Raw genomic sequence first — 72,089 nt, 5'->3', positions numbered from 1 at the left:
TGAATAAATCACAGCTACAGACGTCATGATGGATCTCGTCGCGTGTAAACCAAGTCACGCTTGCACAAATCAATCTTAGCGCTAAGACTGACTTAAGTCTATTAAAGTGTATGGGAGTTACGATTATCTTAGCGCTAAATTTGCTTTGCGCAAGTGGGCCAATATCTGCTCAGAGCTTAACCGCAATGCATCTACTTTAACAATAGTGAAAATAATGCGTGTATAGTTGTAAGGTTCTGATAGAATTTATATCAGATGTATTAAACGCAATGAAAGCGCATTACAACCAGTAGCGATGCATGACAGCAGAAGTCGAGGAGGCTTACTGCGTAGTCTCCCAGTGGCGATGGAGTCAGTCTTACTCCTCATGCAGTGCCTTGTCATGTTCAGCCGACGGCGGCCAATGACGTACACTTGCCCCTATTCCGCCCCAGAATGTTTCATTACGGAAAGGTCTGGGCTCCTCGCTGACCGTTGCATTATGTGGATGTTGAATATGCTTCCTTGCTGCTTGAGGGGAGCATTGATGATTCGTGCTTGGTGAGCACTGGCGCTGTCGTATTGGTCACTGTTTGCTGACTTTGTAAACGCTCCTAGATGCTCCGCCTCAACAGACTACACACATATATAATGAAATAACACAATTATCTATGATAAGCAGAGATTAATCAAACTCTCCTGAAACAGTCAATTCTGGAACGACACCGGTTTTGTTGCTTCTGCAGTTGGTGTTCTTGTATGGACAGTTCATCGTCAACACTTATCTTTGTTGTAATTCTTCATATTGGCCTTTGTTAGATGAGTATATAATTGTTACTTTAAGTTATGTCTTTGAGATGTTTCATTCTATGAGGCTACTTAGTTGATATATTGCGACAACAACGTTTTACTCAGACATACCGCAGAAACATAATGTCAGCTGTAAACAATTGAATCTGACCATTCAACAAGATGACATTGATACTATAAAGTATGAACCTCGCCATCGGTTACCGATGACAGGCATTTCACAAGATCTTACGAGGTTGCTGATACATTCAGACTAGAAATCCTGGAGTGAGTGAGTTAGTGAGTGTGGATTTACGTCGCTTTTAGCAATATTCCAGCCATATCACCGGCGGGGGACACCAGAAATGGGCTTCACACATTGTAACCATGTGGGGAATCGAACCCGGGTCTTCGGCGTGACGAACGGACACTTTAATATTAGGATACCCCACCGCCCTAGAAATCCTGAAAATAGACATGTAGTGAGTATATGTGTTCAATGACGTCACATTGGACATTCACCTGAATGAGTGAGTGATTTGGGTTTAACGGCTCTATAAATAATGTTCCATCGTATCATAGCATACCAACACCTTGTAAGAGGAAACCTCAAAGAAATACAGGCCCTTGACTTCAGTGACAACCACGAGATGCGAACCGTGGACAGGCAGCTCGTTAAAGGCAACAAACAATTCTAAATAGCCGTTTAGCATGTGTTAGACTCCGAGATGTCCGTGCCATTCATTGTCAGTTGATATTTGTTGAAAGTAATGTTACAGCTATGCATTGATTGCTAGCTTAACTGCCTCAACAAATGTGTTATAGTTTTTAGTTTACACAGCCGTAAGGTAAATATACACCAGAGTTGCTACATGTAATTGGCTAGAGATCCCATGACACAGACCGAGATGGTATTCTACCTGGTTGTATGGATTGTGGATGCGGATGCCGTCACCGTGGACGTATTTGTTTGGGTGATTCTGCAGCCCCTCGCAACAAACAACACTTCTTGACAATTTTACACATGCCTATCGATAAGACCTAATTTCATTTAATAATGAAATGTGGATCTGGCAGAAAGTGCTTTCAAAATACAAACCTCAAACACTTTAATAAAACACTCATATATTTTGCTAACTATTTGATGCTCAAACTGAATATGTACAAAATCAGGAATTGATCCTGTATATTCTCCGTGAGGCCGATGGAACTTTGAATCTTACTTAAATGGTTCCTTGTCATTATAACCGGAGTCTACATATTTTCTGGAGACCTGTTGTAACTCTGACTCTGTAACTGTTGTCAGAGTTGTATATGCTTTATTGGAGTTCAAACTGTTATGTTAAAATATACTTCTCACACTGTGCTAAGGATCACACAAATTCACAACTTTACTTAAACGTAGATTCATAATTTGAAATTGTATCCATTTAAAACTGGATAAATAATAATATGGTAACCCCTCTTTAGGCAAACAGTCACTTTAACATAACCTTATGCACTTGATACATGAGTAATCATGAACATGGTTTTCATGTCACCAATCAACCATTTTGCAAATCATGGAACGAGTCATTGACAAGTACTCAACAGCTGTCAATATACTCCGTTTTACTTCATTTTCGACCGATGAATTGCTCACTAACACAAAATCTAATAATTGCAACAAAACCAAATTTTGCACAGTCACATGAAATCGACAGACCAACTCTGATGATTTGTCTCATAATTTTGGACACCCGAATAAAAAAGTTGTTTAACAAACGATCATTATTTTGTTGTCACTTTTCGCTATTTCATACGAGGGAGAACCACTTGCTAGTAGAACACATTACCTCAGTCTTGAAGGTTTCAACCTTACCTTTGTCGTATGATGTTCTATATAAGTATCGTAGAAAGAGCATACATGTCGTGCCTCTGAAGTTGTGAAATGTAGACACCAAATTAGCTTGGTGTTAATAGAGTATTGCCAGACATGAAGTCAAGATCCCTGTTGGAAGTGGACATCATCCCTCTTGTGTCCAGCTAATCTCTCTCGTCAGCTTGGTGGTTATAGCCTAGAGTTAGTAAACCATCAGTTATTTATCTTTGTCATTGTGCCTTAATGTCTGTCTAATTGCGATTGTGATTGTTCAGCAATCCATTCTTGTCGTAAGAGGCGACTAACGGGATCGGGTGGTCATCGTATCCAAAATGCGTAGATTGATGCTCATGCTATTGATCACTGGATTGTCCAGGCGCGAGTATTTACAGATCGCCACCATATTGCTGCATGCGGCGTTAAGCAACCAATCTTTGTGGATGAGCCGTTACTCTAGCGTGAGCATCGTGGTATATGCCTCAGTGCACTTTCTGAAAGTTTTATACTTTCTCAATAGATTCCCATTTCGATTGGAACGCCCAAGACCTATTAAAATCTGACACTGAGTATTTGATTTGATAACCACCGATATTGAGTGGTATATATAAGAACTGACCTATCCGTAGTTTCAGTCGCGGAGAGGATTGCTACTGTGGAGAGTCCGTTCTATTTGTTATTGTTGGTGATTTCTGATAGACAGAGACCGGACAATGAGACTGAACATCGCTTTACTGACACTGGTCATCGTGGCTGTGGCCTTTGCCCAGGACCCAACGGTATGTTACATTCAGATTTCATTCTGTTATCCATGCTTTCAAAGTGTATCAAATTTTGCTTATTTATTCTCACTGTATTTCAAACAAGACAATCATTCATTGCATCACATCTGAAAAACCTGTTTGTTTCTATCATTTCCATGTCATAATTTCTATCAACCTAACAAAGTCATCCATTTAAATCAAATTAAATGTAAATTTAAACCTATAACCATGTACACCTGTATTGGACATTAAATAACAGGAAAGAATGATCTAAATATGGAAAAACATAGTGGGTTTTAAGTGCCTCTAGCTTCTGACGTTTTAGAAGTGATTTCATCTGGGTCTCCCTGCAGAAAATGGCAACTGCGTCTCAACAATTATAAATGCTGTCAAAGGCAGAACCTATCACATCGGAACGTTTGGTGTAACGAGTTCCATTGAACGTTATCAAATACACTTATTGCAGATACATGTATTTCACTTGTGATAATGTATAGGGTTAGTTATCTGTGGACGATCATTAAGTGGTGGAACATACCAGTGCAACGTTCGTTGGTGCGTTGTTTAACGCCCCACTCAGCACTATTCAGGTATATGTTGTCGGTATGGTCAGGACCAGATAATCCAGTGATCAACATCATGAGCATCGATCTACGCAATTGGGATACGATGCCGGTGCCGGTGTAAAGGAAAAAGGGACACTTGAATCAGTTTGCTTTTGGAGAAGATCCAAAGAAGGATCCCCCATACTTTCATGTGATCACAAATTGGATACAACTGATTACAGTCTAGATGTCAAGTTTCTCGTCTTGGGGCAGCAAAGTGAGATTTGTCGCTGTTTATGGAACACCTCTATGACATTTGCCATGGAACAAACAAGAAGCCTTGGAATGGGAACATGCCAAGCCCCTAGGAACGACTAAGTTCAATGCCTCTAGATATACCAAGATGTTTATACTTCTTTGAGAGGCATTTTAGAAGTTGTAAAGATGAAGGAAAACGAAGTTCTAAGGACAGTCAACTTCTTTATTGCAATGATTGCGACGTTTCGGTGTAGGTACTAACACCGTTATCAAGTGCAATAAAGAAGATGACTAGTCATGGTCCTGGTTTACCTTCAAGAAGGTTATAGCAACCATAGTTGAGGATCGCAGTTTAATATATATCGATCACCAGCCACATGAAAGACTGCCTGACTGACTGAGTTTAGTTTTTTACGCCGCTTTTAGCAATATTCCAGCATTATCACGACGGGGGACACCAGAAATGGGCTTCACACATTGTGCCCATGTGGGGAATCGAACCCGGGTCTTCGGCGTGACGAGCCAACGCTTTAACCACTAGGCTACCCCACCGCCCCCACATGAAAGAACAATGAACGGATTATATTAAGGCAACTTATTGCGGAAGGTCCGCTTGTCTATATTTGAGGAGCATCGAATGGCAATGATGTTTAAGCTGTTCCAGGTCTTTTGGTTCAATCCAATCGTATGAATAAGTGTCCTTTGTTTGTCAACACCTGCTGCTGTGTTCTTCAAAGTAAGTGTGCCGTCGTTCAACGTTAGTCTGACCTGTCATGCTGAAATACAATTCAAGTAGTTCAAACTCAATGCAGATATACATCGTATAGAACAGCGGTCACACCTGTGTCTACTATAGATATTGATATACCTGTCAACAATGATGGCTGTGACAGGCTACATGAACAACACAAAATCCTGAATGCTTCAATGAAGTTTCCGCTTCATACACACTAAGCAATGGTCGTTATTTTACATCACACATGTGGAAAGGGGCGGATACTGCTAGGGATATCCCGTAAAGTGGACAAGGGATATTATGAAATGTAGTGCTTTCATTATGCATTGTACATTGTGACAACAACCTTGATATCCATTGTAGTGTAGTACTTTGAATTGTCTGAACTTTTGAAATATATATACACATTGAAAAGAAGTATCGCAACAGCTATGATTTTAACCCCATATAGCCCCATTATATTCATATCATAATTATGACGTCCGCTGTGATGCAAAGAGCACAAAGCAGCACGACTATGCTGGTGTCGAATTTGACGTCATGGGTAGGGTCCACTGGTCGGATAAAAGTCGATCCTATTTATTTACCACCATATTGGATGTTAATTCGGTATCCATTTTGGTGTATATTTTACTTTAAGCCAGAAAATGTTGAAAGATTGCATGACGTTTATATGTTTTCATTGTTTGTTTGTCGCGGGCTTGCCAAAAGTAACACGATCTTGCGCCAGTATTGGAGTCCATTTCAGTTTCTGACGAGGAAACGACCCACTGAAATGAAACCTCAGTTTCAGATGTGTAGAACACCTGGGAACACATGTTTGATACCTGAATACGTCATCAACCCACCAGAATTGGAACTGAAGAACCAACTGTGGAATTAGGACAATGGATATGCTTGAAGTTTTAAAACCCCAAACAAGCACCCAGTTTCAAGCTGTCAAAATCTTGTTCTCAGTTTCTACAATCCCACATGACATATATTGTGTTTTGAACAGTGGTTTTAAACGTGGAGACTACATAGATGTAGTTATAAATCTGTCTTCAGAGGTGATGAAGAATTAGTCAAAATTGAATGTGAAAGCCGTGGTTGAAACTGGTTCAGTTTTAATTTCAGTGCGGACTGAACATGGACGAGATGAAATGCGCCGCAGAGGAAGTTTTCCCAAATTGCCAGGTCACCTCTTTGGAGTGGACTGTAAGTGTTAAAACAAGGAATAAATACAAGGAAGTGTTTGAGTGAGGGACGTTGCGGTGTGTGCGTGCGTGTGCGTGTGTGTGAGAGAGAGAGTAAGTAAGAGCGGCAGTGGGAGATGGGAAGAGTCGGTTAAGTAAATACGGGGCTGGTAGAACCAGAAGGCAGGACATATAGACGGGGCGGAGGGGCTAAGAGATAAGATAGGAGAAGGAGGAAAGATCAGTTTGATAACCCGGTCCCCGTTCCACGAAGCGCTAAGGTTATCGTAACTGCCAAACTTTAACATAGATTTACGACTGTCGTAGCGGCTACGGTAGCGCTACGATCGCTTTGTGAAACGGGTTCCAGGAACTAAAGACATGTTTTATTGGAAAAACAGAATACGTGGGAGGAACAGTGCCGAGAAGTGGGCAATGGGTTGGGGAGAACTGAGAGATAGAAATGGGGATACAATGTAGAAGATGATCAAGAGATGCGATACGATGTACAAGGGTGAGAACTGAAAATAAGCGTGTTGGAGTGGGAGTGAGAGTCAGAGTGATATATTATGACAGGAGTTGTATACTAACGGAAAAGAATTAAGGGAGAAAAGTGTACAAAGGGGAAAGAAAATAGAAGTAGATTGTAGGATACAATTTCATTGTTAAAGGACAACTTGGACGTTGTTTCAAAGCATAGTCCTTTTGAAGAGAATGATAAAACGTCATCTGTTTCAGACCTGTGTGTGTCCCCCAACGACCAAGTGTAAGCTGGAAGATAATGATGGGTCCTGCAACTACTTTTGTGAACCAGTCGGGTTTGAAGTCGAAGACAACAATGCGGGAATGGGCCCTGGGGATGGAATGCGATGAATGCCTACGGCCATGATGGAAGAGATTGCACACACCCGTACTTGTCGTGAACGTGCTTGTCTGACATCAGGTCTTTCTGAACACTGACTCTGCCAACCTGTCATCAACTCTTTATCCCACATTTGCTTATTCCGAGCAAAGAGAATAGTTACATATTCCATTTCGACCAAAAACATAGATTCACTGAATTGCTCTAAGGCCAAATTGACCCAATGTGGAGGTCAATCCTGAAAGGTGTAAATGGCACCAAATTCTGAACAGCTATGACCTCTTTGTCAACACTTTATGTGGTCACTCTCAATATTGATCATTAAAGTACTTTATAATTGTATTTCTCCTGTTTGTTTCCACCTAACATCCGATATGGACCGTTGTGCCTCACGACAAGTTCCGCATGTCCTTTGTCAAATGGGCACATAAACTTAAGGTATTTTGGTTTGCACCCCCAGGCAAGCATGAGGATTTGTGAAAGCACGTAACTGCCCCGAACAGTCTCCTAAAGGGTTTCGGAAGTTGGAATTGACATCCTCTCTCCCAACACACATGCTATAAATATGTAAAGATTGATATTTTCTGCAGGAAAGACCAGCATAATGGCGCCAAATGCTATAAAATCGTAGCAGTTTGTGGAGCAACATCAAAACTTTAACGATTTTTATGCGATCTTGATTTACCTGCATTCACAATAGTCACGCAGTTCCTTTATATGAAATGCACAGAGCGATTAGTGATGTATTCATAAACCTGTAAATCCCATAAACACCTGATATTATCTGTAAAAACACTGGCACTTGCACATATTGATGTTTTTTGTTTCATATTCGATATCATTAGACATCGATTATATACAAGGTCAAAACCGCTGATTACATCGACTTCAGGGTGGAGGAACCTCGGATACTGACCTCAACAAGAACAGGTCAATTTTGAATAGGACTCACGTTATTTGAACCTTGTCCAACGATACGTTTTCATCAAGGACAGATTAGCCTTAACTCCGCCTTGGAATTCGACTTCAACTTGTACACTGTAGTCTTGGACTCCGAATTCAACTTGTACACTGTGGTCTTGGACTCCGACTTCAACAGTACACTGTCTTGGACTCCGACTTCAACAGGTACAGAGTAGCCTTGGACTTCAACAGGTACAGAGTCTTGGACTCCGAACACTGTACTTGGACTCCGACTTCAACAGTCTTGGACTTCAACATGTACACTGTAGTCTTGGACTCCGACTTCAACAGGTACACAGTAGTCTTGGACTTCGACTTCAACAGGTACAGAGTAGTCTTGGACTTCGACTTCAACAGGTACAGAGTAGCCTTGGACTCCGACTTCAACAGGTACACTGTAGTCTTGGACTCCGACTTCAACATGTACACTGTAGTCTTGGACTCCGACTTCAACAGGTACACTGTAGTCTTGGACTCCAACTTCAACATGTACACTGTAGTCTTGGACTCCAACTTCAACATGTACACTGTAGTCTTGGACTCCGACTTCAACAGTAAGATGGTAATCGTGGACTTGACGTTAACCAAGTTGAACCATTGGGCTGGGATTGAAAGAAATCGTTGACGGAATATACAGACACCCCCATCTACGTCAATACAAGGCAACAAATACACACTAGGGCAACATTCAGCCAAAACATACGTGATTCGTTAAACGATCCCAGGTGGAATCAGTATGTCTACCCTGTCGCCAGACTATTATCTGGAGCACGAGGAGGTAAGTGGTCTGACACCTGGCTGTCTGGAAGCAACATGATTTGGGATCACAGCTCAATTCACTGAGATCAAAAACTGTTCTCATCATACCCGATCGAACATTTATAGCCACGATCTAAGTATGAAACGGAAAAGCCCCAAAATATAGAATAAATTAATAATAAATAAATGAATGAATGAATGAATAAATAAATAAATAAATAAATAAATGAATGAATAAATAAATAAATAAATAAATAAATAAATAAATAAATAAATAAATAAATAAATAAATAAATAAATAAATAAATATAAATAAATAAATAAATAAATAAATAAATAATAATCTCTATCATCTCTCGAATGAAACCTCAAAGTACACTTAAATATTTCATGAACGGATCACTGAAAATCAGTGATGACACAATGGCCAGGCTTTGTCTTCAAAGGTAACCTTGTCATGTCAGGCGTTTTTACTTTGAATTGCTCTCCCAAACGTTTAACCAAGTTTCCCTTGTGGAACCGCATAACAATGGGTACCAAGCAATCTGCTCTTGTCGTAAGAGGCTAATATGAAATTGAATCGCACAGTCGAATTCTATGACTCGGTTCATCGCGCGACATTGTATTCCGACGGCATGAGGCGTTAGTGTCAATAACCGGTCCGCCTGATCCAGAACGATTAGTTACAAGTCAGATTGGTGTATTCACTCGTTCCAAAAACCAAATATAATGACATCTCATAACACACCAGGTACCAGTAATCGTATGAGTAATATTCACAGGTACACCAGCCCCATAGGAAACATCCTTGATTAATTTAGACCAAGATACATGCCTTCTAACATCACAGAATACGCTTCAATAACTCATATACAATCAATACGACAGGTACAGACCCTTGTTTGATAGTATTTGTGGTTTCTGTTATGAAACTATTTGCTCTCAGACCCACACTTCAATATTTAATGAAATTAAGTCTTAAGTCGATACCCATGTGTGAATTGTCAAGAAGCGTGGTTGGTTGCTAGGGGCTTCAGAGTCGCCAAAACAAATACGCCCTTGTTCACACCTCTGCATGCAGGATCTATAATTCAGGAATGCTTACATCTAGCCAGTGTGCCAAATGCATCTACGGCCAATTATGTGTGGTAGCACAGGCAGTACAGATGTCATGACTGTAGAAAGTGAAATATATCAACTGAAATGGTTTTGTCAATGCCTTTGTATTAGTAATCCATTCGTCACCGTAATACTGGTTTCAATACTTATCAGTGCTGATGAATAATGGATGTTGCTCGTGGACTAATGCGCTATAATTCGTGGTCGAGAGTTGCCCTTGCCACTAACGATCTGTCTAAGGTTCAAATCTTAGATCCATTCAACTGATTATTCTTGGTTTGTCAATACTAATGTGTGCTCCTGGGTGTCAATAAAGGTTTGATTTTGGTTGTTGTTTAACGCCGCACTCATGATCAGCAATATTCCAACTAGATGAACGGCGGTCTGTAAATAATCGAGTCTGGACCAGACAATCCAGTGATCAATAAACATCGATTAACGCAGTTGGGATACGATGACATGTGTCCACCAAGTCAGCGAGCCCAACCACCCGATCCCGTTATTCACCTCTTACGACAAGCATGGTTCACTGAAGACCAATTCTAATCCGGATCTGCACTGGTTCGTCAGCAAAGTGGTAAAAATCCAAGACTTGTATTACTCCAGGCTTTCTTCCCACATGAAGCTATTACGGAAGAACTGTTAAACCTGGCGTTAAACCCTACTCAATCATTCAACCGTTGCTGCGAACGTCTGCAAAAAATGTTGATGTGATGTAACGCACTTAGCCTTTAAATGTCCATCCCGATGTTTCCAGGTCTCTCCCGATGTCCACAGCAACCGTTGATGGTCTAAGACGCGACTCATTGGATCGGGTGGAAAGGCTGGGTGTCGGATGATTACGTCGTTCGGAACCCCGGGGACACAGTTCGTTGCTTATGATGTCATTCTTAGTTTCATTGACCCACTTTACACTCTTCAGTGACCATTGTCTTGGCGTGAAGCATTATAAAACAAGTACAACCTACATGCCTCAGGAAGTGTCGTCGCAATCACCTCTGTATCACATATATAAGAGGCGGGTAATTACTGACAATGTTTAATATTAAAGATGAAAAGTATAATGATACAACTGGTGACAATTACGAGTGCGATGTCTCCATAAGTAAGATAATTATAAATGGGATATGTAGATATTTTCATTTACATAAATCCACACACCCGTGTCTTTGTATTAACTGATTCATTTCGTCGCCCGTCTGACAGTGGTCTCATTAAGTTAAGGCTCTGAGTATCCCTGGTCCCCCACACGGCGAGATCCATCATGACGTCTGTAGCTGTGATTTATTCATCACACCAGATAATTGATCACTGGTGTTCCTGAATACAGCAGGATCAGGCCCACATCCAGACAATAAGATGGGTGCATTTAGTGACTCATCGGCATCTTAAAGATATATTACGAGCAAAGAAAGTCTCATCAAAATAACCTAACATGTATCGCAGAACATTTGGCACCTCGAGATGTAGTGATGTAGCCTAGTGAAGGGGGGAGATCAATGCTGTATGTCGTTTGTGGATGTGTTCACCAGAACAGGTATAAGTTAGAGCACTGCTTGCAATATGTGGTTTGTTGTGTGAACGTTATGGTAGTTGGGCGAGGGTAGATTGAATGCTGTATGAAGCTCTTAACTGGTATGAGGGTGGGATAATCTAGTAGTAAAAGCTTTCGCTCGCCACTCAGAAGACCCGGTTTCGATGCTCCACATGGTGGAGAGCAATGATTAAGTCATTGATGACGTAACTGTATTACAAACAATGGCAGGACAAATTATGTGTGTGCGTCATGAATGGTCAACAGTAGGTAGCATGTCGTCATGACGGGAAGGTGGGAGAATGGCATTTGGTATGCTGTTTGTACGTCATGATGACTACACTGTACATGGTAGGTAGTTGATAGTGACGACGTCATAATGAGTACACTGTACAATGGTAGTTGTTGATAGTGACGACGTCATAATGAGTACACTGTACAATGGTAGGTAGTTGATAGTGACGACGTCATAATGAGTACACTGTACAATGGAAGGTAGTTGGTAGAGTCGCCATTATGAGTACACTGTACAATGGTAGGTAGTTGGTAGAGACGACGTCATGATGAGTACACTGTACAATGGTAGGTAGTTGGTAGTGACGACGTCATGATGAGTACACTGTACAATGGTAGGTAGTTGGTAGAGTCGCCATAATGAGTACACTGTACAATGGTAGGTAGTTGGTAGTGACGACGTCATGATGAGTACACTGTACAATGGTAGGTAGTTGGTAGTGACAACGTCATAATGAGTACAGTACAATGGTAGGTAGTTGGTAGTGACGACGTCATAATGAGTACACTGTACAATGGTAGGTAGTTGGTAGTGACGACGTCATGATGAGTACACTGTACAATGGTAGGTAGTTGGTAGTGACGACGTCATAATGAGTACACTGTACAATGGTAGGTAGTTGGTAGTGACAACGTCATAATGAGTACACTGTACAATGGTAGGTAGTTGGTAGAGTCGCCATAATGAGTACACTGTACAATGGTAGGTAGTTGGTAGTGACAACGTCATATGAGTACACTGTACAATGGTAGGTAGTTGGTAGAGTCGCCATAATGAGTACACTGTACAATGGTAGGTAGTTGGTAGTGACAACGTCATATGAGTACAGTGTACAATGGTAGGTAGTTGGTAGAGTCGCCATAATATGACACCCCTGTACAATAGTAGGTAGGTTGGTAGTGACGACGTCATGATGAGTACACTGTACAATGGTAGGTAGTTGGTAGAGTCGTCATTTTGAGTACACTGTACAATGGTAGGTAGTTGGTAGTGACAACGTCATGATGAGTACACTGTACAATGGTAGGTAGTTGGTAGAGTCGCCATAATGAGTACACTGTACAATGGTAGGTAGTTGGTAGTGACGACGTCATGATGAGTACACTGTACAATGGTAGGTAGTTGGTAGAGTCGATAATGAGTACACTGTACAATGGTAGGTAGTTGGTAGAGTCGCCATAATGAGTACACTGTACAATGGTAGGTAGTTGGTAGTGACAACGTCAACGTCATATGAGTACACTGTACAATGTACAATAGGTAGTTGGTAGTGACGACGTCATGATGAGTACACTGTACAATGGTAGGTAGTTGGTAGAGTCGTCATAATGAGTACACTGTACAATGGTAGGTAGTTGGTAGTGACAAAGTCATGATGAGTACACTGTACAATGGTAGGTAGTTGGTAGAGTCGCCATAATGAGTACACTGTACAATGGTAGGTAGCTGGTAGTGACGATGTCATGATGAGTACACTGTACAATGGTAGGTAGTTGGTAGTGACGACGTCATGATGACTATCAGCAGGTGTCATGTCCACGGCAGCCCTCGCCACTATACACCCAGCTGTAAGGCAACTCCACACGCTCGTCAGTCCGACCTTTGCTCCCTAGTTGCGGGTTGTTTCAGAATGTATTGCCTCTCCGATTGTTATTGTAAACGTCTCTGTTCAAGCCCGACTTGATTGCAATACGTGCCTCACAAAGAGTGGTCACAATACATGATATACTGACTTTTCGTGATCGTCCAGCACAAAGGACTTGTAGAAGGATTGTTACGGTTGTGAACATCTAATGGTGTTGATCATTTGTCAAATGCAAACATGTATTCGTGTCCAAGGAACACGTCCTTTTACGTGAGGCGCATGGATGCGTTCAACACGAACAGTAACCTACTGCAAAGGTTATCTGGTTATTTAGTACATGTTATTTGGTGGATAAAATCGTGTCATATTTTAGGAGCCTGCAGCGTTCATGTCTTCCTTTGAATTCGGGAAGTCGTTGAAATCGAACACCAAAAATAATTAATGTCATCAATTTTTTCACGCCGGTAATTATGTCATTAGTTCAAATTTCTCCTATCTAATCTGCACTGAAGTTGCAATTGGCTGGCCTTGTTGTAAAGTGCCCCCGGTCTTGCTACCGCTACGATTTTGCTAAAGACAGTGTAACACTCTCTGCCTCATTTGCCAGGAAGGCTGTTCAAGTCGGAAATCAAACCCACCATCTGCTCGCTGGCGTAAACTACCTTACTTTACACGTATAGCTAGTGCTTAGTGCGATATTATATCGATGACAGAAGGCAAGACACCATGTTAGTTACGTCCTCGCAACTGTAAACATTTCAGTACTGTCGCGTAATCACTGAAGAAACATGGAGAGAGAGAGAGGAGAGAGAGAGAGAGAGAGAGAGAGAGAGAGAGAGAGAGAGAGAGAGAGAGAGAGAGAGAGAGAGAGAGAGAGAGAGAGAGTAGAGAGTAGTAGTAGTAGTCAGTAGTAGTAGTAGTAGTAGTAGTAGTAGTAGTAGTAGTAGTAGTAGTAGTAGAAGTAGTCGAAGTAGTAGTTGTTAGTGTTAATGGTAATTACATTATTGGTACGGTGGTGGTAGTTGTGAAGGTATAGCAGCAGTAGTAAAGGTGTAGCTGGTAGTATTGGAAGTAGTTGTCGTGGTTGTAGAAGTGGTAGAAGTTGTGGCAATAGCGATTACAATAGTTGTAGTCTAGATCACAGAGTACCAGGTACCCAGGCGTTAATGTACCTGTTATATCTAAGTAGAGCACTACACCCATCCATACATTCAATAACTTCAATATTTACTCCTACTACATGTCAATCATATTGCGTAAATGCCATTACTTCGAAACAAACACAGACCATTATTTTAAACGACAGAATATGTTAGAAACACACCCGTAGGCAAGGCCACAACAGAACAAATACCCAAAATGACAATAGCACAGGGGTCAGTATATCATGCGATGAAATTAATTGGCGTTTCTTGTAAACATAACCGAGTGATATTGAGGACTATTGATTGGATATCAATGGGACTGAACAAAGACAATTTAGGTTGTATGAAATGTACACGAGACGTGCATTTCAGGGTTTCAATAGATATACTGTGTCAATAGCGGGGCTGTAACGTACGGACGCGCAATTGATTTCAGCTTGTCAGTATCATATTCAGGCAATCACGGTTGGATAGTTGGACATGACACCTTCTGTTGATATTTCTAAATGTTTACAATGTCCAATAGCACGAGGTCTCTTCATCAATGAAAATAGGTCCAGTTAATCATCAGATCTGCTAATCAAAATATTAAGGACCACCGATTCTTTTAAACTACGTCTGTGAAGAATACCCAGTCTTGGCATGGCTAACCCCAGAAACACATTCCGTTTGATGTAAAGGGGAAAACGCTATTAAAATCATATGAATTAATCACTGAAAGTCAGTGTTGACACCAGGTGTTCGTCAAAAATGGGTAAGCGTGTCTGCTCCACAGGTAGCATTCGCCATTCACAAAACGTCCCTAAAAATTATTTTTTTTGCCTAACTCCTGTCACTGGACAGTGGGATATAAACAAACCAGAAAATAAAATCAAGTGATCGATAAAATGGAAAATCCTGTTAGTTCATTTGGAATTACGACTGTTGTGTAGAAGTAGAGATACCTCGATGCTTATTACTGAAGAGAACGTTTGGTAAATAAATTGGATTTACAAACATATTGATTGTCAATATTTTTGTCTCCGACCACATCTCTTTTGCAGTTGACTCAACATACTTCAATATGCTTATGATGAATTTCTGGGACTTGAGTAGAAACAACGACCCTGTCGAATTAAATATAGAACTTCAGTAAAAGAAGAATACCCAGTCTAGACCATCCTCAGAAAGAAATGAAATGAGCTAACGTGGTTGGACTTTATAGATATACAGTGAAATCCCCTAATGATCGATAAGAACGTGCATATGTAATGCTCATTTATTCTAATCCATAACTAAGAGGATGCTTAAACCAATGCATTATTACATCGGTCAATGACTAGGTGTGCAAGCGATCACGATTATTTTATATTGACGACGAATGTTTGGACAGAATTCTTAATGGCGATATACTTTTAATGGTTCTTACATAAAGGTTCCTCTGTTCTCGTTGCACATTTTAAGTATGCAGATACACGTATACTGAAACATTTGGAACTTGTTTTCCGTTCTGCAAGCGAAAACTTGTTCAGGAAGAATGACAAAATTAAAGACGTTTGATGATCATTTACAAAAGTAATTCAATCCAACATTCTGTGACTGTTTCTTTGTTTTTCATTCAGCTGATGAAGAAGTAAGAATATACTCGAGTTCCTCAAAACAGAAGCTGGCATCCATAAATTCTCGCCTTTATGTGTATCAGTTGTAAATGCCATTCTAAGGCTCTGTGTTAAACTGTCTGTGTGTTATTCATGCCTGACAAAAGTGTTCTCACAATACCTTTCGTTATAAAAGAAACCTTGAGAAATATCAACATTATGAATATTCCATGCGCATTGTCAACAGTCAGCTTTGCAATAGATTGGTTCAGTAGATGTTTAGTCAGAAGCTTGCCTAATGCTGATCACTCGTGACGTAAGTGTTTTATCAAATAACAATAACGCCCAAACAACTACTGCGCATGGCAATACTAAGGTATGACATTAAACTAGTGATAAACCAAGGTGATGTGGCCTCATCCCAATAAACCCATTCCAGACACATTAGCCAGAGACTACAGACTACATTAGCCAGAATACAGACACATTAGTCAGCCACATTAGCCAGAGAATACAGACACATTAGCCAGAGAATACAGACACATTAGCCAGAGAATACAGACACATTAGTCAGAGAATACAGACACATTAGCCAGAGAATACAGACACATTAGCCAGAGAATACAGACACATTAGCCAGAGAATACAGACACATTAGTCAGAGAATACAGACACATTAGCCAGAGAATACAGACACATTAGCCAGAGAATACAGACACATTAGTCACAGAGAATACAGACACATTAGCCAGAGAATACAGACACATTAGTCAGAGAATACAGACACATTAGTCAGAGAATACAGACACATTAGTCAGAGAATACAGACACATTAGTCAGAGAATACAGACACATTAGTCAGAGAATACAGACACATTAGCCAGAGAATACAGACACATTAGCCAGAGAATACAGACACATTAGTCAGAGAATACAGACATTAGTCACAGACACATTAGTCAGAGAATACAGACACATTAGTCAGAGAATACAGACACATTAGCCAGAGAATACAGACACATTAGCCAGAGAATACAGACACATTAGCCAGAGAATACAGACACATTAGTCCAGAGAATACAGACACATTAGTCAGAGAATACAGACACATTAGTCAGAGAATACAGACACATTAGCCAGAGAATACAGACACATTAGTGACACATTAGCCAGAGAATACAGACACATTAGTCAGAGAATACAGACACATTAGTCCAGAGAATACAGACACATTAGCCAGAGAATACAGACACATTAGCCAGAGAATACAGACACATTAGCCAGAGAATACAGACACATTAGTCAGAGAATACAGCTAAGTCGATTTTGTACTTTTAGCAATGTGAACATACATTCAACCAGGAATCTGCGCGTTCCGATTACACAACTACTGTAAAAGGATTTGCTCTGTTTTAATGGTTTCCCTGAACGATTACGAGTCATTTGTTAATAACATCTTATGCGACTCCTTAAGTATCGTGACAAAGCTGTATTGACGAATAGTACTTAATCGGTCGTAGAACATAATCATATTAAATAATATATTTGATGCGTGATATCAAAGGGCTGGGAGCGCTGGACACATATAGATCATATAAGAGTGATGTGTATAATACTGAAATAATAACATGCATATTGATACAGCTTCAAATCCACACCCTCAAGTTTGTTCAATACATTTCAATCTCGACTCACTGCGGAGTATACAACCAAATGCTGCATGTAAAGCACCTAGAAGATTCACAGTACATGTCATCCTACCGGGTACCCGTCTGAATGAACAGAGGCACATGTCAAACACAGACACTTGCCAGTAGAGACGCCGTCTGATGTGAACAGAGGAACATAGTCAGCTGAACACCAACGCCAGATGTATGATGTGCATTACAATAGTGTTGGACGGAAGCCCTAGACCCCTCAGCTGAAGAACGTGGTCACCAACGCCAGATGTATGATGTGCATTACAATAGCGCTAGCGTTGGACGGAAGCCCTAGTAGACCCCTCAGCTGAAGAACGTGGTCACCCATCCACCAACTCTCCCTCTAAATACTGCTGAACTTCACCTGACCTGTGACTTGCGCTCAAATCACAGGACCATGTGTCACCAAACGTACATTCCAACGGGTATCCCTATAAATAATACAGCTGGACGCAAGCATGACAATTAAAAGTAGCTAATAGTTATTGATTTTAATAACTAAATAATCATTATGAGCGTCTTGTTGGAAAACATTAAAACAAACAAGACAACGGGCTCTCTATGTTTAGCACAGACAAACAAGAATTCCTTTCACCCGTGTATCTTTTGAAACACAACACAGTAGGTTTCGTCTTCCGGCTCTTCTCACACTCGTAAGTGGGGTACCGGAAACTGCCGACCATACTGCGGATTATCACGTGTTTGGTCAACTGTCAAATAAGACAATTGGTCGTGCACGTTTATAACAGGCAATACGAATTCCTCTCACAAAACGTGTATTACTGGAACCATAACACGTTAAATATCCAGTTTCGTCTTTATCCACAAGGAACCCGAGTTACCGGAAACGATTTGTCTAACACACTGCGCATGATCATGTCCATGTCATTTCCGTCATTGTCCAGCAATTTTCTATCGGTGAATATGGCTGTCCATCTAACTTTCTCCCATTTTGATTCCGTTTGGCTAGCAATCTTCTTGCTTTGTTCAAATTTGATTTATTAAAAGAAGGAGCAGTTTTCATTCGGTTGACGTGATCCCCATTGAAAATATTCACCCGATTGCTCCCACTGGTCAAATCATGATTCGATTTTTTCAGTTCTTGTGCTAGTCTTTGTGCAGTTAAAGAAGCGGGCGCAGATGTCACTTTTCCTCTTTCCAAACTCTCGTCCCGCTCTCGTGCAGTCTTTATCTGTTCTCCTGCATGGACAACGACAAACGGCATATTAGTGTCCCCTATTTTCGAGGCTCTGTCCAACTGAGTAGTAGAGTGGGACAGCACAGGGAGTCCATGAACCAGTCGTTCAGCCTTCTTACGTTGGTCTTGATAATGACTGTAGGAAAATTTCACAATAGGTAAAGGTGATTGATACAAACCTTTATCAACCAGGCCAGTACTGGTGTCCATCGCATTGTCTGTCACATTTTGATGATACTTCACATCTTCTCCTCTTAGAGGCAGGGACGATTTCAGCATCCCTTGAAAACTAAACCCACCTGTTTCTTCTGAAGGGGATCCGATCACATTGCTACACATACTCCCTTGACGAAGGTGGTGGTGGACCTCCTCGCACCATTTCTCAATCCATCTCCTTTTGAAACTCGTGAGAGACATTGTGGAGAGTCTTGAATTGTTTGGGATCCCAATGCTGTTTAGAGGCCTCCAGATCGCGACACTCCATTAATAAATATCAACGTAAAATAGGAATATTCACCCCGAATCAAGCAACATGCCGATAGGAATGTTTCCAGCACCGATCCTTATTGTACTACAAGACGGCTACACAAAGATTAGAATCTCAATGAGTGCCTCTGTCCGCCTGGCTGCCAGTCATAATCTCCAGAACTCAATCACGAAGGTAGCAACCTTACTCGAACAAAAAACATTCTCTACTATGTCCGTCTTCCCCGTTGCCTCGCAGACCTGCCCGACCGGCCAATTGTACTGACTGAGTTGTGTCTTAGTCTTGCTGACTACCAAACTTTTAATTAGACTCTGCTCAACACGCTAACATTCATTCAACACCTATTCACACCTCCTGCGGTGCCCTCCCTTTGATAAATAAAGTAGAGGTTTACAGTGATCAAATCATATTGATTAGCCAAGTGTTGCTAATGGACGACGTGGACACACCAGTTACTCCCCTTTGTATCTCTAACATCATACTTCATATCTGAATATACACAGACGGTGGTGTGTTATTCATGCCTCCTGTGGAGATTAATTGGCTTTCTGACTGCATTTTCAAGTAGAGAACCGCAGCTTAGAGGATCAGCGTATACCGGCGTTACTTCAAAACAAAACCCTTCTTAAGCAGCTAATGATACACACGTTATGGTGATTAGGTGACTAAATACAGCCAAGCGTGCACGGTGTGCCTGTTTCAATATCGGAGTTGGGTATTAGGACTCATTGGATCATATCTGCCGATCGCTAACGTATATATTTATGTATTTTATTTTGTATTAAAAGGTTTACGGATCTGTCGAACCTAAGATCAGGGGTATTTAAAATAATGACATTACTTCTGAAGTTTCCGTTATCACTGCCGAACTTGATTTACAATGAAAAATCACAAATTGTTCCCTGGGGTGGCTCAGATAAGCTATTCATGCTCAGTGCCATGTTAAGGTCCGCTCACAGGGCTCAAGATATGCAGTAATAGTGGTTATTGCCATAATGTTATGGGTACTCCGGCTGTGTGCAACCTCGTTCAAATGTAAATGCTGATGATAAGTCCATTTTATTTTCCAAGACATGGGTAGTACATTCCTTGAAAACACCGGAACGTCTATGTCATTATATGTAGGGTACCGTTATCAGGAAGAGAAACGTTTTTGATTTACCTTGTCCTACTTGTTACAGTTTTCAATCGTCGCACAATGTGCATTCCCATGGCAGTTCAATACTGCAGGGGAGTTTGTGATATGAATTCTCATTTATTTTCAATGGAACAATGTAAGTCTCGGCGTCAAGTCTGCTATACGGCAGTCGGGATAACATCTTGACGGGGTATTTAACATACAAACGTTCTGACTCAGCGGTTTAGATACGCCCGGGTCTAGTTGTACTACAAAGAGGTAAGCTCCGTTGTAGGCTCAAGATCTGTATATAAGAGTGATTTGATATTAGTATTAACGATAGTTATGACATAAATAATAATAAAGGCACGAGCGGAAAAACTAACGAACGAACGTACGAAGGGGCGAACGAAGACACGAACGAACGAACAAGTGAAATGACATGATCAAGTACCATATAATCTATTCTACAATTTTGGACGGTAGGCTATCTTCCTAGGACAGTCATACTTAGTTACCTGGCTCTCCACACACTTCAGCCTCAAACGAAATATATTATATCCTTTCACAGAAAATCAAAGTCCATTCATTGCACAACAAGGCTGAGATTTCAACCTTCAGTCAAATCTATTCTTCGTGACATGAACTCTGATCTGGTGGCAAGTTTAATTTAAACCTATACACACATGTACTGTACCACCAGACACCAGACAAGTGGGATACACCGTTGATTGGTTACTAGAAAGGAGGTCTGTTGTTTTGTTACCTGCCAAGTAGTGTTGGCCCTACGTTATTGATCACTTCAACCGCCAAGGAGCATGATGAATACATTTCTCAAGGACTCACATTTACACGCGTATTCAAGTAGTCTGTTTAAGGTAAAACTTCCTTCAAGAAGGATACACACACGTACACTTTTATTGTGAATTGTTCAGATACTTATATCCAATATTCTGTTGGCAAATGAATGAAGTAAAGATAATGCAGAGGCGGATCATTCGAAGAATAACTCGATAATTTGCCGTGATGACTGAACGTGAAGGACGTGAAAACCCAAACCCTCACAGGAAGTCACATGGTGAGTGAGTGAGTTTTGTTTTACGCCGCACTCAGCAATATTCCAGCTATATGGCGGCGGTCTGTAAATAATCGAGTCTGGACCACACAATCCAGTGATCAACAGCATGAGCATCGATCTGGACAATTGGGAACCGATGACATGTGTCAACCAAGTCAGCGAGCCTGACCACCTGATCCAGTTAGTTGCCTCTTACGGTCACATGGTAGTCGTTAAACATATATTTATGGCAATAACGGTAATCCAGTTAGTATTTGGCTGAAAAGGTAAACAAAGAAACGTATGGAATAACAAGACGTGTTAGCAATAACCGTAAAGAAGAGTGTGGTCCGAAGTCCCCGAGTGCGGTCCGAGAACAATCAGTGCTTTCCCAGAGGCCTAAGTGTGGTCCAAAAGTCCGAAGTGCATTCCGAGAGACAAATTGCGGTCCGAGAACCCCGAGTGCAGTCAGAACAACGCGAATGCTGTCCGAGTGACCCGAGTGCGGTCCGAGAACCCCGAGTGCAGTTCGCCGACTCAAGATCAATCCGAGAAAACCGAGTCTTCTAAGAAGATCGAGTGCGGTCCGAGAGACCCTAGTGCGGTCCGAGAGATCCTAGTGCGGTCAAGGAAACAAGAGTGCGGTATAAAGTATAATGACCTTTTCTCTTTGCTCTTATATATTTATTTCTTATTCATTAAATTATTTGCTAATTACATATTTATTTATATATTATTTAGGATAATTATATTATGAAGCAATAAATGGCTTAATGCTATTAATCATTTCTCGTTTTTAATCTTATTTTCCCATCGATACATAAAGTGACGGGTCCTTTTTCGAGGGGCTTTTGTCTTAAGGGGCTTTTGGTCGGGGGCTTTTGTACCAAGCGGCTTTTGTCCCGAGGTGCTTTTGACCTAGACTCGGTCTGAAAACCCCGAATGCGATCTGGGAGTGTTTAATGCATCTCGACCGACCCGATTCTCAAAATGTTTTAGTAATTAATATAAGTGTACTAGTGACCCACCTGAGGCGCCAACACTCGCTGTTCAGAGTTGCATTCTTTGACTGGCCAGCAACTTCAGGTTCAGGATGGTTATAATGGTGGCTCTAATTGCGGTTCGTGCGCCCCGAGTGCGACCAGAGAGCCCCGAGTGCGGCCAGAGAGAGTGCGGCCGAGTGCGACCAGAGAGCCCCGAGTGCGGCCAGAGAGCCCCGAGTGCGGCCAGAGAGCCCCGAGTGCGACCAGAGAGCCCCGAGTGCGGCCTGAGAGCCCCGAGTGCGGCCTGAGAGCCCCGAGTGCGACCAGAGAGCCCCGAGTGCGGCCAGAGAGCTCCGAGTGTGGTCCGAGAGCCCCGAGTGCGGCCTGAGACCCCCGAGTGCAATCCGAGAGCTCTGAGCGGAGTCGTCTGAGAGCCTCGAGTGCTTTCCGAGAGCCCTGAGTGCGGTCCAAAAATTCTAAGAGCGGACGGAGAGCCCTGAGTGCGGACAACCCGTCATGCAGCTGATATACTGCACAAAGCGGTGTAACACCCAGCCACATCACCCGCAACCGTCTCTACTAGCTCAAGCCCTGTACCCAGAGAGAAGCGATATATCGACCCCTGGCCGCGTCCTGCAACGAGACATACAACGACGGTACTTTTAGATACCCTGCCTCGCTGTCTGTTATTTTCTGTGTTTTCGTGCTTGGTTACTGTACCATTTATCATAAATAACAACAACAGAGGTCTTTGCGCGTCCATCAGAAATCGCTGCTACAAGCCGAGTCGATTGTAAATTCCACTTACATCATGGGCCTACATCACATTCGCTCGTCACGCGCGAGCAGACCCGGATTCGATTCCCCACATAGATACATTGTGTGAAGCCCTTTTCTGGTGTCCCCAGCCGTGATATTGCTGGAATTTTGCTAAAAGCTGCTTAAAACTAAACTCACTCACTCACTTATATTACAGGCACGTGTTCAAGAGTAACCATTCAGTATAGTGATGACACTAGTTGTACTCGAAGAAGACAACGTAGCCTGCCACGCCGGTGGCACGCCTAAAACCTCATGCACTGGCAATCGACTGTTCACCCGGAAAAGAACTGCGAACAAATAGTACAAGTCACACAGAAATGTGCAGTTGTGCGCAGTTGAGCCTTTTATTTCAGAACCCATTACAACCTTCAAACGTCCTTCACAAAAACCGAGAGTTATCTCCCTTTTCCGGCGGCATGCTCACCTTGCATACCGCTAAAGAAAACGGAGTTATCTCCCTTACACCAATGTTTAATTAACATATTTTGTACCTTATTACCATATTTCACATCACTCCCCCCTCACCAAGATGAGTACCACTCGAATGAATTCAAAACAAGTAGATAATGTATAAATACCTTAGGATAAGCGGCCACATTTTATCCTAAAGAACATATACATTATTATAGCATAAATTGTCAATACTACCCTGCCGTGATGTGATCAGTATCACAACAGAATAGGTATCAAAACAACTTATACATGATAGATTAGACGGTATGAAATACACTATTCTCATCATACAAGTTAAAAGCTAGGGAGTAATAGTGAAATATGGGATAAGTGAACATGAAGTTACAGTAATACCCAACATTTGTGTTTTTGACTTAAAAAGCCAGAAAACATTGTCAAACTGGAAAATGTTCAACATGAAACTATTTAAACATTAAATACAAATCTCAATACATATAAGAGAAATAGCAAACTCTGTGAACTTTAGATGAAAAATTAGAATAGCATTGATTCAAAATACCATTATCCATGGATGAAGCATGACTGTTAGGATTGCCAGTACTAAACACACTTAATGAGAGTACAATGTGTATCAAACAATATCCAAGCTAGTTATAGCTTCTAGATAAAGACTTTGAAAAGCTGAATTATACTTTGACATTCAAAATACATTGTATACATAATTTAACTCACTTCCAATGAAACTGTATTGAAGCAAAAATACCAAAGCCGTGTAATCTACGCAATGTAATTATAGCCTTAGGCGTGTAATATCCATATGCTTCAATAGGTCTTCAAGTAATCATAGGAAACACTGAACCCATTCATCTTTCCAACATGGGACCGAAGTTACAGGCAACTTTCTGCTTATAAATGTTGCAACATCAATATTGAAATATAAACTCTATCAAAGTGTACTGTACAGAGATGAACAATAACATACTGCACTACAGTGTATAGTGACAATAGAAATTGGACATAAATGTAGTGTACAATACACAGTACATCACAGTACATTCTTCACTCCTGTAGCATTAACAATGCCAAAGAATATTAATGCCACAGAATATTTAAACCATGAAACAATTGAATTATGACAGCATTTATGATTTTTATGATGTTTTTTTTGTTCAATGTTAATTGGTGGTAAAAACAAAATGTACATTCCAACAATAATGTATACCATTGCAACAAACAATCATTCCAATTCAAACATATACGTGAGAAATGCACCTATTCAACCCTTGAACCAGAAGTCACTCAACAAAACTCTCTAAACACGTCAGGGTAGTGGGCATTTTCAAGATAAGTACACAAGCACTAAAGTCATTTTCTTCGACGTTTTCTGTCGGTAGGTAATTTGTCATGCAAAGATTTATCAAGCTGCTGACAAGCTTGTGTCAGGTCATGGAATGGCACCCAAGAATTGTCTTTGTTACTGTAACCTAACCATTTCACACGGTACTGCCATCTAGAGTTCAGAAATCTTTTCCTGAGTATTCTCTCAATTTCATATTGAGTGTCACTGTTGGTGTCATTGTCATTACTGGATTCTACTGAATCAGTCTGGCTGCAAGACTCCGGTAACTCTTCGACACCTAGGATGGCAGGCTCCACACTGTCCATGTTCACAAGAGGTGTTGGATCAGCAGTCCATCAGATTTCTTTCTCACTTTGACATGTATGTCGGACAACTTCTCTACAATATAATAGGTCCCTGCCCAGGGACGGAGCAATTTCGGTGTTTGACCGGTAACTAACACAGGGCGATAGATGTGTCACCCACTCTGAATTTGGGGGAATGTTCTCTGTCCGCTGATCTCACTGCCATGGCTTCCTTGCGATCATTAATATTCTGAATCGCTACTTTCCGTGCAATTTCCACACCCTCTACAAGTTCAGTGATATAAGATTGAGCTGTTTTGGGAATGTCAAGATTTGGACTGATTGCAAGTACAAGGAAACTCCTCGGATAGCGTCCATACACAAGAAAGAATGGAGAGTATTCGGTACTCTCCAGACATGGGGTTATATTGTAGGAGTACTGTATTGAAGGAATACGTCTGTCCCACTGGTCATGGGTGTCGTCCACATATTTAGACAATGATGCTAATATTGTTGACATTATTCTCTCACTCTGGCCGTTGCATGAGGGATGATAGCTCGTGGTCTGTGTTTTCTGCACATCCAACAATTTACAGGTTTCTTTCACAATGTTGCTCAAATAATTTGTGCCTCTATCAGAGTGCAGAAATTGAGGTAGACCATGGCGACAAATGACATTATTTACAAACTGAGTAGCAATTGTTCTTGCTTTGATGTCACTGAGGGAATGAGTTCTACATATTTGGTGAGGTAATCAATGAAAACTAACGCATATTGATTACCACTGGTTTTGCACTTTGGTAGGGGTCCCAGAATGTCTGTACTGATACGCTGAAAGGGCAGTGTGGCTACTGGCATAGGTGTAAGTTTGGCTTTAGTGGCTTTTCTCGCGCGCTTACGTTGATAACAGACAGTGCAGGACTTAACCCAGTTTATGATGTCCTTGTACATTGTTGGACAAAAGAAAGACTGGTTAGTCTTATGGATGGTTCTGTTGATACCTGTATGACCTCCTGTAAGAGAGTGATCATGGGTTGATTTCATAACTGTATTTCTCAGAGCCTCTGGAACTGCGATTTGCACAGTTGTTCTGTCGACACGATGTCCTTTGCCCTTATGTGTTGACACATGGGAGAGAGAGAGAGAGAGAGATAGAGAGTACTTTATTTCCTCCATAGCATATGAAGATAAATACAAGGTTTACAGGTACATTACAACAAGTAAATCAATTATATGGATATACGCATATGGTATTATGTGTATGGTATTTACATATGTCAGAAATTATACACATTCATCTTCTGGCGCACCTTGTCATCTTCCGGTAGAACTCCACTAGACAGATACGTAATGATAGCATTGAAGTAACTGTCTTGTCGCTGTGACGTTTTGAGAGTGTCACATGACCATAACCGTGATGCAACAGAAGCAGCCTTCTGGTTGTCAAGGTTACAGTTGGTACTTTTGGACATTTTGGATTGGGATATTCATGAGACACACTGTTCCGTGTGATGCATTTCACATTGAAGTATGGTAGTACTTCCCAGTTAGAGTCTAACTCATCACCACTCTCTTCAGCACCATATTCACGACGACTTACACCATCAGCATTACCATGTGACTGTCCCTGGCGATACTTGATATCAAACCTGTATGACTGCAACATGGCAATCCACCTGGCAAACTTGCCTACAGGTTCCTTCATGGAAAATAAAAACTTCAGTGCAGAGTGGTCAACAACAGCAGTGAACTTAGAGTATCTCAAATAACTATCAAACTGCTTCACAGAATACACCAAAGCCAAACATTCTTTCTCTGTGATTCCAGAATTATTCTCAGAGTGTGACAAAGAACTTCCAACATATGAAATCACACGCTCCTCTCCATTTTGAGTCTGACAGATAACACCACCTACAGAGAATGAACTTGCGTCTGTATACACAGTATATGGAACTGATGGCATGGGGTAAGCAAGTACCGGTGCAGTGATGAGTGATTGCTTAAGTTTATCCATAGCATCTTGACAATCTGAAGTCCAGTGGAAATTAACACCTTTCCTGGTAAGTTCATATAACGGTGCTGCAGTCTCTGCATATCCAGGAATAAAGTTGCGGTAATAACCAGACAAACCCAAAAAGACTCTCAAATCCATCAAACATATTGGTGTGGGATATGTTGAAACAGCTTCAACTTTGCGTGGATCTGGCGATATACCTGTTGAACTTACAATATGTCCAAGGTATCTTATCTCAGACTGAAATAGCACTTTCCGCTTGGAGGCGATCAAGCACTTCTCTGATGTGTTGTAGATGATCGTCAAAGGTATTGCTAAATATAATAACATCGTCCAAATACACCAGACAATGTTTCCAAGATAATCCTCTCAAAACTGCCTCCATTAATCTCTGAAACGTCGCTGGACTATTCTTAAGTCCCATAGGTAAGCGTCGAACTTGATATAAGCCAAGATGACACCTCCACGCTGTATATGGTCGAGAGTCTGGATGAATCTCAACTTGGTAGAAGCCACTTTTAAGATCCAATGAGGTAAAGTAAATGGGATTATCTGTACCAATACTTTCCAAAACATCAGAAGTGGTTGGTATCGGGTGGGCATCCAAAAGTGCGCAATCATTCATCCGGCGAAAGTCTGTGACAAAACGAAAAGATTTATTGTCTTGTTTACTTACAAGCAGACATGGTGCTGCCCAGGGACTAGTAGACTCCTCTGTGATGCCTTGGTCAAGCATATCTTCCACCATACGTTCCATGACTTCTTTCTGTTTAGCGCCTAGTTTGTATGCACGTTGTCTAATGGGAGGTTGATCAGGTGATATCTCGATACCTTGTATTAAGAGATCACAACACCCAAGTTTGTTGTTTGCTCCAACAAAAGAGGATTCATATTCTGAGAGCAATCGCTTAAGTTGAACAGTTTGTTCTTCTGTAAGATCAGAGGAAATATTAGTGTCAATCTGAGAATGTTCAGTCTGTGGATGTTGAGAGCCATGGCTGGTTGTATGCGAGTCATTTGTTTCATTTTCCCCTACCACTGTTGAAATAATGTCTTTCTGGGACAAACATACAAACTTTCCAACCACTGAACCCTTTGGAATAGTAATTGTGTCATTGGAGAAATTACACACTGCTTGATACACTTTAGAATCATGTACTTGAGAGAGTGATTTTGCTGTTAGCAAATCTGTGGAAGCTAACATATTTGAACTGGTAACAAGTCCATCAACACAGTCTGGGAGTGATGTCCCTTTGATACGTGTTACCATGACAATTTCCGAACATGGGGGTAGAGAAACGTTACCGTCCGTAACAAGGTACCGCCTTGGATCCATACACATGGTGCCACTTCCAAAGTCAACTTTCACATTATGAGACCAACCACAGCATTCCACAAACTGTTGATCTCAGTACCAGCTATTATGAGACGAAGATAACCTGTGCCGACAACACTAACCTTTTCATTGTTAGCTGTCACAATAAACTTGTTTTCAAACCTTTCATTTAAGGGACCTCCTAATTTAGCAAATGTCTCATCATTTATCACACAGAAATCTGGACCACTGTCCAGTAATGCAAATAATTTCAACCTATTTACAGTCACTTGTACAAAATTTCTCAACAAGCTACATTCTGTGTGCAGAGATTACCTATTAACCTCCTCTCCCCTCCTTTCAAATCTCCAGCGAGCGGGGAAGTATCACTAGAGCATACTAGTTTGGATGATTACCCGAATTGCCACGGGATTGTCTCTCTGACAAGCAGTGTTTGGCCAATTGATTGAACCCATCACATTGGTAACACTTTAAACCTTGTGGCTTGTCCAGTCTTGACTTACTTGTGTATCGGTAACACTGTCTGGCCTCATGACCACTTTTACTGCACAACTGGCATACTGTTGTTGATACGGCAGCTATGGAGGGTGGTTTATCAAGGGACAGAGACTTCAATTGATCTTTCAAAGCTGACACTTCTGATGTCAATGCGTCTATGGCTTTTTTGTTTACCTGAAACTTTCGGGAACGTATGATACAAGTCAAAACGGGGAGTAGCATTGGACATCATTTTTTGTCACTGATGCACCAAATTTGGAAAATCCCTCCTCATGTTCACCATACAACGTTTCAAAGCTTTGCTGAAGAAATGTTTTCGCTCTTGCAACGCCATCTGGTTGATATTTTGTTGTCCTCCCGAATATTCATGCAAATATCTGATATAGAACAGATGAGGAACCTATATTGGCCACTTTCATTTCTAGATGTGATAGGTTATTGGACGATATTAGATCATCCATGTGCCTTCCCCATCTCCTGGTTGGGATTTTAGTGGTGCTTCATAACTGCCAGTGTTTATCAATTCCCCCCGATATACTCCGTAATTCACGGACTGTGCTCAAGTTTTATCCATTTGTGAACAAATTCTTATGCATTGCGGATTCTTTGAGTGACATTTTAGAAGTTCGGACATAAAACATTGAACGAACTTTATGGATAACAACTTCTTTTATTTCGTGAGTGCAACGTTTTGATACAAATTCTTGTACCTTTGTCAAGCATGTTATGCATGAAGTTTGTTCAATATAATCCTTATCCTTAATCAAACACACAACTAACATTTTCACTTGTTCATTTTCTAATCATAAATGGGAAAATAAACAAAAACAAAAATGGTAAATAATATAAGCTGTTATCAATGGGCATGGATTAATTATTACACAATGACTGTGTTCACATACATCTGACATAAAACATTGATATCCGATAACTTCATTATAAATCAATCAAAATTATCCATTAGCAGAGTTAGGAATCGATCTATCTATCTATCTACTCGTTGTACCCCTAAGTCATTCCTTCATACTCGATGTCATCATCACCCTAAATTAGAAGAAATGAGCATCAATTCAGCTGAACTAGCTGATATAAACAACACACATAACGACTCTGCGTTATAGACACATATCAGGCCTGTTAAAGTACATCTAAAGTACACAGGCTAAATATCTGCGCCGATTAAAGTGCCTAAGAGACAATTGGTCAAACCGGTCCAAATTCCTTTAAACACATCGTTAAGTATTCGAGTTAGGGACCGTTCATAATTTATGGCTTGGTGTGTGTGTGTGTGTGTGTGTGTGTGTGTGTGTGTGTGTGTGTGTGTGTGTGTGTGTGTGTGTGTGTGTGTGTGTGCGTGCGTGCGTGTGGTGATTTTTATGGAGGAGCATGTACAATGTGAATGTCCCAAAACGTGAGTACATTTATTTGAGCATTGTAGGATGGGTTGGAAAGTTGACTTCATTTAATGATATCCGTTATCTCTGCCCGTGTGGAGCATGAATGCATATTAAACAGTGTACAGTAGTCCATACGTCAACGTGTCTTGACTATTGAAGACAGTGGTGGATCCCTCGATAACAAATCTGATGACCTTCTTAAAAGATTACTCCTTCTTCCTGATCAACCTTGGCGTGCGTCCTTGACCATCTTATCAGACAAAACACACAGGCATATTGTTCCTATTCGTCGGGGTTGTTGTTGTTGTTGAAGTTATGTAGTGCATGTATCTCCATGGAATTCTTATTCATGAGCAAATTTAAGGATTTATGTTTTGTTCGATCATGTGGCGATAAGGTGATTCGTACACAGATGACCCGTGAAGATCCTGGTTAGAATATTGATCTTCAGTAACCCATGCTTGTCGTAAGAGGCGACTAACGGGATCGGGTGGTCAGGCTCGCTGACTTGGTTGACACATGTCATCGGTTCCCAATTGCGCAGATCGATGCCCATGCTGTTGATCACTGGATTGTCTGGTCCAGACTTGATTATTTACAGACCGCCGCCATATAGCTGGAATATTGCTGCGCGCGGCGTAAAACTAAACTCACTCCCTCACTCATACACAGAGGTGCTCAATATACTACCCAAAGGAAGTTACGGAAGACTCGATTCTTCTTAGGACTGAAGATCATCTGTCATGGTATTCGTTCATATGGAAAACATACGGACTATTAACCTCTTTTAAGTAGTACATTCAACATGTCTGTGATAGATAAACTACAGCCACGAAAAAAAGCGATGTTCTTCAACTTCTTTGAGTAGTATAGTATGATATTCAATAGCTCATAGCAAGTCAGCATAAAGAAACTCAGAAGTTACCCGGGGACACACATATTGAATGAGTTGTTGGTTTTGTCAAGGAAGTGTATTGAAATTCCAGAACACAGATAATGTATGACATAGGTAAACAGACACACAGATTGAATAATAAACAAAGGCGAAGTAGGAAAGCATTGTATTGGGATTTTACAGGCCGCTTCAAGCATAAATCTTCACCGTTCAATCATACGGCTTTCATGTATACTGGACAATAGAATCTGACGCATTGTGTCCAAACCTGATTCATCTGAACAATTATTTTTCAAAACAATCGGACCTACATTAGCTAAAGTTACCCACCCACTTGACAAATATCACGTTAATCCGAAAGCGAACATATTTCCCCCATAGTTCAATTGTGAAAAGCTTAACTGGTTGTGTCTGAGATATCACAGTAAGAGCAGCGTATCGGAAGCAGTGGTATATACATTTACCGTAAATCCAGCGTTAGCCGCGCTACTGTTACTGACAGAAATTGCCGTTTTGGCCAAACTAGAGCAACAATAAGATTTGTTCCTTGTGAAGTGTTGTTCATGACTCTGTTAGTATCTACCAAGTCCTAAATGCCTGTTAGTATTGAAACTGTGTAAATGTTTGATAATGGTAGCGAGTCGGGAGTTGGATGGTGCTATAACTGGAAGGAAAAACCGTTTATGTTAAGTCTCATCTATGCACATATAATTCTAAATATTAAAACCTCCAGGAGCAAGTTATAAAACAAAATTTCATACAATCCCCTTTGAAAAAAGTAAAATCTAATATGAACTAGCACATGATCAAAGGGCCATTTGAGATCATAAACAGCCGACGCTTATCCAATGATTTACGGTATAACAACACTTACACTACCGAAAGCTAGCAAAGACATGAAAGCGGACACGCGTGTCAAATAGATACATAGCTAACAGATACATAGCTACTTCTACCTTTGGCGAACGTTTTACACTAAAAACTTCAGCATACGAGTCAGAGACTTCATTTTACAACTTTCATCGTTCGTGCTGGTAACGCATTATGTATGATATTTTTGATTGTAGTCACTAAAGGCACAAATGCATATCTTATGTAAGTAAAACAGGGGATTCCAACTTAATCTTGCGAAGCAAGATCACATGTAAAGAAATTTAATCATTCTTTTGTTAGTGACAAAACGATGCATGTATGTATGTATGTATGTATGCATGTACATATGTACGTATGCATGTATATATGTATGCATGCATGTAAGTATTATAGTATGCATGTACGTACGTACGTACGAATGTACGCATGTATGTTTGTAAAAATGTATGAATGTGATGATAGTGTCAAAAATACTCATGTCATTATATACACCTTAAATATGAGGAAAGCATGATGCCGAAATAATATTTTTGACATCAAAGTACATGTAAATGGTTTCTTCTGTGTACGCACGTACGCACGCACGCACACACACACACGCATACATTCACGGGCACAGACAGACACATGCACACACGCACAGACAGACATAATAAAACTTTAAGTGATCATAAAGCTTCAGTCATGGATAATTTAAAGCACAAATGCTGTTCGTTGACTGTACGAATTATGGCGGTAAAACACATGGCTCATAATTTACCCTCTTTACTGCAGGTAACTTGCGGTTCGGACAGGTCAGTCATCATGTGACTGATTATCAAGACTGTCAAACAGCTTGTCTCAGGTTCCGGGTTGCTTCAGATAACACATGATTGTAATCAGTCCTTCGGATACAGCGTCTTCAGTCACTGCATGTGTTTCCGTCGTTTCTCTTAGAAAACTGTCAGTGGGATTGCGTTAAACGACATCAACAAAATCATCACTGCAATACCGTTTCATGATTCCATATAAAACATGGATGAGAAGCATAAGACAACATATAGGATTATCCAGTATGGCGCACGCGAAGTTGACATTGCAGTGTAGTCCTTCTTCAATACCGGGCTCCGTCTACAATTCTTCATTTTCGTTTATCTCTTTCAGTGGTTTTTCATTTGGATTATCGTCACTTCCGTTACTGAAAGTAAACATCTGCAAGTTGCCCTTGTTGGACTTGGCCGTCATGGGATCTAACTCACTGGAGGTGGACACTGTCCGAGCTGGACTGTTCCCCAGGTCGTAACTGCTGGCTGGACGAAAGTAGGGGCGCTTCTCGTGGCGGATCTGTAGGCACAAGGAAACACCATGGTTATTCTTTCACTATGAATGCTTGTCAGAGAGTGAGAGGGCTGTACGCTGTTTCAAGCATTTCATTCAAGGCCGACGTGAACCGTTCATGGTCACAATAAGCAGAAATAGGCGCCACATATTGTTTTATTTGTTTATTATTGCTCAACAATATTCCAGCTATATGGCGATGGTCTGTAAATAATAGATTCTGGACTAGACAATCCAGTGATTGACATCATGAGCATCGATGTGCGCAGTGGGGATACGATGACACGCATCAATCAAGTCAGCGAGTTTATAAACGATACCGTTAGTCTCCTCACCCAACAAGCATGGGTTGTGAAGGCCAATTCTGACCAGGATCTTAAAGGAGAGTCACACATGGTGACTTTACGGGGACTGGGGAGAACTTTGGTTGTCGGTGAGACGAGCGAACATACACCTTAACTAACCTGTCACAGAGTTCAAGAATAGTTCGACCCTACGCCTGCAACCCGACATAAAACCCCACATATGCAAGGACAATTGTCTAATATCTCCTTTATACTCACAGCCGGCTCCTCTTCGCCTCCCGGTATAAATGGCGGGCGCCGCCGTCTCCTGCTGGAAATATGAAACAAATATATCGGCGAGGAAACCTAATTGTAATGTTGATGATAATACTGAAGTCATTGTAATAGGTGCAATCAATTAAAGACTGTACATGATACCAAATATACACATCTATTTACGGAACTGTGGAAGACATGACATGACTGTCTCGCTCAATAACATCCCGACCACCTCTCAAACATCTTTGTGGGATATTAAACGAACCCGATCTGTTCTGATATTGGATTTGGTGGCCTGTCTGCATATATTTACGGAACATGAAGCACGGTTTGAATCGCGTACAGTAGCTGTAACTCACTGTAGTGCACTTGTCGCCAAAGCCTTTACAATAAAGCCTGTTACAGTACGAACGCTATCACGTCATTTCCATACTTGGTAACCTGTCGTTAAAATGAAACTACACAGCTAGGCATTACCTCTGGATGCAGTATATGAATATATGCAGGTATTATCTCTGGAAGCATTATATGGGCATTTGTGTGAATTACCTTAGGATGCAATATATCGGTATATGCAGGTGTTACCTCGGGATGCAGTATGTGGGTATATGCAGGTATTGTCTCTGGATGCAACATACGGACATTATATGTGAATTACCTCAGGATGCAATATATGGGTATATGCAGGTGTTACCTCGGGATGCAGTATATGACTATATGCAGGTATTATCTCTGGATGAAACATATGGTTTGGTTTGGTTTTACACCGCTTTTAGCATTGGTCCAGCAATATCACGGCGGGGACACCCGAAAATGGGCTTCACACATTGTACCCATGTGGGGAATCGAACCCGGGTCTTCTGTGTGACGAGCATTATATGGACATTATATGTGAATTACCTTAGGATGCAGTATATGCCAGCTATGATGATCGCTAAGCCAATCACCGCTGCCAGAATCCCAACTACTATCTTCAGAGTTGTATTCTCCGCCTTGAGATCTGAAGCAGAAAAGCAGACATAAATGTACATATGAAGTCATCTCGGGTGTATATCAATACGCGCAAGGTATAAAAGGGTAGTGAAAATGAAACATTGTTATTTGTCTAGCCATCCTCAAGTACTAAATGATTATCACATTCGCTGACGAAGCATAAATTAGTTATTCAGATATATTCGCATCAGGTACGTATGTAGTTAAATGTATATTTTAAATGTTAAATGTATTATTTTAATTAATAATATGCACAAAATGAGACGTATTTGAAGTTCCTGAATCAGAATACACGTGTTGCAAGTACAATGACAGAAGCACCGGGGCAGACATGCAACGGTGACCAGGTGGCGTGTGGCTCTGGACAAACCAACAACAGGCATGGAACAAGCTGTAACAAGGTATCATCAAGAAGAGGGATTTTCTTTGAACTGAATACATGAAACACTGATGAACAAAGAGGGTTTTGAAAGGCTACATGGTGATGAATAAGAAACAAAGGGGTGAAAGTACATCTTCTACTATTCATCCATGAAACCGTTACAATTATTGAAAGAGAACGATGAACTTACTCGACACAATGGAAATTTGAATGCAGCATAATTCATGTTAAATTGTAATATCGTGATGACATAGTCCTAAATTTACAAACTTACAAATTAACACAAACGGTTATGACTTCATATACATTAACATTATGGAAACATAATGACCAAGGTGTAACAGGTGGCAGTGTATTACTCATGAAACGTGAGGTTTGTTATATTTAACGAAGATGTGATGGAGGATGCAAGAGATACACACAAACTGAAATATGTTTGTGGCAAGCAGGTGGAGTGGTGATAGCAAGAGTTCATTTGGCGTACTGAAGCACTGGTGAGAATCCTTTGATTCGCCTATGCAAACAACAAGGCAATGCCGACATCGTGGTGAGACAGAATAGGTTGAGCGGTAACGACAGTGAAAGCTGTAATGACACGTGTTGCGAGTTGGACACATGTTGGGGCTGAGATGAGTCATGTGACAGACACGTGATGCAACATAAACACGTGTTGCGGAGTCACGTGATTGTTCCAACCTCCAACAATCTTGTCAGTTTCCCCTTGTGTTTCTGGAGATGTGGAAGTAACCGGTTGACCATCAGCAGGGGTGGTACTTCTGTATGTACCAGTTGCAGTTGAAGCAGCAGGCGCCTCTGTTGTAGAGGCTGATACTGTGGGTGGCGTGATACTGGACAGAGGCCCAGTGGAATCAATGCTCGTTATGGTTGTGGCTGTTCCCACTGTCGTGATAGTCGTGCCGTCCGTGGAGCTTGCGGTCTTTTGTGTTGTTGTGTCTGTTGTTTCGGAGTCTGGGGTAAGAGACTCGGTGCTTGTACTCGTTCCTGTTGTTGCTGAACAAAATGAATGATATGATGCTGATGATCTATGACGTCCTTGAGATATGTCAGACACGTTGTATACCTTTTAATCAATTGTTATGATAACTGAAATAAAACGGAGACATTTCTTCACACAATCAATATAGAGTTAACTTATATTAAATAATTCATATCAACATTTATTTTTTCTTCACGATATAGTGAACATGTAATAGCTTTCATCTGTACAAAAAGTTATGTTTTCCTATATATACTTCCCATCAAAAGTTTAGACTCACTAGTATAAATATAAACACTTACTTCAGGCAACTGTTCTAAACTAAAGTTTGCAAATTGTTCCATACTGTTTAAGGTACTGTTTACACATGGACTTATGTATTGTAAAACACATTTGTAACGTTGAAAAAGATTATTTTCATGAGTTCAAGAAATGATAAAATTCAGTGAAAATTGGCGAATTCTTAAGAAAACTTTACATCAAAACGCAGCTGTTCACATGCATGCTATTTGCACATGCTTTTCTGCAATTTGATGCATGATCCTCGTGCAATTTGCAGTTGGTTCCCCAAAGTCAGTGGAAAAATAAATTTTTCGATGTAACCATATATACATAGACATAACGTACAGTGAGTGTTTTCAGTGATTCTAAACTTTTGATGGGAAGTATATAATGTCAACATAATTAGCAACAGTAACAAATTATGACTTGGATTACATATAAAACTAGCAGAGTGTTGTGTTCCGTGCAGCGGTGACATACTATACAAATTATGCATGCATGCACATGGATATGTTTCGGTAATCAAGCAGGACAAATTGTGATAGTGTGAGAGCGTCTCCTTCAGTAGACTGGGAATACCATTGTTTCACCCATGCATGCGATACAACCGTGACGACATCGTGGTTACAGCGAATGGAAGAGTGTTACCAGCAAAATAAAGCTCTAAAAAGAGTAAGACACGGGTTGGGGTTTAGATTGGTGCTGTGATATGGACACGTGCTGCAACATGAACACGTGTTGTGACTAGGGCGTGTGATCAGTCCACCTCCATGGCTTCCGGAACCCTGGCCAGTACTCCCCTCCATAGCGCCAGTTGTTGGTGTAACGGACGGTACAGAATGGTCGGGCTTGTCTGAAGACGTTCCTACGGACGCTGGTTTACTAGATGAGGAAAATGATGACTTTCGTGAGGAGGAAGATGATGAGGATGTCCGGGTATCGGCTGCAGTCGACGTCATCCCACTGTTGACGTGGCGCTGCTGGTCGCTGTTGATGTTCTACTACTGCTGGAGCTATTTGCAGTTGAAGTCGTCACTGCGCTTGGGGAACTGCTTGATTGCAAGGGTGACGTAGAAACAATACTAGTTGTGGGCGTGGTTGTGACCTCTGTAGTGGAGGTCGTGCCACCCGTGGACTTGGTTGACGTCTTGACGCTGTTCGTGGTTGATGTAGGCACTGGAGTCTGTGTTGTTGAGTCTGTTGTTGCAGACGTTGAGGGAGGAGATTGGGTGCTTGTGGTCGCTATGGTTGTATTGATACTTGCAGCTGAAGAAGGAACCGATACAATCAAAGATGACATTTGTGACGCCGTTGAAGGCGTTTGTGACGTCACCGATGACTGTGATTGGGTGTTACCACCCGCAGGTGTACTACTAGATACATTAGATGTTGATGGTGTTGATGGAGATGCTGATGTTGGCGCAGATGTAGGCGCAGCTGTATGAGATGTTGAAAGTACAGTCTGGCTTGAAGAAGGCTGAGCGGTTGAATTCGTAGATTGAATGGTAGAAATTGACGTTGATACTGAAAATGCAGAAGGTATGATACATGCCTGTAAGGCTTGTTAATCACCACATACGTGTTGCAACACTGGACAAGTGAGTGAGTTGAGATTCATGCCCCTTTGGACATTTTTCTAATTCCATGACGGCCTGCCATCTAAACGTGGAGTGAAAACGTGAAATGACGCAAGCCTGAAATATTCGGCTTTTTGGTGAATCCTACAACCACAGCTACGGTCCTGACAAACCAAAAGCATAATTGGAGCGATGGAGCGTATCGGGACTCAAACACATGGCCATAAGTTTCTGGACCCAACAAAGCAGGACGTGGCGCCTGTGTCAACTGGGACACCGATTCCCCTACTAGAAGTCGGAAGTTCAACTTTAATGATGGGGGACGGGAGGGGTGTCGTGTGTGTGTGTGTGTGTGTGTGTGTGTGTGTGTGTGTGTGTGTGTGTGTGTGTGTGTGTGTGTGTGTGTGTGAGAGATATGACCTACTGACATACACTGAAATTAGTTGACGTCGATTAAATACGAATTAACCCAGCGTTTGTATTACATCACACACAGATAACAAAAGCATATATCTCATGGCTGCATATAAAGCAGTACCTAAATTTCTTCTCTCAAATTATAAAATCTCAAGTCAAGTGAAAGACAAACTTGAAGTAGTCATCAACATTCCCGCATTGTTGCCATTGTTGTTCCTACTGTAGACCTATCGTGACCTACCATGATACAGCTCCACTCTAACGCTTTACTGATGATAAGGACTACCATGAAACCTCCAGAAACTTCACAAATTACAAAATACCGACTACAACCACAAATATTGCACATATACAACTACGATCTACCCACTCAGATAACGATCGTGTTACCATCGCAGGCCAAATATCACATACTACCATGTGACCATGATTGCATATATACAACAACGATCTACCTGCTCAGGTAAGGATCGAACAACTATCGCACAACCACCACAAACTACCACAATACTGTGAATGCACAATGCCTTTCAGAAAGTGGTCAAATGCAACAAATGCTATATTAGGGATTACACTTTCTCAGTAAAGTATAGATTCTGGTACAATTTTAGAGGTTGAGTCCCATTCGGGATTCGAACACTAACTACCACAGTACTACCATAAACTAAGATAGTGCCTCGCAAACTTCTATGACACTTTGAAATTATTGCGTAATGTTGCCAGCCAACCGCAACAGTAATGCCAAAATATCGCGGTATTTCCGCAAAAGTCCTGAGCAGTTGTGCGTCATTGTCATGAAAAGAATATACAGATTACTATATATATCAAGCATTAACATTAAAAATAAAATGAATTTTGATACTGTTTGCTGAATGGCATGGACCTCTGCAAACTAACCTCACCTATGTTTGAGCATGTATAGTTATCTTACCCGTATCTTGGCTCATTGCTGTTACGGCAAACGACGTTAATGTTGTAGATTTCTTCGACGTTGTTGGAGATGGGGTAGTTGTAATCGAGGTGGACGTAGTCGTTGTTGGGGATGTAGTCGTGGTTGTGGTTGTAGTCGTGGTTGTCGTCGTGGTTGTGGGTGTAGTCGTGGTTGTGGGTGTAGTCGTGGTTGCAGATGTAGTTTTGGTCGGAGTCGTCGGTGTAGCTGTAGTGGTGGGCGTAGTTGTGGTTGCAGGGGGGGACGTTGAGGACGGTGTTGTTGGGGCTGCTGTTGAAGATGTTGGTGCCTTATTTGTCGTTGTTGATAATGTGCAGCATGACGACACCAACACTGAAGAAATCAAACAAAAAATTCTTATTATCAGAAAAATGTAAATTTCATATAAATTTCTGGACAGATCTAGTCTGACATCCAATATGCAACTCTCTGACATTTACATGAATATGAAAGAAAACGGTGGGTCATCATCTGTGCTTCAGGGAATCAGACCCGGGTCTCCGGCTTGACGAGCGAACGCTTTAACAATTAGACTACCCCACCGCCCCCATACGCAGAAAACTGACACTTGTAAGGGAGTAAGAATATTTTGGAACAGTTGAGTAAATGCTTGTATCGATACTGATTATATTTAACATAGAATAACGTTAGTTGTGGCTATCTTAAATCAAAATACAAAATCTTACATCTAGCAAACGGGAAAGTTACCAACCAGGATATAGAAACACATGTATAATATCAGCATTAATCTGACTGAATTAAACAAAGTGAGCAAACATCCTGAAGAATTAGTCAGGATTCAACACATTCATTGATCTGTTACCGGATGGCCCGCAATAGCGACGTTGGTTGCGCCAGGCTCCCAGAGAGTAAAAATTAATTTCGGAAAAAGTGTTAACCATCCTGCCTATAGATCAAACACCAGTCTATCCGACACTGAAGAATAAGTTCAATGTTTTCTTTCAAGAATGAAAAAACCCAAGCTTGTTGGAGGCTAGTGACAAGTTTGTTTTAATTGTTTTTATTTATTTTTGTCCTTATTGTGATACGCTTTATGTAAAACTGTACATTCTTATCTCAGTAAAGTGCCGCTCATACAGATTAGGCACAGTGGGGTAGTCTAGTGGGTTGAGCGTTCGCTCGTCAGGCCGGGTTCGATTCTCCACATGGGTACAATGTCTGAAGCCCATTTCAGGTGCCCTATGGTGAAAGACGCCACTATTGCCTGTGAAGATTTACGTAACTCAAACACGTAAGAACCCTATGATCATGCGTTCGAATCCCGTGGTTTGGGGTTTACCAAAATGCTTAACACCTGAGAACTATGGGGTCACCATGGGCACATACTGAGATTCAGTCTCTCCACATGGACCTATAAGAAAGGGCATTATACATGCACAGTCAGTAAAATGTACTGATCACTTTAAAATAACTTCAAAGAAACCGGAAATAACAGGATCATCGAAGTTATTTTCGGGTCAATTGTTTTCGTTTACTTTTGTCATTTGAAAACTACTCACCAATAAACAGCGTCACTAAACACCTCGTAAGATCCATGTTTAAATGAAATCGATGTAAATCACGTGTTCAAAGTCGAATTATATCCTTGTCATATATTCAAAGGCTGTGTGACATCCATTGCTGTCAAGGATACGTGGTGGCAGCGGCAAAATACGTCAGAGGGCAACCACTTCCGGGATACAGTCTGAAAGTAAAGATAAATGTTGACGTAATGAAAAAAATCATCACACTAATCACCGAGTAGAAAGAGTGAGTGAGTATGGTTTTCAGCAATATTCCGGCAATATCACGGCGGGGGACACGAGAAATGGGCTTCAGGAGATGTACCCATGTAGAGAATCGAATCCGGGTCTTGGGAGTGACGAGCGAAAGCTTCATCCACTAGGCTTCCCCCCCTCCACTGAGTAGAAAAAATAATAGGCAGCAAGACCGCACAATTCAAAAGTAATATCATTCTCATAATGTATTTATACATTATAATTTGAATAAAGGTGCTTTCAAATATAACGTTATTATAGTGAGTGAGTGAGTGAGTGAGTGAGTGAGTTTATCGCGGCTCTGGACAATACTTCAATTATATCGCCGAAGGTCAACCTGAAACCTGGAGGACAGCCCGCGGGTGTAACACATTCACCGCTTTGGCAAAGCCTGCAGATACGCGAATGGTGCAGACGAACATATAAATATAATCAGGTTGGATTTGGGATTCGAACCCAATCTTAATTTTGAGGCACACCTAATGGATGTAACTCTGTATACTAAATTGTTGCGGCAAGGGCTGCAGGGTATGCCCACCTTCGATTATCATAAATGAATTGTTTATCCAACAATAATACAATAACTAAATCATGTTAAAACAGCGTGAGACCCGTGAAGATCCGGATTAGAATTGGTTTTCAGTAACCATATTTGTTCTGAAAGGCGACTAACGGGATCGGGTGGACAGACTCGCTGACTTGGTTGACACATGTCATCGCATCCCAATTGCGCAGATCGATGCTCATGCTGGTGATCACCGGACTGGTCCAGACTCGATTATGTACAGACCGCCGCCGTACAGCTGGACTTTTGCTGAGTGCGGCGTAAAACACCAACCAACTAAGACGACGTGAAGGAGACACACTAACGGCGTGTCAGTCTGATACACACATACAGTACGATATTACATTATAAGGTTGTCCCACACACAACAATGGACAACAACAATACAATGTGATACAAGGAAACAAATATATACGGTGTCTGACTGTGCATACGAGGGGTGGGGGGATGGTGCAGAGTGGTGGGGGTGAGTGCGGAGTGGTGGGGGTTGGGATGGGGTTGGGGCGACAACAATGATATTGACGTTACGGAGAAGCTTATCAGGATCAAACAAAACATTCATCCCATTGAATTGTTTTCATATTCCTCATTTTTACGTCCTTCCGCATAAGTAAAATGTCAGGAAGCTGATGTTATGTTGTGAAATAGTTCACCGTCATTAAAACGGGTTATATTACATGTACACTGAATGTAGCGTACCTGGGCATGTAGCGACACCGATTCTCAATATACTGCTGAACGTATCTAAACTGACGTATAAAAGAAAGTACACACCTGGATTTTTAAAAACATATTAAAAACAACGACAACAACAACAAAAACCCAACGTAATTATTTTGAAAAGTGTTTCCATTTGGACTTTCTTGTCACAGACACTTTGCACGTGATACCGATACCACAGATATCGTACCCAACAGCGACGTTGCCACGGTCCTATCCGGATTTATATCCTTATCAGAAGTTGAGTAGTGTATCAGTATGAGATAAACAAATTTAGGGATGCACAATGCAGCTGGATAAGACAATTAAAAAAAAAAAACAAAAAACGTTATGACTTCTTTGCAGCTTTTGAGAGTTTTGCAGCATAAGAAGAAATTGTAATGTTTGGAAGTCGGTTCTTATTTAGTTGTTTGGTATTTTGCTTGTTGGTTATGCCTACACAATAGTCCAGCCATATGGCGGCTTACTAAATATTATGCGTGGACTAGAGGTGAGGTGAGGTGAAATTGGGTTTAACGTCGTGCTTGAGAATATTTCGCTCATATGACGACGTACATGCGTGTGTGTGTGTATGTGCGGCTGCTTGTAATGGCCCAGACTTAAAGCTGGTTTAATAGTGCTAGCCCACTGAGATACCATGCCGCAGTGAAGCATGAATACTCAGACACATTATACTGACTCCGAGCCGACCAGTCCTTGTTGTACCCATTCATGCCGAGCGCCAGGCAGGGACGCAGCACCAGTTTTACCCAGATATCCTATTTCTGACACAGGCGATACATCTAACAATATGAATTGTTTGAGAAGCCACAGATATGTGGCCGGCTGAGCGACGGTGTGGCTCCGTACACTTGCTTGTCGTAAAAGGCGATTAAGGGGATCGGGTGGTCAGGCTCGCTGACTTGGTTCACGCATGTCATCGTATCCCAGTTGCGTAGAACGTTGCTCATGATGTTGATCACTGGACTCGATTATTTACAGACCGCCGTCATATAGCTGGAATATTGCTGAGTGCGGCGTAAAACTAAATGTGACACTTATGCAAGTCCATCAATAAGGGACATTGAGCGAAGAAATCGTGGAGCTTCTGCAGAAGGCACGGTAGTCAGTGGTCCAGGTCAGAACAGGCCTTCCAACTTCACAAATGCATTGAACTCTGCGTATTCAAGTCATCCTTCTTGAGAATTGTGGCTGATGAATGGAGAAGTGACACTTATAGTCACATTTTAAGCACCACAACACTCTACTTTTCTCTTGAAGATACATGTTATGTGTTTACCGCTAACCAGGGAATTGTGGTGAGGACTGTTGTTCCACATCTTCGGTGTACACATGAAGAGGCAGACACAAGAATCATTTTTCATATCTACAATATCTGCCAAGATTTGAAGAAAGCACACATATCAGTGCGAGCCTCAGACACTGATATCCTTGTACTTTTGATTCATCACATCCAAAGACTTGATGGAGCTCACATCTGGATGGACACAGGTCACAGCAGCAACAATTCAAGGAGATACATAAACATTAATGCAATTGCCAAGGTCATTGGGAAAGGAGTGTCTGACTCCTTGCTTTCATTTCATGCATTTACTGGATGTGACTATACTTCAGCTTTCGTTCGAAAGGGGAAGGTGCGCCAACTTCAACTTCTGGAATCTTTTGTTGCATTTCAGGCTGCATTTACATGTCTAGGAAACACAGAGGAGGTACCTTCACATGTTGCTTCAGGATGTGAACAATTTGTATGTGCGTTGTATACAAAACCAAGCCTGTCCAGTGTCGATACTGTGCGCTATAGTTTGTTCAAACAAAGATACGCTCCAGCACCAGGCTGTGGTCCTTTAGACAAAATCAAAGGAACAGATGCTGCTGTATTTCCTCCTTGTCAAGTATCGTTAGTTAAGTGACACAAAACAAATGAGTAGCACATTTCCAGACCCTGAAGAATCAGATGAGGGTGAGGCTGGAGAAGATGACAGTGACTCTGCTACTGACGCTGATTATGATCCGTGATGAGGTTGCCCTTGCATTTTGACAGAAATACCAAAATCTAAATGTGAGTAGTCTGAATTAGCTTAATAATTTTAAAACTATTACAGGTGTGTGTGCGCACGTGTGTGCGTGCATGCATGCATGTTTTACTGGCCTGATGACCTGTTTTGTATCATGAAGAAATGTTGGTGATTAATTACTCTTTAAATATATGTCCAACTACATGTATATAGACTAAAAAGCAAGTTATATGTCTTTCTGAAAACCACATTTTACAGAGTTATCTCCCCTTGAGTGATTTTATAGAATTACCCTTACTGTCTTTATCTTAGATAAAACACTAACCCTGAGTGACATATGCATTTTATTGATAAATTTGAATTCCTTACACATTTTTACATAATTAAAAGCCTTAAATACTGCATTATATTATACGTTAGTTTCATTACAATGGACTTCAGGTGGTAAAATGACAAACAATTGTAAATCTACGAAGAAAAACAATATGTCATTACTCTACATACCACACTGTTAAACATTTTATTTTGTAAAATTACACATTTATCTTTCTTCTTTTCATTGCAACCAGTTTGGGGGAAATACTGAGTATTTGTAGTTGGGAAATGGCATTTAAAAGGATGCAGCAGTTTACCTGAAAACAATGCTGAGTCATCGCTTCAACACCTAGCAGGCTAAAGCCACAGCTTTGATTTGTAAGACTGAAATTTTTTGATTCGTGAGGCAATTTTACATCAGAATACATGTTCAAACCTTTTGGCATCTCTCGGTACAAAAATCACCACCGGCATCTTGGACTAAAAGTCACTCACTCACTCAGTGATGCAAGGAGCGGCATGACTTCACATTATAATAGTTAATATGTCACAAAGTAAAGTGATGACATCACATGTGACGTCATGCAATACAGAGGTGTGAGAAGTACAGTAAACTCCTGTATAGTGTAATAATGTACAGGTTTGCTCTAAACTATTATAACGTTAAAGCACTCGGCGGAATGAACTGTTTTTCTTTTTAAAGACACCAAATGTATTGCCCTCTGACTATAAATCTAAGGCACAAAACACTTTTAAAGTATAAACGAGTGTGTGGGTGTCCAAAATCAACATCCTCGTTCCGGGCTAAATGACGTGCTGTTCTATTGGTGTGTCTGTCCCCTCCGTTAAGATACACGTTGCAAATGATAAAACAAATAATAACACGTTTAAAGACGATATACGTTAACGTTGAACATCTCTTTTTGAGTAAAAGTGTTTATTGTGTAACATGGGGCAATATGAACGTTGTGTCTTTACTTCCAATATGTGTTTAGATCACTAGCTATAGATGAAGCTGACTAGTCACGTGATATTCCACGTAATGTTTCCTTCAGTGATATTAGCCGACGGAAGCAGCTATGTCAATAAAACGGAGTATTATCCCACTTATTACATTGAAAGAGGCTGAACTTTTATGCAATGACATTTGGCGTACGGTTACCAAGGGGGCAGATTAGAATGGCGTAGTGACGTCAATTCAGTGTGACGTAATGTAAGTACGGTCGGCGTCTTTGATCTTTTAGCGAAGCAACTTCGAATTTGAAGTACATGCAAAAGTCGATCAAGGAAACTATTAATTACGTTAAAATTATTCTTTTCTATCATAATATCATAAAGTTAGATATTTTTTTGCACGATCAGCTTTACGGGTAGGCCGGACTCGGGTTCTTCGTTTGAATGTGACTGATATCATGGATACCATTTTCGTTAAAATGCTCACATACACAGTACAATTTCTCTTGCATCAAGCATTAGGCTGAAAGTATAAATGAACAAGGAAATGAGTCTCCGGTTCAACACCGGCGGTGGGGTAGCCTAGTGGTTAAAGCGTTCGCTTGTCAAGCCGAAGACCCGGGTTCGATTCCCTACATGGGCACAATGTGTAAAGCTCATTTCTGGTGTAACGCGCCGTGATATTGCTGGAATATTGCTAAAAGCAGCGTAAAACTAAGCTCACTCACTCACACACTCAACACGTCACATTAATCCCTCGTGTTAGTCATTTATTTTGCCAATATAGAAAACGATAGTTTTTATATTTCCTCTCTTCCCACGGTATCATAACGCCGAGTTTAATGTGAACCATTTGTGCTTTCTCATTAAGTGCCCCTCCCTCGTCACCAAAACCTGAACCTCGCTTCCCTATTGTGAAGCCTTAATCATTTGAAACTGTGACGGCAAGCAAATAACCTGAAACACTGCTAATCGGGTTATAACAAATATTTTCCTTGTTCAATGTCGTAAACAATTCCACCGAACAAGCACCTGCGACTGTTTATTCTTCATTGGTCGATCGTCAGAGACCCGAGAATTTTCCTGGCTACAAGCGAATGTTTCCTCTATCGAACACGTCATCAAAATGCCTTGAGTTCCAAAGTATGCTGGTTTGATTACCACAACGAAAATTGTCACGAACAAATTACACTAGTAAATCACGTGATAATCGCACTAGCCAACCAGCGCAGCGATGTTTCAGTTTACGCCACGCTGTGCAATATTAAAAAATATATGCCAGGGGTTTGCAAATTGATCCGAACCAGTTTAACCAGTTGTTGGTATCATGCGCACAAGAATATCAGCGGGATGGATGCATTATTTGCCCTGAAAGACGAGCATGATGGTATCATGAGCACAAGAATACCAGCGGGATGGCTGCATTATTTGCCCTGAAAGACGAGCATGATGGTATCATGAGCACAAGAATATCAGCGGGATCGATGCATTATGTGCCCTGAAAGACGAGCATGATGGTATCATGAGCACAAGAATATCAGCGGGATGGCTGCATTATGTGCCCTGAAAGACGAGCATGATGGTATCGTGAACACAAGAATATCAGCGGGATGGATGCATTATTTGCCCTGAAAGACGAGCATGATGGTATCATGAGCACAAGAATACCAGCGGGATGGATGCATTATTTGCCCTGAAAGACGAGCATGATGGTATCATGAGCACAAGAATACCAGTGGGATCGATGCATTATGTGCCCTGAAAGACGAGCATGATGGTATCACGAGCACAAGAATATCAGCGGGATGGCTGCATTATGTGCCCTGAAAGACGAGCATGATGGTATCATGAGCACAAGAATACCAGCGGGATGGATGCATTATTTGCCCTGAAAGACGAGCATGATGGTATCATGAGCACAGGAATATCAGCGGGATGGCTGCATTATGTGCCCTGAAAGACGAGCATGATGGTATCGTGAACACAAGAATATCAGCGGGATGGATGCATTATTTGCCCTGAAAGACGAGCATGATGGTATCATGAGCACAAGAATATCAGCGGGATGGATGCATTATTTGCCCTGAAAGACGAGCATGATGGTATCATGAGCACAAGAATATCAGCGGGATGGATGCATTATTTGCCCTGAAAGACGAGCATGATGGTATCATGAGCACAAGAATATCAGCGGGATGGCTGCATTATGTGCCCTGAAAGACGAGCATGATGGTATCGTGAACACGAGAATACCAGCGGGATGGATGCATTATTTGCCCTGAAAGACGAGCATGATGGTATCATGAGCACAAGAATATCAGCGGGATGGATGCATTATGTGCCCTGAAAGACGAGCATGATGGTATCGTGAACACAAGAATATCAGCGGGATGGATGCATTATTTGCCCTGAAAGACGAATAGATGGTATCATGAGCACAAGAATACCAGCGGGATGGATGCATTATTTGCCCTGAAAGACGAGCATGATGGTATCATGAGCACAAGAATATCAGCGGGATGGCTGCATTATGTGCCCTGAAAGACGAGCATGATGGTATCATGAGCACAAGAATATCAGCGGGATGGCTGCATTATGTGCCCTGAAAGACGAGCATGATGGTATCGTGAACACAAGAATATCAGCAGGATGGATGCATTATTTGCCCTGAAAGACGAGCATGATGGTATCATGAGCACAAGAATATCAGCGGGATGGATGCATTATTTGCCCTGAAAGACGAGCATGATGACATAGCATCCTTTTGCTACCGTATTTCGCCATGCTTGTGACACTGAGGTCCATCCATAGTACGAAGAATATGTAGAGGCGTCTTGGAATATGACATCAACACACTTCGTTGGAATCAAACCCATATACAGCATCAGACGGAACCAAGCCACCAAATTTGATCTTGTCGTTTTTGATAAAACTAATGAAATTATCAACATCGTTGAATTTTCTGTCCCTTTTGACATATATGTTAATGACAAGATTCAAGAGAATTGTGGCAAATATGCAAGCCTCGCTTACAAAATGTCACGCTTCTTTTGTCCGATTCTCCATTGTTATTGGTGCCTTAGGTTTGGTACGTCCCAATCTTTTGACTGACAGTGGGACAGTACCCTGGCAGCATCTTCTGGGTAATGTAGAAGGCTGCAGTTCTAGGCAGCACTTCCTAAGAGAAGTCCCATTGGATTTTTTGGGATGCGTTAAGGAAGCAAGGACCCTGGGCTTATGATGAGCCTTACCATCCTGACTACCCCCATGACCACCCTGCCTCTCTCAGCTGCTTGAGTTTGTTTTATTCTGTAAAACATGACAAAGTCATAATATCCATGGTTACCGCCGGATAAAAGCCATACATCGACTTTCAGTTTCGATAGTTTTCAGGTCTTTTGTAGACCGAGTTTTCTGTTTGTTGTGTTCAATATTTATGATGCGTTAGATTGACAGTGTATGGTTCCAGTGCAACACCATGTTTGCCCTGGTAGCGAATACGTGTCTTGTCCAATGTCAACATCCCCGGAATAATACAACACCCTATCTGATAAGGTTAACAGTCACATTACACCTAATTCTACCGGGTACCCATTCGCTGTTGGTTTACCAGAAACGTGCGTTGATACGCGTTCTGCCAATAAGGAACGAATATTCAGCTGCACATAACACAGTGTTATGTCACTTTAAGTTAGATATATTACAGTGATATCATGGGGGCAATAAATCTGTCTGACCAGACAAAACTGTGGTCAATAACACCATAAACGATCCGGGGCGGTAGGGTAGCCTAGTGGTTAAAGCGTTCGCTCGTCACGCCGAAGACCAGGGTTCGATTCCCCCACATGGGTACAATGGGTGATGCTCATTTCTGGTGTCCCCCGCCGTGATATTTCTGAAAGTGGCGTAAAACTAAACTCACTCACTCACTCACTAAAAACGGCGTAAACCCAAACTCACTCACTCACTCACTCATCATCAACGATCCAGATGGGTGGGTGTCAGCAGTGGCTATAAAAAGTCTGTTTGCAGTGAAAATGTACCGATGAATTTCACTTTAAACAAAAAAGTAAATCAAGTGAAATTAAGATTGCGAATCCTCATAATTTTACCTTGCCAACTGAACATTTAAATCTCAGAATCTTATTCAACTTAGGGTGAAAGTTGTTTAACAAACAATCATAGATTCAAATCGCTATTATTAGTTCGCATTCCAAGGGGGTAAGCGCATTAGTTGGAACAGTGACGCAAATGCACGTGCGGTATGTGATGAGCGTTACCTTAGCCCAACCCTTCTTGTCCTCAGTGTTTCATTTAATGTACATACGCCCTTGTAATACAGACCAATGATTTATTTGTTGTTCATACTCTCACTGGTTTGGCTATTTAGGGAAATGAATATACTAGAATTTAACCATGTATTGCTGTACAAATACTGAAATTTAACTATAGAACAATCTTCTCCGGTTATAGAAACTGAGCTGACAAACAGTTAATGCTTTAAACAAGCACGAGAATTCCTCGTCGTGAAACATATCAATCATCTCCCCGCTAAGTGTCAGCTTTTAAGTCATGGGATAACGAACTAAACGGAAGACGCGAATTCATTTCGATATGCACACCCACAGCATCATTAGCCGTGCCTTTGAACAACAGGTATCGAGATAACTGATAGGTCGACATATCCGATATTTCAGGACATGTAAGTATGTAGTTGCCAATACAGTTCCAAGTCCCGTGAGGGGATTCAAACCAGCTTCAGATCCGAGGTGAAAAAATGCAATATGAAGGTCGACCCCCGTCCAGCATCAAATCAGTGAGTGCGTGAGTTTATTCCAGCAATATCACGGCGGGGGACACCAGAAATGGGCTTCACACATTGTACCCATGTGGGGAATCAAACCCGGATTTCGGCGTGACGAGTGAACGCTTTAACCACTAGGCTACCCCACCGCCCCCCTCAAATGAAGCGATGGAGTAGGACTCTACCCTAGTGTCACAGTACCTGACATCCCGACAGTAGCATACATTAACGCTGTGCTGGCGACAATCCGCAATCCGACAATTACGACGCCCTGTGCAACAGTCCCTTCTGAATGGTGACCTCCTTGTGTAGTGGCCTTCATTATACGTACTTCAGTGGTCCAGTACAACACTGTCTTGTCTGTCTCCCACAATGCACGTCACACTCGACTGTGTTGCAGCTTCGTGGGAGTGTGGGCCTATTTTGTTTGTTTGGTGAGACGTGTGCAGGGAGAATGGAGGCTGTTGAGCGTTCAGGTATACACGAACTGACGTCTGTTTAGCCCAGTGGGTTAATAGGATGGAACATGGGTGTTGGAGGGTGAAGGTAATAAGCCATTAGGTTCGGTTTTACGCCGAGTTTGAACTGTTACTGCACATACAGCACGGATAGGCTTCGTGTCAGATGCAAGCCGAAGTAATGCGGTCTTAAATTCTCACCACTCTTACTGACAAAACTAAATATTATGATATCATAGCTAAATGGGATTCGAACCCACGCCTCGGGTTTCAGGCACACAAAAGGGAGGCAACTCTACTGAAACGACTGGGACATTCGGCAGCCATACTTCAAGTATTAAAATGGGTAAAAGATAATGAACACGAAGCAATATTTTTTACTGATTCGTTGTCAGCTGTACAAGCAATTCAATCAGGTGTACAAGGTCCCCGCAGTGACATACTATATGACATCTTGTATCTTGATACAAACTTCCTAGATGGCTTGCAACGCTCAACAGCTAGATATTGAAGCTATTAAGCCAATTCCAATTTCCTCTTCAATAAATGCATCTTGGCAAAATAAATGGGACATTGACACTACTGGTAGATACATGTACTCTACTTGTCCAGTAGTAAACAAACATTTTAAAATTCGTCGGCGTTGTCGCAGAGACGCAGTTGTTTTAATTGGCCTCAGGCAGGACATTGTGGATTGAAGGCATATATAAGTATTTTCGATAAAGACCTATCTCCTCTATGTGAATGCTGTGACTTACATTGCCCAGAAACAGTTCAGCGCTATCTCATTGAACGTCCTACTCATGAAAACCCACGTAAGGCTCTTAAAGAAACTGTGCTTAAAGAAACCAAAAACCTTTTTACAATGAACACACTACTTGGCGATAATTTAATGCATGGTTGCATACAAAGAGCTGTGTTAGACTTCCTTGTTAAAACTGGGAAGTATGACATAATTTAACTTATAACAGTTTGTTAATTGTTGGGCGCATATAGGCCTTTTGAGACCCAAGGTCGCCCTAAAACCTTACCTACCTACCTACCTACCTACCTACCTACCTACCTACCTACCTACCTACCTACCTACCTACCTACCTACCTACCTACCTACCTACCTACCTACCTACCTACCTACCTACCTACCTACCTACCTACCTACCTACCTACTTACCTACCTACTTACCTACTTACCTACTTACCTACCTACCTACCTACCTGGGACATTCGTGTTTTAGGAGATGTGTTTCAACTCAAATACAAAAATAATGCAAAGTAACAAAATTTAATTTAAATTGAAAAGTGGAATAAATGAGATGTGGAAAAACTTCATTTCACTGAGGGTAATTTAAATTACTTTGAGGGATTGACTGGAAGGAAAATAGTTTGGTTCAGGGACTGTGGTATACACAGTTGGATATGACGAGTTTTCAGGTAGGCCATTGTGAATTTAGGAAATATCACAATAATATAATGAATTGATGATATAACTACCCAACATGTCAAATCGTTGACCAAATAATGAAATATCAAATACATACAGAGCCTGACGGACTTTCAGCAGCAGGTTTATCAAATAGGTCTTATCGCTGTCCTCCTAGATCCTACAATCAGAGTACTCGCATAGCTTGTTATACAGACCTTCTCGTATTGGAAATAGCACAGTATTACATGCGTCTCTTACACGGGGTTCCTGATAACAGGTGTATCAGGATGTGGGGGCATAGCGACGAGAATATGTCATCAGGATATATCAGTACTGTACGCTGTACATGCAAACACACTAAATGTTATCTCAGGTTATTGTCAGTTATGAGTCATACATATCTTGTAAATTATATGTCGAAATGCAGTGGTTCTCATTCAAGGTCAAGTAAAAAAAAACCACACACGTTAACATGCGTTTTATACACACGCGATCCCTTGAACATGTTGGAAGAGAAACCTAATCGTTGGTATTCGTGTAATATTATGATTACTTGTACATGGCTTGGGTCGTAAGCTAGTCTGTGGTAGTGGACGAGTAACGGAGTGAGACACATGAAAACCACAATCAACATGGTCAAACATTGTCTTTCCTAGCGGGTGTACGGCATCTACTCATTTCTGTACCCATGTTGTACCTGACCCAGACAGTGAGTGAGTGAGTTTTGTTTCACGCCGCTTTTAGCAATATCACGGCGGGGGGACACCATGTGGCGAATCGAAATCGGGTCTTGGGCGTGACGAGCGATCGCTTTAATGCGCGTACATACATACACCCACACACTCCCTCTAGAGAAATAGACAAAATATCTGTACATATGTATTATGAAAAATATAGGATTTAAATATATTTCGTCAGATCGAACAAACATGTAAAATTATCGCATGGAGATTTAAACAGTTCGAAAGTATACTTCTGTTACAGAGAAAAAGAAGCCATAACACATCTATGTTCTGAAACTGGATGTTGGAGACGGATGTTGACCGGTATGGAGCCTTGTCGAGCCCTGCTTGTATCCATTATCAGCATCGGGGTATCGCACAGGAGGGAGAAGCTGATGATGTGAGGAGAAATTGCTGTATAATATTTTCCTCACTTTACTAAGATTTTGTTTCTTGTAAAAACTGCTGATGTCGTCATTTAACCAATTATTTTAGCGTAATGGATAATTTTGAATATGTTGTATTTGTATTTGTTGTTGTTTTAAAAGATGTTTTTTTTCTAATTTAATACATTTGATGAATTTCTTACAAGAATGCTGTACCACAAGTTTATAGCTTCTGTGGATAAAGGAAGTGTTTCTCCTATTTCACAGAGAAACAAATGCTTAAGAAGTGACAGAGAAAATATTGTTTCTTTAACGGCCAACATTCCCTTTACCCGTATCGAGTCAGTTTTTCAGACCGTCAATACACCGATCCCATGACGCCATTGTAGATTTAGTGCACGCTGTCCCCTTTTGATAACCGACCCAAGATAGTATGTAAATCTGTGACCGTGTCTAGAGTCAGCTGATTGTTCAAATACTAGCTGCGTTTCTCTTTGAAAGACATTCATGGTGTATATTTTTTGTCACCTTGACAACACCGTTTCCTTTCACGTTTTTAGATATCCGGCGAAACTAATGGAAAGTATTCATCGTTTTTCTAGGATGTTCTGAAATGATCCCGGACGCGGATTTCTGAATTTGTTTCAGCTAGAGAAAGAGAGTGAGTATGGACTATGGAGAGTGATCGTAACGTATACCCTGGAGATTATCGAGGATGGGTTTTATGCTGCTTTTAGTAATATTCCAACACTATCACGGCGGGGGACACCAGAAACGAGCACCACACATTGTACCCATGTGGGGAATCGAACCCCGGTCTGTGGAGCGACGTGCGAACGCTATTCCAGGTGTATCTAGGCGGGCTGTAATCGATCGAGTTTGGTCTGGCAAACGTGTGGTTGACATCTGGAGACATATACCTAAACCATCGGGGCAGGTTCGACCTGGCTATGTTTATAGACTTGTCAGCACCATTTGAATGAATGAATGAATGAATGAATGAATGCATGAATGAACTTCGCTGACCTCACACACAGATATCGATTTGGTTTAAGAGGCAAACCAGCTGCGAAAATTATATGAATAAGCTCCTGAAAATCAGTGATGACACCCGGTGTTCGGGAACAGGGTAAGCATGTCCTGCATCACCGACATGCATTAAAACAATACGCTAGGAGGACAGGTCGGCGCAACCTGATAATCACGTATTGTAACTGGTGCAAGAATCCAAGATAATTTCCAGGGGTCCATAATGATTGTAAAAGCTATTTTCGTCATGGTGATTCTATGGCCAAAATAATTTAAATCATATAGATAGCATAACCGGCACAGCGTTTTTCAGACATTTCAGTCTTGTGTGTGATATGACCCAGTGCCTATTGCAAACACCTCATAAATCACGGAACACACTGAATAGACGGTAAAACCCAGATCCTTCGATAACAGCTAGGCAACACGCAATCCAGCTTACTTAACCTGCCCTAAACTACAATTATCTTGTTAACAGGGCTGACATCGTTGGTGAAATGTGTGCAAGATGATGTTGTCGAATAGAAGATGTTACTGAGATATATGCTACCCTGGTACATGTATAATAATCATTGATAAATATCTAGACAATTGATGCCATTTTTATACAGGTTGATATTAAGTGCGAACGCACACACATATGTACACACACACACACGCACGCAGGCGCGCGCGCGACCATGCACGTTACGGATGCATGTCGTCATAGGACAAAAAAAGAATTTCAAAGTTGCCTTAAACCTAGCTAGCTCACACGTCCATAACATATAGTTAACGATAGACAACGAAAGTTAACAGTTGACAAGCCTATGCGTTCCCATGAACACGAGCTCAAACAAGCTACCTCGACAAGCCCCATATAATTTGCATATGAATCTTTCACAAAGTGATAGAAATACCAAACAGCTCACGAGACACATCCGTCACCCTTTCCTGATGAATGTAAATGAAACTCTAGTTACACAGTAATAAAGAATCTCGAAGGAAAACCTATCTTACTTCCTGTACAAGTCATGCCTACACATGATACACAACCACGTCTTACCTCTTACTTCCTGTACAAGTCATGCCTACACATGATACACAACCACGTCTTACCTCTTACTTCCTGTACAAGTCATGCCTACACATGATACACAACCACGTCTTACCTCTTACTTCCTGTACAAGTCATGCCTACACATGATACACAACCACGTCTTACCTCTTACTTCCTGCATGCCTACACATACACATCTTACACACACATGCACACATGTCACAACCACGTCTTACCTCTTACTTCCTGTACAAGTCATGCCTACAAGTCATGCCATGTACAAGTCAACATGGTCTTACCTCTTACTTCCTGTACAAGTCATGCCTACACGCTTACACATGATACACAACCACGTCTTACCTCTTACTTCCTGTACAAGTAATGCCTACACATGATACACAACCACGTCTTACCTAAAAAGGGCAATTGATCAACATGGTCAACTAGGTCAAAGTAATGGGGTCTAAGGGAGGACTATATAGGTTACTAAATATTTACCGAGTTATTGAGATGTATTTTATACGACTTTAATATATTTCTTAAAAATGTTCGTGTTCACCGCGTATCAGTAAACATTACTAGATGGAAATCTGACAGCCTGTGCCTTGGTTTATTTCTCTCCCCTTAGATTAATCTGCCCTCATTTTTTTCTTCAACGGTTTCAAATGACTTCTTGCGTGGTATGTAACTCAAACCCGTCAAGGTATAGTGAGTATATAGTAGGTACAAACATTGTCACGTGTGACAGAAGACGAGGTCGTTATCTGCGACGACCCAGAATACTTTAAACATGTTGTCGAGTTACTTGTGGACACCTTGCCACCACTGTTGATAAATGCTGAAAGAATATTCACGGCTCGAGGTATTACAACATAGCCGTACAATCACAGAACGTCACTAAACAGACATGCGTCAGTTTGGGTATTGTAGATTACATGGGACAAGGTTGTATGAAGGGTATCTGAATATGAGATATAATGTGTATAAAACATTCCTCTTACCTTAAAATCTCGTAGAAAGAATTTATCCAAATAACCTGTCTGCTCGGAGACACTCTACCAAACCAACACACTACCACAACCTTCCCTTGAACGTTAACAGCTGAACTTTGACCCTTGTGTATCTATTTATAGCAACGCGCTACCTTTGCTCGGGAATTCCTGGGTTCAGCTTCCGGGTTAAAGCGTGATAGTAAAAATTGATTTCAGTAGATAGTAAGTGTGACATTTCAGTGGATTTTACGAAAATAAACAAAGGGTTTGCTTACATATCAAACTTTAATTCTTTCATTTGTCGTGAATTGTGCTGACATTATTTATCAGTAAATTATACTTTTCCTCTGTCACTGTTCCTCTGTCTCTGTCCCTCTGTCACTGTCCCTCTGCCACTGTCCCTCTGTCACTGTTTCTCTGTCTCTGTCCCTCTGTCACTGTCCCTCTGCCACTGTCCCTCTGTCACTGTCCCTCTGTCTCTGTCCCTCTGTCACTGTTTCTCTGTCTCTGTCCCTCTGTCTCTGTCCCTGTACCTCTGTCACTGTCCCTCTGTCTCTGTCCCTCTGTCCCCGTACCTCTGTCACTGTCCCTCCTCCCTCTGTCACTGTCCCTCTGTCACTGTTCCTCTCTCTGTCCCTCTGTCTCTGTCCCTGTACTGTGTCCTCTGTCACTGTCCCTCTGTCCCTCTGTCTCTGTCCCTCTGTCACTGTCCCTCTGTCACTGTCCCTCTGTCACTGTTCCTCTGTCACTGTACTGTGCCTCTGTCCCTCTGTCTCTGTCCCTCTGTCTCTGTCCCTCTGTCACTGTCCCTCTGTCTCTGTCCCTCTGTCTCTGTCCCTCTGTCACTGTCCTCTGTCACTGTTCCTCTGTCACTGTCCCTCTGTCTCTGTTCCTCTGTCCCTCTGTCCCTCTGTCACTGTCCCTGTCCCCCCCTTTGTCACTGTCCCTCTGTCACTGGTCACTGGGTCCCTCTGTCTCTGTCCCTCTGTCTCTGTCCCTCTGTCACTGTTCTTATGTTGTCCCTCTGTCATTGTCCCTCTGTGACTGTTCCCATGTCAACAAGGTCTCTGTCCCTCTGTCAATTATGTCAGTGATGTCCCTCTGTATTTAAAAATTCCATGTCACTGTTGTCACTGTCCCTCTGCCACTGTCCCTCTGTCTCTGTCCCTCTGTCTCTGTCCCTCTGTCACTGTCCCTCTGTCTCTGTCCCTGTCCCTCTGTCATCCCTCTGTCTCTGTCCTGTTCACTACCATCCCTCTGCCATGTCCCTCTCTTCCTCTGTCACTGGTCACTGGGTTGTAGTCACGTGACCTCAACAAGGAATTATAGTGATGCGCGTATTTAAAAAACAAACCTTTAGGGTCTATCCAAACAAACCTTTAGTCTAATTAGGACGCTATTTACTTTAGGCCGCCACAATTCGTGTGGGTGAGTGAGTTTGGTTATTCGCCGCTTTTAGCAATATTCCAGCAATATCACGGCAGAGGACACCAGAAATGGGTTTCACACATATTACCATGCTTTAACCACTAAGCTAACCCACCACCCCAGCCACTATACGAAGTTGCAACCCTATGTTCGTGAGTTTGAATCCCAGTTTTCCACGGTTATGGTTTATCATCACCATAACTGTGTTGTTTAGTTTAAACAAAACAGGGACCGGGTCCACAAAGCATTCGTAGCGCTACGACCTCGCAGCTGAGTAACGACAGTTCGTAATGCTCTGAACCCGTGAAGATCGGGGTTAGACTATTGACCTTCAGTAACCCATGCTTGTCGTAAGAGGGGACTAACGGGATCGGGTGGTCAGGCTCGCTGACTTTGTTGACACATGTCATCGGTTCCCAATTGCGCAGATCGATGCTCGTGTTGTTGATCACTGGATTGTCTGGTCCAGACTCGATTATAAACAGACCGCCGCCATATAGCTGGAATATTGCTGAGTGCGGCGTAAAACTAAACTCACTCACTCACTCGTAATGCTCCGGATGCTTCATGGACAGCCTCCGTGGTGTAGTGGTGAGAGCGTCCACCCGGAGAGCGGAAGGTCGTGCGTTCGATCCCCGGCCGCGTCATACCGAAAGCCAATGTGACATCGTCCTCTGCTGGTTGCCAGGTCACGTAGGCAATGCAGGTAACACAAAAGCCGATGCTGCAGCAAAAGCAGCTCTTGACAAGCCCTTATCTCCACTGCTGATCCCATACAGTGATTTCAAAACCCACTATCAAAAGCTATACTCGGGGACCTCATGCAAAACGATGGGACACTCAAGTAGGAAGAAATAAACTGTATGAACTAGAAACCAACAATTGGTTATACCTACGCTTGGGTTGTCAGTCAAGACGTGATGCGGTAATTTTACGACGATGTCGTATTAGTCACAGTCGATTTACTCATGACTATCTGCTGAAAACGGATGGGGGATGGACCCCATGTGTGTCTCTTGCCGCGTCATACCGAAAGACGTTAAAATATGGTACCTGGTCCCTGCCTGGCGCTCAGCATTAATGGGTTGGTCTGGCTTCTGGAGTCGAAAACCCTGTAGGAAGCCTGTCTTCAGCATCCAGTATGTATAAAGTGAGTGAGTTAATATTTATCGTCACATCGGCAATATTTCAGCCATATCATGACGTATGTATAAAGACGACTTAAGGGATCAGCTGACAGACAGGGTAGACATAGCTGGAATATTGCTGAGTTAAATGAGTAATTCAAATCAAACAGGGGCATACTATTACCTAATGATTGTGTAGTACTCATGATCGGGTTGTTCAATGTGCGACCTGACAGATTGTGAGTCTTTGTATCCTGGGGGATTAAATGTTATCGACCAGGCCACGGCCTAAAACAATATTCAGTAACCCTACATGTTTTTTTTGCGTTTTAAAACTGTTTCGGGGGCCTAGAAATTGATTGAAGAGCATGCGGTTTTATTAGTCAGTTCAATTTGTATTTTTTATTCAATACACTGAATAGCTTATTAACTCGGTATTACATACTCGTGAATAACGGAAGGAAATCGTGTCCTGAATGACGACGCCCTTTGTATTTTCCTCCTTTGTTAACCTACCTGAACATGTACACAGAAGTAACAACTGAATTACGACGCATTGATCAGTCCATGAGGTAGTGTTCCTAATAAGAGAAATTGTGAAACAATTGCAGTTGTCACGCGATGGTCTCAAATATGCAACCACATACCTTTCCTAGAGATTACACGTATTCAGACCGAGTTCCGAGATTACATCTGCAAACACCGTGTTGAGAGGTAACGCGTGCATATGCCGTGTTCACTGATTACACGTATGTGGGCGCGCGCGCACGCTCGCACGCGTACACACGCACACACACACACACACTCTTTGTTCAGAGATTACACATGCACATACCGTGTTCAGAGATTACACGTGAAGACACCGAGGTTACAATGTACACGTGCACAGAGGTAACACGTGGACACACCTTGTGAAGAGATTACTTGCTCACACCTTGTTCACAGATTACACGCACACCTTGTTCACAGATTACACGCACACCTTGTTCACAGATTACACGCACACCTTGTTCACAGATTACACGCACACCTTGTTCACAGATTACACATACACCTTGTTCACAGATTACACATACACCTTGTTCACAGATTACACGCACACCTTGTTCACACGCACACATTGTTCACAGATTACACGCACACCTTGTTCACAGATTACACGCACACCCTGTTCACAGATTACACATACACTTTGTTCACAGATTACACATACACACATTATCGTTCCTTGCTTTTACAGGGGTTACACGTTCACACTGTTCTGCTAGTACACTAACATATGCCTGGCGCAGGGACTACACATTCAAACATTGTTCAGAGATTGCAAGTACACACATTGTTGATGTACCCTCTATGTTTGTTTAATGTTCCCCCTGCTTACAAACAAGCGTAGAGGGGACATCAACCCATGGCCCAGAGGGACCAGTGAACAACATATTCATCTTACGGAACATGTCAATGTTAATTTTGAACTGTTTGAAGCACGGGTATCGGTTCATATAAGGAGTACTAGAGTGAGGTAATTATCCAATACTATACCCGGGAAGGCCCGGGTTAGAATATTGATCTTCAGTAACCCATGCTTGTCGTAAGAGGCGACTAAGAGGATCGGGTGGTCAGGCTTGCTGACTTGGTTGACACATGTCATCGGTTCCCAATTGGGCAGATCGATGCTCCTGCTGTGGATTACTGGATTGTCTGGTCCAGACTCGATTATTTACAGACCGCTGCCATATAGCTGGAATATTGCTGAGTGCAGCGTAAAACTAAACTCATTCACTCACTCACTCCAATACTAGATTTTTAGATGACATAGAATCTTGCAGACAAGAAAAACAATTTTAGAGTTATCTCCCTTCAACCGATTTGCATTTGCAAAACATCGGTAATTTCCGTATATCATACGTGACTCAATTATTCAAGAATTACTAACACAAAGTACCAAATGAATTCCCACAGTTCGGCATTCCCAGCCGGTACCATAGAAAATGTTACTTGCTTGTAAGCGGGGTACATTAAAAATAATAGAAGAACACTCAGCCAATCAGAAAACGACATTTAAGTGTTAGGTAAGATAAGTTCTCATCTAGTGAGTGAGTGAGTGAGTGAGTGAGTTTAGTTTTACACCGCACTCAGCAATATTCCAGCTATATGGCAGCGAGTCTGAACCAGACAACCTAGTGATCAACAGTTCTCATCTAAGTATTGAAGCGAAAAGGTAGCTTTGTGGTTAAAGTGTTTGCTCGTCAGGCCGAATTTGATGCCCGATGCAGTAGGTGCAATGTGCATAGCCCAATGTATGAGACAGCTGCAAATATATACTAACACACTGTACCAACATCTCCTTAAACATAGTCAACCAAATTGATAACTTGACACTTGTCAATAATACACTGGATCCCACAATGGAATGACCTCCTGTCACTGAAGACAAACCTGTTTCCTCTGTTTAAATCTGGCATTTCTGATGAACCATTCGGACGCTCTACCTCAGAACAACTGAATGGCAGGCGTATCACTCACAAATCCGTTATGGAGATGACGTATCCTGCTGAGGTCTGACGGCACATTGTGTCTGACAAATAAACCAGCTTCACGGACATCTGATGGTACATTGTGTTGATGTTAATCTCAATGGCACATAGTATTATCTATCTCAACTCCCTGGGAGTATACAATGATCTGAGATGAGTATACAATGAGATCTGATGGCACATAGTGTCTGGCCAAGGAAAACAGCTTCACGGAGATTTTATGGTACATCGTGTCTGGCCAAGGAAAACAGCTTCACGGAGATTTATGGTACATCGTGTCTGGCAAAGGAAAACAGCTTCGCGGAGATTTTGATACATCGTGTCTGGACAAAGAAAACAGCTTCACGGAGATGTGATAGTACATTGTGTCTGGCAATAGAAAACAGCTTCACGGAGATCGGATGATACATTGTGTCTGGACAAAGAAAACAGCTTCACGGAGATGTGATAGTACATTGTGTCTGACAAATAAAGTAGTTTCACTGAGATCTGATGATACATTTTGCCTAGCCAAAGAAAACAGCTTCACGGAGATGTGATGATACCTTGTGTCTGACAAATAAAATAATTTCGCTGAGATCTGATGATACATTGTGTCTGGACAAAGAAAACAGCTTCACGGAGATGTGATAGTACATTGTGCCTGACAAATAAAATAATTTCGCTGAGATCTGATGATACATTTTGTCTGTACAAAGAAAACAGCTTCACGGAGATGTGATGGTACCTTGTGTCTGACAAATAAAGTAGTTTCACTGAGATCTGATGATACATAGTGCCTAGCCAAAGAAAACGGCTTCACTGAGATCTGATGGTACAACGTGTCTATCATAGAAACAACTGCATGATTATAACGGCTGTAGACCGACTCTCCCAGTTACTCAGTTCGAATGAATAAATATAATAATTTATGAATATTCATAATTAAAAAACCCAATCTAAACATTTTCGATTTTAGTATCACAATCACAGTTATTATTACATAACAAACGTCATGTCTTTGTCACTTGTCCCATCTCCGTATAGTAATTCCACCCTATTGGACATTGCCTCAACGTTTCTGTCGCATTCCGTAATGGCGATATCGGTTGTATTAAAACCTGAAGTATATAACTGAGCAAACCGAATCACAAACTGTGAAAATACATTACATCTTTTTGTGTTTCTGATTTGGACTGGAAACCTCATCAGAACAGCACTAAAAACTCAGAATGAGACGTCGGTATATGACAAGGTTGCCGCAGTTGTCTCCCTTTAATCACATACCGTACAATCCCACTTTCTCTTCATCTGTTTGTTTGATGATAAAAAACACAGACTCATTCAGAAATATCCCAGCCATATGACGGCGTTCTGTAAATAAACGAATCTATAACAGAGAATTCAGTCACAGACATCATGAACATCGTACAACTGGGATGACACACAACTCGATGACACACATCAACCAAGTCATCGAGCCCCACCATCCGATCCCGGTAGCCGCGTCCCAAGAAAAGAATAGTGGCATTTTACAAGCCTGAATTGCTGAAGAGCAGTTCTAACCTGGGGTTACCGGTTCCCTTTAGCTACACAATTTAATGACAGAATCTGTTTCAATAAGAGTGGACTTCCAAGCAAAATATCCATTAATGTTCACCTTCGTGTTCAAATGTTCCTAATTAGCATGAATTAGAAAAGACGAAGATAATTAAGTAAATCAGCACTCAAAACAAATGTCACATAACTTTGCACGAACTAGCAGTACGTTCAACGTGAAATACAAAGGGGGTCATTTAATTGTTTATTCAACTATATCGAGCGACACTGTTTTTGCTTACAGACCCTGTCCGATATAGGCATCTGTTGGTGCACTTTAAGATTTTAGTTCAAATAGCGACTCCAGGTTATCCGTTCTAGTATTCGGATTAATATGTTACAAAGAAGACGATGTTAAAATATCGATTCAGAAATCAATACTTGCTGTTTCTTGTAGTGCCGTTCGTGTAAACAAACAGTCTCCATTAGCTAATAGAAGGGTTGGTGGGGTTGGGGGACAGGTGGACGGGTGGGTGAGTGAGTGGTTGAGTGAGAGAGTGAGTGAGTGAGTGAGAGTAATTTTTATTAGTTTTCCAGACAGTTCACGGCATGAGCACATCAACAACGTCACCCCACGTGGAGAACAAAATCCGAGTATCCGGCGTGACGCGCGAACGCTTCCTGAATCAACCATGAAACCTGCCGTTTCCCCGGGGGTGAGGGAGAAGGGAAGGGAGTGAGGATCAATCTGTGTCACATAAACATGCATCTCATCTGTGCCACTGGCTCTTATAAAACAAAAGTGATGTTGAGAGTTCCATAAACGCATGGGTCCAAAGGTAGATTGTTCAAATCTAAAATTCACATTGCACTCATGTTCTCCGGTCTGCAATTACCATACCTGTGCTCGTTGGTGTCAAAGTGCATCACTATGAACTTTTCCTTTCACAGATGACACTGACAATACATTGTCTCGATACGAGATATTTTACCAATTGGGACGTGGGTTGGAATGGTTCCAGGGCAGTCTATTGTCTGTCATCTAGTCTGTCCAGGGTTAGAATAGGCCCACTACAGTCTCTTGCTTTTCTCTTACAACTGGACTAGAATATGTCCAAAACGCTCAACTGATTTGATTCAGTTTGACTCGAGTTAAAATAGGTGAAGAGTTCTAAAGAGCTCTCTTCAGAGGCGATGCCATTGGGTGGTCAGTCTCTGTGACAGTCTCTTGTCGATGTATAATTATTGTCCCCATTGATTTGTTTTATACATTGCTAACCGACCTAAAATAGCAAACACACACGCGTCACCTGCGTTTAGTATTCATACAGTAGCAGACTGTGACAGGTAAAGAAATATGTTTAAACGCTGATGAAAGATTAACGAATGTGACATTCCTAAAGCAATGTATTTGAACCAGGCACCATTCTGCCGGTAGAATGACGTCAAGAGACACAGATGTAGATCCAGTCAGTAGGTGATGTGAGATGGGGCTTAACGCCTTGTTCAAAACTATTGAACTTACTTGTAGCGTGCGTATGTGTGCGTGCGTGCGTGCGTTCGTTCGTGTGTACGGGGTTTATGTGATCATGCGTGCATATGTGTGAGTCTGCGTTCGTTCGTGTGTGTGTGCAGCATGCAGAGTGCCAGAGTGGCAAAAACTAGAATCATGTAGCCACAGTTCTACAGAGTAGAAACCTAGAGGGCAATGAAGCAGAGAGTAGAGTCATACATGGCAGACAGACGGAGAATGGAGTCATATGGGGCAGATGGGCATATAGTAGAGTCATATATAGTAGAGTCATATATGGCAAACAGGCAGAGAATAGAGTTATATGGGGCAGATGGGCATATAGTAGAGTCATATATAGTAGAGTCATATATGACAAACAGGCAGAGAATAGAGTCGTATGGGGCAGATCGGTAGATAGTAGAGTCATATATGGCAGACAGACGGAGAATGGAGTCATATGGAGCAGATGGGCAGATAGTAGAGTCATATATAGGGGAGTCATATATGGCAAACAGGCAGAGAATAGAGTCATATGGGGCAGATGGGCATATAGTAGAGTCATATATAGGAGAGTCATATATGATATATGGCAAACAGGCAGAGAATAGAGTCATATGGGGCAGATGGGTAGAAAGTAGAGTCATATATAGTAGAGTCATATATGATATATGGCAAACAGGCAGAGAATAGAGTCAAACAGGCAGAGAATAGAGTAGAGTCATATGGGGCAGATGGGTAGAAAGTAGAGTCATATATAGTAGAGTCATATATGATATATGGCAAACAGGCAGAGAATAGAGTCATATGGGGCAGATGGGCAGATAGTAGAGTCATATATAGGAGAGTCATGTATAGTAGAGTTATATAGAGGAAAGTCATATACAGGAGATGTACTTGCTTGATATAATAGAGTCATATGGGGCAGATGGGCAGATAGTAGAGTCATATATGGCAAACAGGCAGAGAATAGAGTCATATGGGGCAGATGGGCATATAGTAGAGTCATATATAGGAGAGTCATATATGATATATGACAAACAGGCAGAGAATAGAGTCATTTGGGCAGATGGGTAGAAAGTAGAGTCATATATAGTAGAGTCATATATGATATATGGCAGACAGGCAGAGAATAGAGTCATATGGGGCAGATGGGCATATAGTAGAGTCATATATAGGAGAGTCATGTATAGTAGAGTTATATAGAGGAAAGTCATATACAGGAGATGTACTTGCTTGATAACGACATTAGAGTCTATGTCGAAACGTCGCCTATACAGAATAAGGCAGTTGTATATCCATTAAAATTGTCCCCATTCTTCATATATAGGAGAGTCATATATAGTAGAATCATATATGGTAAAGTAATATATAAAAGTGTCATATATAAGGGAGTCATATATAGTAGAGTCATGTAGGTTGCGGGGCAGTGTTGTAGAGAATAAAGACGATGAGTCATATTGGATGGAAATGATTGATAAAGAGGGACAGGTGAACACAGGAAAAACAGAGAACGGAGGGTAGAGACCAGCTGTGTCTGCATGAGAACATCAACCCCAGCGCTCCGTACGAGTTACCGAGTTACGGCGTCTGTCGTGCGGCGCGACTCCAAATAGAATTATTGACATGTCAACAAGTCCACGAGGCAATCGAAGTGGTCGTCAATACCCATACAATTGCAGCATTGTTACCTGCTAGTCCTTGAGGTGCTAGTACCTGAGGTGAAATTGGGTTTAACGTCGTGCTTGAGAATATTTCGCTCATATGACGACGTGCATGCGTCATATGACGACTTCCGCTCGAGTCATATAGGTTGTGGGGCAGTGTTGTAGAGAATAAAGACGATGAGTCATATTGGATGGAAATGATTGATAAAGAGGGACAGGTGAACACAGGGAAAACAGAGAACGGAGGGTAGAGACCAGCTGTGTCTGCATGAGAACATCAACCCCAGCGCTCCGTACGAGTTACCGAGTTACGGCGTCTGTCGTGCGGCATTGTTTATCTTTGTGACTCCAAATAGAATTATTGACATGTCAACAAGCCCACGAGGTAATCGAAGTGGTCGTCAATACCCATACAATTGCAGCATTGCGACCTACTAGTACTTGATCACTTTTGTAGAAGACGGGGTTTGTTGTGAACTACACACCGTGAACACAGGTTCTCACTCCACTGGTGTTTGTATCACAAGCTGTTAGATGTTGTATATCTGTGAGATAGCGTGTGAGATAGAGTGTGAGATTGTGTGTGAGAAATACAGTCTGTGACATATTGCATGTGAGATAATGTGTGAGATAGAGTATGTGAGTTTATGTCTGGAGAGAGAGAGAGAGAGAGAGAGAGAGAGAGAGAGAGAGAGAGAGAGAGAGAGAGAGAGAGAGAGAGAGAGAGAGAGAGAGAGAGAGAGAGAGAGATGGCAGCAGTACTTGAGTACTTGTTTCTGTTATTGACAATTTAGCGAAATAATCCTGCACATATTTTCTGATTGCTGTTTGCCATAGGTACAATGAAAGCATCATTATGGCATCTTTGTCCTACGAGAGTTAACAAATGTCCTGGAGAGACATGGGTGTTTACATTGACTAAATTGCTAACATTAGTTACGGATAACCTTCATGACAAAACAAGAAGTCGTTTAAAGGAAAACAGGAGGAATAGAAAATTCTGTGTCAACTTGACAATACGAACATATGTCAATGCAGTTTTATGACAGTAAAATTCTATGATAACGTAGTTAAGTAGCAATGAATTTCTGTGAAAATATTGTAATGTTGCAAGATATTTCTATGACAATATAGTTATGTTGCAAGGTATTTCTATGATTATGTAGTTAGTTATGCTGCAATGAATTTCCGTGACAATGTAGTTATGTGGCAAGGCATGTCTTTGATAATGTAGTTATGTGACAATGTAGTTATGTGGCAAGGCATGTCTTCGATAATGTAGTTATGTGACAATGTAGTTATGTCGCAAGGCATGTCTTTGATAATGTAGTTATATGACAATGTAGTTATGTGACAAGGCATGTCTTTGATAATGTAGTTATGTGGCAAGGCATGTCTATGATAATGTAGTTATGTGGCAAGGCATGTCTATGATAATGTAGTTATGTGACAAGGTAGTTATGTAGCAAGGTAGTTATTCGGCAAGGCATGTCTTTGATAATGTAGTTATGTGACAAGGTAGTTATGTAGCAAGGTAGTTATGTGGCTAGGCATGTCTTTGATAATGTAGTTATGTGACAAGGTAGTTATGTAGCAAGGTAGTTATGTGGCTAGGCATGTCTTTGATAATGTAGTTATGTGGCAAGGCATGTCTTTGATAATGTAGTTATGTGACAAGGTAGTTATGTAGCAAGGTAGTTATGTGGCAAGGCATGTCTTTGATAATGTAGTTATGTGAAAAGGTAGTTATGTGGCAAGGCATGTCTATGATAATGTAGTTATGTGAGAAGGTAGTTATGTGACAAGGCATGTGTATGATAATGTAGTTATGTGACAAGGTAGTTATGTGACAAGGCATGTCTATGATAATGTAGTTATGTGAGAAGGTAGTTATGTGACAAGGCATGTGTATGATAATGTAGTTATGTGACAAGGCATGTCTTTGATAATTTAGTTATGTGATAACGTAGTTATGTGACAAGGCATGTCTATGATAATATAGTTATGTGACAAGGTATGTCTATGATAATGTAGTTATGTGGCAAGGCATGTCTATGATAATGTAGTTATGTGGCAAGGCATGTCTATGACAATGTAGTTATGTGGCAAGGCATGTCTATGATAATGTAGTTATGTGGCAAGGCATGTCTTTAATAATGTAGTTATGTGGCAAGGCATGTCTATGAAAATGTAGTTATGTGGCAAGGCATGTCTATGATAATGTAGTTATGTGGCAAGGCATGTCTATGATAATGTAGTTATGTGGCAAGGCATGTCTATGATAATGTAGTTATGTGGCAAGGCATGTCTATGATAATGTAGTTATGTGACAAGGCATGTCTTTGATAATGTAGTTATGTGGCAAGGCATGTCTTTGATAATGTAGTTATGTGGCAAGGCATGTGCATGATAATGTAGTTATGTGGCAAGGCATGTCTATGATAATGTAGTTATGTGGCAAGGCATGTCTATGATAATGTAGTTATGTGGCAAGACATGTTATGATAATGTAGTTATGTGGCAAGGCATGTGTAAGATAATGTAGTTATGTGGCAAGGTAGTTATGTAGCAAGGTAGTTATGTGGCAAGGCATGTCTATGATAACGTAGTTATGTGACAAGGCATGTCTATGATAATGTAGTTATGTGACAAGGTATGTCTATGATAATGTAGTTATGTGGCAAGGCATGTCTATGATAATGTAGTTATGTGGCAAGGCATGTCTATGATAATGTAGTTATGTGGCAATGTAGGCATGTCTTTGATAATGTAGTTATGTGGCAAGGGCAAGATAATGTAGTTATGTCTTTGATAATGTAGTTATGTGGCAAGGCATGTCTATGATAATGTAGTTATGTGGCAAGGCATGTCTATGATAATGTAGTTATGTGACAAGGCATGTCTATGATAATGTAGTTATGTGGCAAGGCATGTCTATGATAATGTAGTTATGTGGCAAGGCATGTCTATTGATAATGTAGTTATGTGGCAAGGCATGTCTATGATAATGTAGTTATGTGGCAAGGCATGTCTATGATAATGTAGTTATGTGGCAAGGCATGTCTATGATAATGTAGTTATGTGGCAAGGCATGTCTTTGATAATGTAGTTATGTGAGCAAGGTAGTTATGTAGCAAGGTAGTTATGTGGCAAGGCATGTCTTTGATAATGTAGTTATGTGATAATGTAGTTATGTGACAAGGCAGTTATGTGGCAAGGCATGTCTTTGATAATGTAGTTATGTGGCAAGGGCATGTCTATGATAATGTAGTTATGTGGCAAAGGCATGTCTATGATAAATGTAGTTATGTGGCAAGGCATGTCTATGATAATGTAGTTATGTGGCAAAGCATGTGTATGATAATGTAGTTATGTGGCAAGGCATATCTTTGATAATGTAGTTATGTGGCAAGGCATGTCTATGATAATGTAGTTATGTGGCAAGGCATGTCTTTGATAATATGAATTATGTGAGCAAAGGCATGTCTTTGATAATGTAGTTATGTGGCATGTCTATGATAATGTTAGTTATGTGGCAAATGTAGTTATGCATAATGTAGTTATGTGGCAAGGCATGTCTATGATAATGTAGTTATGTGGCAAGGCATGTCTTTGATAATGTAGTTATGTGGCAAGGCATGTCTATGATAATGTAGTTATGTGGCAAGGCATGTCTATGATAATGTAGTTATGTGGCAAGGCATGTCTATGATAATGTAGTTATGTGACAAGGCATGTCTTTGATAATGTAGTTATGTGGCAAGGCATGTCTTTGATAATGTAGTTATGTGGCAAGGCATGTCTTTGATAATGTAGTTATGTGGCAAGGCATGTCTATGATAATGTAGTTATGTGACAAGGCATGTCTATGATAATGTAGTTATGTGGCAAGGCATGTGTATGATAATGTAGTTATGTGGCAAGGCATGTCTATGTCTAATGTAGTTATGTAGTTATGTGACAAGGCATGTCTTTGATAATGTGAAGTTATGTGGCAAGGCATGTCTATGATAATGTAGTTATGTGGCAAGGCATGTCTATGATAATGTAGTTATGTAGGCAAGGCATGTCTATGATAATGTAGTTATGTGTGATAAGACATGTGTATGATAATGTAGTTATGTGGCAAGGCATGTCTATGATAATGTAGTTATGTGGCAAGGTAGTTATGTAGCAAGGTAGTTATGTGGCAAGGCATGTCTATGATAATGTAGTTATGTGGCAAGGGCATGTCTATGATAATGTAGTTATGTGGCAAGGCATGTCTATGATAATGTAGTTATGTGGCAAGGCATGTCTATGATAATGTAGTTATGTGGCAAAGGCATGTCTATGATAATGTAGTTATGTGGCAAGGCATATCTTTGATAATGTAGTTATGTGGCAAGGCATGTCTATGATAATGTAGTTATGTGGCAAGGCATGTCTTTGATAATGTAGTTATGTGAGAAGGTAGTTATGTAGCAAGGTAATTATGTGGCTAGGCATGTCTTTGATAATGTAGTTATGTGATAATGTAGTTATGTGACAAGGCATGTCTATGATAATGTAGTTATGTGGCAAGGCATGTGTATGATAATGTAGTTATGTGGCAAGGCATATCTTTGATAATGTAGTTATGTGGCAAGGCATGTCTATGATAATGTAGTTATGTGGCAAGGCATGTCTATGATAATGTAGTTATGTGGCAAAGCATGTCTATGATAATGTAGTTATGTGGCAAGGCATGTCTTTGATAATGTAGTTATGTGCAAAGGCATGTCTTATGTATAAAGGTAGTTATGTGGCAAGGCATGTCTATGATAATGTAGTTATGTGGCAAGGCATGTCTATGATAAAATGTAGTTATGTGATAATGCAAAGCATGTCTTTGATAATGTAGTTATGTGGCAAAGGCATGTCTTTGATAATGTAGTTATGTGTGGCTAGTTATGTGTAAAAGGCATGTCTTTGATTATGTTATGTAGCAAAGGCATGTCTTTGATAATGTAGTTATGTGGCAAAGGCATGTCTATGATAATGTAGTTATGTGGCAAAGGCATGTCTATGATAATGTAGTTATGTAGCAAAGGCATTATGTGGCAATGATAATGTAGTTATGTGGCAAGGCATGTCTATGATAATGTAGTTATGTGGCAAGCAAGGCATGTCTATGATAATGTAGTTATGTGGCAAAGGCATGTCTATGATAATGTAGTTATGTGGCAAGGCATGTCTGTGATATGATAATGTAGTTATGTAGCAAGGCAT

At 41.3% G+C, this 72,089-nt stretch overlaps 4 protein-coding genes across 11 annotated transcripts; 1 reads left to right on the top strand and 3 right to left on the bottom strand.

Annotated features, from left to right (window-relative positions):
* Positions 1–3,277: 3,277 nt before the first annotated feature.
* On the top strand, positions 3,278–7,308 carry LOC124257525. Its single transcript, XM_046691620.1, has 3 exons — positions 3,278–3,405; positions 6,046–6,126; positions 6,843–7,308. The coding sequence occupies exons 1-3, from the start codon at positions 3,340–3,342 to the stop codon at positions 6,975–6,977; spliced, it is 282 nt and encodes a 93-aa protein (XP_046547576.1). The 5' UTR covers positions 3,278–3,339; the 3' UTR covers positions 6,978–7,308.
* A 10,811-nt stretch (positions 7,309–18,119) lies between these two features.
* Positions 18,120–19,566, bottom strand: LOC124257527. The gene has a single exon (XM_046691621.1). It carries the CDS (start codon positions 19,256–19,258, stop codon positions 18,518–18,520), a length of 741 nt encoding a protein of 246 aa, XP_046547577.1. The 5' UTR covers positions 19,259–19,566; the 3' UTR covers positions 18,120–18,517.
* Positions 19,567–31,531: 11,965 nt separating this feature from the next.
* On the bottom strand, positions 31,532–57,167 carry LOC124257519 (cell wall protein DAN4-like). Of its 8 annotated transcripts, none has more exons than XM_046691606.1 (7): positions 57,065–57,167; positions 41,376–41,560; positions 39,838–40,188; positions 36,330–36,644; positions 35,159–35,258; positions 34,259–34,310; positions 31,532–33,701 (listed from the first exon to the last, which is right to left on the bottom strand). In XM_046691606.1, the coding sequence occupies exons 2-7, from the start codon at positions 41,410–41,412 to the stop codon at positions 33,489–33,491; spliced, it is 1,068 nt and encodes a 355-aa protein (XP_046547562.1). In that variant the 5' UTR covers positions 41,413–41,560; positions 57,065–57,167; the 3' UTR covers positions 31,532–33,488. The 8 variants fall into 8 exon arrangements, with proteins under 8 accessions (XP_046547562.1, XP_046547565.1, XP_046547563.1 ...); XM_046691609.1 differs by having other exon boundaries at positions 34,259–34,307; XM_046691607.1 differs by lacking the exon at positions 57,065–57,167 and adding an exon at positions 53,003–53,131.
* Positions 57,168–57,489: 322 nt separating this feature from the next.
* On the bottom strand, positions 57,490–58,086 carry LOC124257518 (RNA-binding protein 25-like). Its single transcript, XM_046691604.1, has 2 exons — positions 57,929–58,086; positions 57,490–57,769 (listed from the first exon to the last, which is right to left on the bottom strand). The coding sequence occupies exons 1-2, from the start codon at positions 58,084–58,086 to the stop codon at positions 57,490–57,492; spliced, it is 438 nt and encodes a 145-aa protein (XP_046547560.1).
* Between the last annotated feature and the right edge of the window lie 14,003 nt (positions 58,087–72,089).

This window comes from Haliotis rubra, unplaced genomic scaffold, assembly GCF_003918875.1.
Source record: "Haliotis rubra isolate DU_JTF1 unplaced genomic scaffold, ASM391887v1 Scf664, whole genome shotgun sequence".
In the NCBI taxonomy this organism is placed as follows: Eukaryota; Metazoa; Mollusca; class Gastropoda; order Lepetellida; family Haliotidae; genus Haliotis; species Haliotis rubra.
Note: the sequence above shows the minus strand (reverse complement) of the source record. Positions and strands in the feature narration are given on the sequence as shown.

What these genes read in the sequence shown, in the direction of transcription:
- LOC124257519 (XM_046691606.1), bottom strand. Translation starts at nt 41,412, where the DNA reads ATGGATCTTACGAGGTGTTTAGTGACGCTGTTTATTG. An exon ending in AGCAATGAGCCAAGATACGG is followed by an intron (nt 36,645 to 39,837) that starts GTAAGATAACTA and finishes CATTTTGTTCAG; the next exon opens with CAACAACAGGAACGAGTACA. An exon ending in GAGGCGAAGAGGAGCCGGCT is followed by an intron (nt 33,702 to 34,258) that starts GTGAGTATAAAG and finishes TTGTGCCTACAG; the next exon opens with ATCCGCCACGAGAAGCGCCC.
- LOC124257527 (XM_046691621.1), bottom strand. Translation starts at nt 19,258, where the DNA reads ATGTCTCTCACGAGTTTCAAAAGGAGATGGATTGAGAAATGGTGCGAG.
- LOC124257518 (XM_046691604.1), bottom strand. Translation starts at nt 58,086, where the DNA reads ATGACAGAGGGACAACATAAGAACAGTGACAGAGGGACAGAGACAGAG. An exon ending in GGAACAGAGACAGAGGGACA is followed by an intron (nt 57,770 to 57,928) that starts GTGACAGAGGAA and finishes GGACAGTGACAG; the next exon opens with AGGGACAGTGACAGAGGGAC.
- LOC124257525 (XM_046691620.1), top strand. Translation starts at nt 3,340, where the DNA reads ATGAGACTGAACATCGCTTTACTGACACTGGTCATCGTGGCTGTGGCC. An exon ending in CCTTTGCCCAGGACCCAACG is followed by an intron (nt 3,406 to 6,045) that starts GTATGTTACATT and finishes TTTTAATTTCAG; the next exon opens with TGCGGACTGAACATGGACGA. An exon ending in TCACCTCTTTGGAGTGGACT is followed by an intron (nt 6,127 to 6,842) that starts GTAAGTGTTAAA and finishes CATCTGTTTCAG; the next exon opens with ACCTGTGTGTGTCCCCCAAC.